The following is a 72,089-nucleotide window of genomic DNA, read 5'->3' on the forward strand; positions in this document are numbered from 1 at the left end:
ATGTTTTGCGTCTGCGGACGCTACAATATAGGGAATTATATTCCCAAATCAAATCAAGTATATTTGTATAGCGCTTTTTACAATACAGATTGTATCAAAGCAGCTTCACAGTATTAAAATAAAATAATACAACAAAGTTTGTTTCTAGTGGAATTTATTGATTGATAGAATAAAATTAAATATCCCCAAAATATCCCCAACTGAGCAAGCCAAAGGCAACAGTGGCAAGGAACCGAAAAACTCCATCAAGTGACCTAATGGTGTCCTAAAACTCCATCAGGTGACCTAATGGAGAAAAAAAAACCTTGGGAGAACCCAGGCTCAGTCGGGGGCCAGTTCTCCTCTGGCATTTATGAACTAGAGGCCGGATTGTAGTTTGAAACTGTGAGATTAACAATATTATATGAATGCCTGGCTGAAAAGATGCGTCTTTAATCTAGTTTTAAACTGGGAGAGTGAGTCCGAGCAACGAACAGTATCAGGAAGGCTATTCCAGAGTTTTGGAGCCAAATGTGAAAATGCTCTCCCTCCTTTGGTTGATCTGGATATCCTAGGTATGACCAAAAGCCTCGAATTTATTGATCTTAAAGAGCGCGATGGATTATAGGGTGATAGAAGATCCGTTAAATAGACTGGAGCTAAGCCGTTTAGGGCTTTATAAGTCAGTAGCAATACCTTATAATTAATACGGAACTTTATAGGTAGCCAATGTAGTGATGATAAAATCGGTGTTATATGATCATATTTTCTTGATCTAGTAAGAACTCTAGCGGCTGCATTTTGGACTAACTGTAGCTTGTTTATTGAGGATGCAGGACAACCGGCTAATAAAGCATTACAGTAATCTAGTCTCGAGGTCATGAATGCATGAACTAACTTTTCTGCATCAGAAACTGATAGCATATTACGTAGCTTAGCAATGTTTCTAAGGTGGAAAAAGGCAGTTTTTGTAACATACGAAATATGATTTTCAAAAGACAGGTTACAATCGAGTATAACACCCAGGTCTTTTACTGTAGAGGATAAAGTAACAGGACATCCTACGATGTCAAAGTTGTATTGTGAGAGGTTCTGTGGGCGGTTTTTTGAACCGATAAGTATTACCTCTGTCTTGTCTGGATTTAATAAAAGAAAATTACGCGTCATCCAATCTTTTATATCTTTAACACACTCTGTCAATTTGGATAAATTAGCGTTTTCATCCGGCCGTGATGAAATATATATTTGAGTGTCATCAGCATAACAATGGAAACTAATTCCATGTTTCCTTATAATATTTCCAAGTGGCATCATATATATTGAGAATAACAGAGGGCCTAACACAGATCCCTGCGGCACTCCATAGTTTACTGGAGTTATGATCAATTTTTCTCCATTTAAATAGACAAAATGGTAGCGGTCAGATAAGTATGATCTAAACCAGCTTAATGCTTGTCCTTGAACACCAGTATAATTTTGTAGTCGATCTAAGAGTATTGTATGATCTATAGTATCGAACGCAGCACTTAGATCAAGTAAAACTAGTATTGAGATACAGCCTTGGTCAGAAGCTAAGAGTAAATCATTTGTGATTTTAACGAGCGCAGTTTCAGTGCTATGATGCGGCCTGAATCCAGACTGAAACTTTTCATAGATATCATTTTCTTGCAAGAAAGAGCCCAGTTGAGTGGACACAACTTTTTCTAGTATTTTAGACATAAAAGGTAGATTTGAAATGGGTCTATAATTTGCTAGATTATTATGATCTAATTGTGGTTTCTTAATGAGAGGTTTTATAACTGCCAGTTTAAATGTTCTTGGAACATGACCTAAAGATAAAGACGAGTTAATAATATTGAGGAGAGGCTCTTCCACTACAGGTAACACTTCCTTCAGTAGTTTAGTTGGTATAGGATCTAATAAACATGTTGTTGTTTTAGATGAAGTGATAAGTTTATTTAACTCTTTTTGTTCTATAGTTGTAAAGCACTGTAATTGTTCTTGCGGGGGGAAAATTGAGGCTGAATTATAAGGCGCGATTGAGGATTGAACGTTTACAATTGTGGTTCTGATGTTTTCTATTTTCTCAGTGAAGAAGTTCATGAAATCATTACTACTAAACTGTAACGGGATATTTTGTTCGGGTGACGTCTGTTTATTTGTTAGTCTAGCCACGGTGTTAAATAAAAACCTAGGATTGTTTTGGTTGTTTTCTATTAGTTTGCGGAGATGCTCAGCCCTGGCCGCTTTTAGGGCCTTTTTATAACGTGACATACTGTCTTTCCACGCGATTCTAAAGACCTCTAAATTAGTTTGTTTCCATTTACGCTCTAAATTACGGGTTTCTCTCTTTAGAACATGCGTAGTATTATTGTACCATGGTGCTTTAATTTTCTCTGTAACCTTTTTTAATCTAACGGGTGCAACAACATCCAATGTTCTAGAGAGAATGGTGCTCATAGTGCTAGTTAGTTCTTCTAGTTCATCTGTTTGTTTGGGTTCAGGCAGCAGCTGAGACAGATCAGACAAGCAACTCGAGAAATTATCTATGGTGGATGGAAGGATTGTTCTGCCTGGTCGAAAACGCGGCGCTGCATGACATATTACAGCAGTACGTAATATGCAAGTTACCAAGTAATGGTCAATGATATCTATATCGGTTGGATCGGTTCCATATGATATAATTAAATCGAGTGTATGATTAAGACGATGAGTTGGTCCGGTGACGTTTTGTTTAACCCCAAAGGAATTTAATAAATCTATAAACGCAGCCCCTAACGCATCATTTGGATTATCTACGTGTATGTTAAAATCTCCAACAATTAATGCTTTATCTACATTGACCAATAGATCTGAGAGAAAATCTGCAAACTCTTTTAGGAAATCAGCGTAAGGCCCAGGCGGTCTATATACGGTAGCCAAGGCTAGAGATAATATGGATTTTTTTCTAACATCTAAGAGCGTAACATTTAGTACAAGTATTTCAAACGAAATAAACTTATAACCCGTTTTCTGAGTAACATTGAGAATATCTCTATAGACCGCTGCAACACCGCCGCCACGACCAATCAGACGGGGTTCGTGCTTATAGGAGTATCCTAATGGAGTAGACTCATTTAGACCGAAATAATCATTAGGTTTAAGCCAAGTTTCAGTAAGGCAAAGTACATAGAAGCTATTATCCGTGACTATTTCATTTACAATAACTGCCTTAGGTGTGAGTGATCTAATGTTTAGAAGACCTAGCTTTAGAAATTGTTTTTGGTTACTAATAGCAACATTTTCTGGTTTAATAACAATTAGATTTTTTCTAGATCCTGCAGTAGATTTATTATTTGATCTCACTAAACGAGGAATAGACACAGTTTCTATGCAATATTCTACACTATTTATATCAGTTAATTTGGTGCAGCAGAGACTATGATTTGAACTTTTGGTTACTAGTCAAAAGGTATTTAACATTTTGGAGATGTTATCTGACAGAAGATCCGATCCGAATCTGCTTGGGTGTAAGCCATCAGCACGGTAAAGCCTAGGACGCTCCCAAAACAGATTCCAATTATTTACAAAGAGCAGTTTCTGCTCATTGCACCATGATATTAACCATTCATTTAGCGCGAATAATCTACTAAACTTTTCATGACCTAGTCGGTACGTGGGAAGCGGTCCTGACACAATGATCGTTATATCAGGCGATGTGCTGCGTACCGTATCGATCAGATTCCTGAAGTCTTTCTTCAGAACCTCTGTCTGTCGCAGCCTGATGTCGGCCCCTCCCGCGTGCAGGACCACAGTTCCGACGCACTCGTTCAGAATCTCGGGAACGTGAGCAGCGATTTCAGAAACACGAGCACCAGGAAAGCAGTGACTATGCACCTTACTTTTATTTAACGTAGCTTGTACGTGTCGAACGATGGAATCACCGATGATCACAGCATCGCGTTCTGTTTCGCTAAGAGGGGAGAAGCGGTTTTGTGTGGATATCTCGAAAACCGGGAGGGTCGGAGAGAGTTTTCTTGGTCTAGACCTGACTCGCGTCTTCCGCTGCGGAAATATCCAGGCTTCGTGGTGGTATGTTGGAGCCGGCGTAAACGAGACCATAGCTGATCGCGGCCTCGACGCTCGTGACCGATGCTGAGTAACGCACGGAGTAGACGAGGTCGGAGTCAGCGGGTTAGTAACGTTGATCATTGATTTGTGTGCAATTGCATCGGCGCGTGATGTTTCAAGAGCTAACCGCCGGTCTATCAGCTCGGCTTTTCTCACTAAAAGGTCGTGGATCTGTTTCTCAACAGCTTCCAGCTCAGACTGCAACGCGTGTAGCTCAAATGTATCCTCACCTGCACCAAAAGGTAGACTACTTACATCTGATATATTCGCCATTTTAACAGATGAACAGTAAGTTAAGTTAGCAACGACGCTACCAGTGATGCTATCAATATTAATACTAATTTATGGCTTAAGTCTTGGATATAATCCGTCTTTTTAGTGGTACGGGTGTGGAGTAGACGCACGATAGGCGAAAAAAAAATGTTTGTTTATAAATGAGTGCGGAGAAGACGCGTTCAGCCGTGATCCACGGACGTAACCTATAAGAGTATCCAGCGTTGGATCACTAGGCTTGAGACACGTCTGCTCAACAGTCCGCGTTGTAACTATGAGGTGAGGAAAAATAGAAAATGTTCGTTGTAAGTGAGTTTAAAGAGAAATCAAGAATTATAAATCAATCGATGGAGCTCCAAAGACAACAACGCGTTCAGACGCGACGCATGCGCATTCGAAACAGCGAAACATGCGTATTACAGAAAGGCGGTACAGTAATCACATGATGTTTTCAATTAGTTTTCTGAGCGCGCTACCAGACAGAGAGCATGAATAGCCTAATGAATTGAGTTCTTTTTTTTATGTCTTCTTGTCCTAGAACGGACAAATTCACACAGAATTGTGTCAAAATGCCCATATCAGCGAGTATCCTTGTGAAATATAGTTGGTTTTTACATTTTAACAGGCATAATTAGGAGTGAAAATAAGTGATTGAAATATTTGCTAAATAAATTTAGGCCACTAATTTGATTCATGTTCTTTTGGTTTCTCTACACAATATTTTTAAAAATTACAAATGCAATGAATATACAGCTATCTGTACTTGGTATCGGCAATAACAAAAAATGAAAGTATCGGTATCGGACTCGTTCTGGAAAAAGTGCTATCGGTGCATCCCTAGTTTGAGCCTTTGAACATTTCCATACTAGATCTCATCATCAATATTTGCTTCATATCAGCTGTTCACATTATGATTTTGTGGTAGTATTACTGTCACTGTCATTGGTTTGTCCTTTAGCACCAGCTGAAGGAGACGCAGAGGTCGTTCCAGCAGAGGATCCAGCAGAGAGAGAAAGATCTTCAGCAGCTGAGAGAGGCTGTGGCGTCTCATAAGGTGAGTCTGGAGAAGAAGAGAAGTTTGAGACGTCTCAGTCAGGACTCACTGAAGCCACTGTGTGATTGTGATGTGTGTCCTAACAGCGCTCTGCACAGACAGCAGTGGAGGACAGTGAGAGGATCTTCACTGAGCTCATCCGCTCCATTGAGAGAAGCCGCTCTGAGGCGACACAGCGGATCAGAGATCAGGAAAAGACTGCAGTGAGTCGAGCTGAAGGACGACTGGAGCGACTGGAGCAGGAGATCAATGATCTGAGGAGGAGAGACGCTGAGCTGGAGCAGCTTTCACACACACAGGATCACATCCATTTCCTGCAGGTAACAGAGATCTAGAAGAACAGGGTCATAGTGGACTTGAGCATGAAACATTTCATGAGAGCAGAATGGCCGGTGACTGAAGTGTTGATCTGTGTGTTCGGTTATTATATCATCATCAGTCAGACTCTCATCTGATCTTCTTCTTTTGAAAGAGACGCACTTATAAATGCAGTTCAGCTCTGGAAATCTCTTTTTTCTGGAAGATGTTTTGAGCTTCCAGACAACAATAGTTCAAAACTTCACTATTATTTAAACTTTTTTTTTTTTTATTTATTTTTTACAACAGTGTGAAACTTGATGGTACCATCCAACACACTTTTTTTGTTTTGTTTTTTTACAACTTGTTTTTTTTTTAACAACTTTTCACAATGCTGAATTTTGGTTGCAATTAGGATTTTAAAACCACCCCTAAATTTAAAAACAATTTAACCTGTAAACTGTTGAATCAAGAGTACCACACTCTTCTTTAATTCAGTACTTCCTGGTTTTGTTGTAGTGGATGGAGATAAAGTAAAAAATACGTAAATATAGCAATGCAGCGTTTTGAAACCACAAAACCTGACCACTAATCTACTCGTAGCCTTTGAACTGCTTTTCCTGAGCAAATCTACTCAACCTTCAAATCCTACTCAACCAAAAGATTTACAAGACAGTTCACATAGTGTGAGACATATTATAATCTGTTGATCTAATGTCATATATTAAATATGAAGAAAAATGAAATCCATGAACTTTATGGCACCAGTTTCACTACTAAAGATCAACAAGAGCCGCTGAAATCTGACAGTAGTGCAGGTTATTGATGAAGTGTGGAGGTGATGAGCTTTGATTTCTGTTTTCTGTAGAGTTTCCAGTCTCTCTCAGCTCCTCCTGAATCTACAGACGTAAATGACAATCCCTTCAGTTATCTCTCCTCTTTTGATGGCGTGAGAGAATCTGTCCGTCAGCTGAGAGACAAACTGGAGGATTTCTGCCAAGAGGAGCTGAAGAAGATCTCTGACAGAGGTAAAGTCCTGGAGATTCATCAGCTCTCAGAAATCGTCCTCCATCATCTCATATCATGTAGAAGATCATATTAGAAATGTCTTAGGAACGGATGCAGGGATCATTTTCTCTCGACATGATAATCACACTCTTCATGTCTGTTGATTTCCACAGTCACTTTCACCAACATTGTTCCCAGAACCAGGAACGACTTCCTACAATGTAAGTCACTAAGAAAACAAGCAGAGAAACTCACTGAGTGTCTTCATGTTCTTCCTGTAGAAGGTGAAAGAAAACATGATAGAATAGTTTTAGAGTTGATCATGTAAATGATGATTTGCACAGGATATCTGGTAAACTGTACAGAGACACTGATGATATATTGAAGAGTTCAGCTATAATAAAAGATCAGACAGATTCATAATTCCTGATTCTGATGTGTTTTCTCTCCATCAGATTCCCATCAGCTCACTCTGGATCTGAACACAGTGAATAAACGCCTCCGTTTGTCTGAGAGGAACAGAGTTATTACTAGCACTGACACAGATCAGTCGTATCCTGATCATCCAGAGAGATTTGATAGTTATCGTCAGGTGTTGTGTAGAGAGAGTGTGTGTGGACGCTGTTACTGGGAGATTGAGTGGAGTGGACAATATGTGGAAATATCAGTGTCATATAAGAGCATCAGCAAGAAGGGACGGGGTAATGAGAATGTGTTTGGATATAATGATCAGTCCTGGAGTTTGTACTGCTCTTCCTCCAGTTACTCATTCACACAAAATAAGATAGAGACTGAACTCCCTGTAAAGCCCATCAGCAGGAGAATAGGAGTGTATGTGGATCACAGTGCAGGAACTCTGTCCTTCTACAGCGTCTCTGACACAATGAGCCTCATCCACACAGTCCAGACCACATTCACTCAACCGCTCTATCCTGGGTTTTGTGTTGGTTATAAATCATCAGTGAAACTGTGTTGATGAATCAGAACAGACTGTAGAGAGATTCTACCCATAATGCTTTGAGCTGCATGATAAATCAGTAACAGTGAGATGTTATAGAGTCTCTTATTTTCTCTTCATTACATTCATTCTACAGCTGATCTTCTGTCAGTGAAATAACATGTCAGAATAAATGTGTGTAATGAATCCTCATTTAGACAGTCAGATCAGTGTGTGTTTGTGAGTCACAATGATTGACACTGTGTATTTTCTCAAACTTTATTTTATATATTACAAATAAATAAATATTTTACTTATTTATTACAGAGTCATTCAGTTCTTATTGTAGTGTTACATAAATCATTTTTATACGACTATCAAAATTACCTTTTAATTGAAATGATCACACACAGGATTCATTAAAAATGTTATTCCATAAAATAAATTGTGTAAAATTGATAAATGTCCAGTTCTTATTAAATGTAAAATATATAAACCCAGATCATCTGATCATACTGTAATCCTTTGATCAGTGAAAGTATGATCATAATTATTCTAATCCAGTTTACATTAAATAAACTCCTCCTGAACAGAACTGAATTTACAGACCTGAGACTCAAACTGAGAAACTGAGATAAGATAAAAACAACAACAAGGATTGAGTCGAATCATCATCAGGTAAATCTAGATAACTTAGAAATATATTAAGTTTGAAAGAAGGAAAACTGTAACCTGACCCATGTGATCTATACTATGACCTTTGACCTTCCTGAAAGATGAGCCAATCCCACTGGATTATGACCTCTGCCAGTGTTTCTTACTACATGTTAAAGAAACCTTCTGCACCTGAAAAACAGAATATGATTTCTGTCTCTGATCTGTTGTATTTGTCCATATAAAGTCAGAATTCTGAGATATAAAGTCAGAATTGCGTGATATAAAGTCGCAATTGTGAGAAAAAAAGTCAGAATTCTGACTTTATTTCACGCAATTCTGACTTTATATCTCAGAATTCTGACTTTATTTCACGCAATTCTGACTTTATATCTCGCAATTCTGAGAAATAAAGTCAGAATTGCGAGATGTAAACTCGCAATTGTGAGATAAAAAGTCGCAATTATCTTTTTTTTTTTTTTTTTGTGGCGGAAACAAGCTTCCATACATTCCAACAGTCATCATCAAGTGCCATATATAATTTAAACAGGAGAACTTGAAGTTTCAATCTAGCTCATTAAATGTCCCATTTTTACATTGATCAGAATGAAGGAAAACGGCAGCCAAAATGTTTTTTTTCTTTCTTTTTTTACTGTGAAGAGTGTTTTTTTTTTCCTTTAGAAAATAAAGTTATACTTGGATGTTCTAGACTTCCAGATGAAATGTTGTCTACATGTAACAAATCCCTAAGCAACTTATAGCCATTTATTACAACATTATCATTGGTGTTTTCAGTGAAGTGGCAGTTATTTGTCATCACAGTTCACACAGTATTTTAGCATTCTTTCAGACATGATTATAAACATTGTAAACACTCACTGCCACAGTGCAGTGCTTCACTTTAATGATAGATAATAGACAGACATTCTTAAGCAAAATGTCGTGATAGCTATACTTTAATATATTCAATACATTAAACAATGGTCACTTACCCCCAGCAGAGAGCGATGAAGAGGGATGGGGACAGGCTCTTGAGGAAAATTACAATGATACTGTGCATGAACAATGGAGGCCAATAACATCTTTCCTTGGTGCACCAGGTTTTTGAGAGGACAGCGAAATTGTACTCTTCATTTGGAAAATTCACCACAGCAAACATTAAATTGTGAACAAAAAAAGGAAACGGGTCACTCAATTTCACAAAATATTCCACAAACTTAAAATTTCAACATATCTTTTACAATGTCCATGTCCTTGTTTAATTTAACAACCTTACAATATCAACATTACATACTGCATTCTTTTCAGTTGTTCTGTACTAAACAACAACCACAGAGATGTTCAGGTAATTACAAAATGCAGCCTTTAAAGCAGGCTTTAAAATAGTGTATTACCTGTAGTGACAATAACAATGTGTGTAACTTGTGTCAAGACATTAACGTATCATTAACAAACAGTCCATTTACATCCCCTTCATTTTTTGTGAACCCCCTCAGGTCACTGTATATCTGAGGTGTTTCTGTTTATGTCTCTTTGCAGATCAAATACTTCCATGCCTTCAGGCCTCTGCATAGTCATCTGGCATCTGTTTTTGTTATTTGCTAGACTTGTTTACTTCAAAGTTGCATTACCATGTATTACGAGTGATTGATATTCCTTGCCTGGTCTGAGTATGTGTCATCTTTATTTGTAAAACAAGTTGTTCCTGCATTACAGAGTTTTTTATTTAAATTACAACTTCACTAAAATTTTATTCATTAAAATATTTCTTCTACTATTGCTTTACCTTACACTTGACTTCTGCTTGTGTATTTGAATTCTGACTAGAGTCTAACCTGTAAAACTGCATTTTATTTTGTTTTTCTCCTCACAACAGACAAACACTTGCTTTATAAACCTGATGTTTTCAGTATCCGGAGAGACATCATTTTTCATTCATGGGCCGTTTCCTTTTTGGATGTTCCAAACCGTAAACCTGGAACAGCTGGATATGCCTTCATTATTGCCCTTGCCATCTAAACAAACAATAATATTTAAAACCATCATAGGACAACTTTCTCTGGCTTCAAAATCAGTTTTGTAATGTTGTTCCAGTACCTTCCAAATCAGGCTCAGACAGGAAGTTCTGCGAGGTTGGACTACATGCCTGAATGCCTTTGATCATCTGAACACTAACTGTGCAATTGTGACAATACAAGATTTAACTCATGTGCATAGCAATGCCCATAAATTACATCAGTGTGTTGTCTTCTGAAGGGGGATTGAACACCTCCAGTCAAGCCCCATCAAAAGTCTGAGCCACACAATTTAAATGGACAATTCCCTGCTCTTGTAGTTCCTTCTCTATGGCAGCAGTTATTGACACAGCATCTAAACTGGTCAGGTCTGTCAGGGCCAGGAGCCTCTCCTTTACAGTGTCCTCAGTTGTGACATATCTGACTAATATTGCCAATGATTCTGATTTCCCATCTCGTGCTTCATCTGCCATAATTGAACTGCAAGTGATCATCTCATTCTGACTTGCCTTAAAGAGGTAAGTAGTGTTTGATGGGGGTTTGTACCTATGCAAAAAAAGGATCAAACTGAGTCAACAAGGATACACACTCAAGAAAGTTACCCTTATCATCACTGTTCTCCCTTTCATTGTGATCTCTAAATGGTATCCTTTGTTTCCCCAACATGCAGGTCACAGCTACAATCCATCGCACAGAATGCACACAATACCTTCTTTGACGCATCCCCTCTACATTTGCTCCTAACTTCCTTGAGATGTACTTGCCTTCTAGCTCAGCCAGTAAACTAAACTCTCCTTATGTGATTGCATTGAATCATGTTTATGAAATTCACTCAAAGCTTTTGTCCCAATTTTTGTAGCCATAATGTACAAACACATCATGTTTCAGATTTCTACCAAATACTCAACATGCAAAGCAGAAAGCAGAATTTTTCTGTTGGGAGTATTCTAACCACATACAATTTAGGAATCAGCTTTACTGAGAGGACCTTTTCAGTGAACCAAACTGTTCATGGAGATAATATGACAATTTTGATTGTCTGTCTTGAACAAATAAACAGGATCTTACAGACGCAATCTGGAACTTCTTTAAAAATAAAGTTAATCCACACTTTCCTAATGTTAGGATCAGAAGGAAGGTGTCACAGAGCTACCCTCTGTTCCCTGTGTTCCCCTTGTTAGCCCTTTCTAGAAAACACATGAACACATACTTGGGTTTTTAAAAGACTCTTTATTTACCTTTATGTACCAGCGAAGGGAGAGATGGATTAACCACAGACCCACACAACCATACACCTACAACTAGACTGTTGTGTCTCAGACTGGCCACCTGAGCACTAACCCGGAGGACATTTAAGCTTTCCACAAACTGTTGATTATCACCTGGATCAGCATACATGGTGGTGGCCATCTTGATTTAAGTAAAAGACTGGAATGGACTTTTGTTATGCTTTTTATACCTGTGCTGTGTTGCATCAAGTTTGTGCTGTGTTATTTAAATTTGTGTGGTGAAGGAAATGGGGTTATTTGATCTGTTAATACTTTTACTTGATCTTTAACACATGTTCATGGTCTTTAATACTTTCCCGTGATTATTGCTGAGAAATGGTTGTACCCATGTGTATAAATTCTCACACAAGGAAGTGGTCAAAAAGGGCTAGGACTGGTGGTAGTGAGTGCAGTATCTGCTGAGTATTCTGATTGAATGGTTATACCCGATTCAAGGTTATTGTTTTTTTTTTTTCCGTATATTGAAATTGTTTTGTGTTTTTTTTTTTCTTTTGAATTTTTCATGTTTTTGGCACCTGTGAGCACCTTGCACTTTACTGGCTTGGGAGAACCTAAAATAAACATAAAACTGGCATTTAACATCCTCCATGTGTTGTTTTGAAGAACTCCTGCTGATCTGTGACAGAAGACAATGCCAAGACTGTGTTTTTCCACAACTTGGCACTTTAAAATGCCTTGTAATCCTCAGGGGCATCACTGTATCATACATGAAATAAAGTGGTTAAAAATGCCCATCATGGATTGAAAATGCCCCACTTATTGGGAAACACCCATTAGCATTCGACATGGATAAATACTTACATGATCTTGTGGTCATCAACTGCATATCAATGTTAGTTCAACAGGCTTAATGCCGAACACCACTGCTTCAGTTTTACGGGTTCTTAAAGCGTTTATTATTGCAAATACATTTGATCTCTTTCTCATCAAACAACCAGACTAACAAATGGCTTGACACAAACCGTATTGTGCCTAGGCAGGGCTTTCTTCTGTGTAGACTAGAGTTAACCATGCAATACTCAATATTAATCAATATTAATTAAATAAACTGAACATATTGTCTAAAACAAAAGTTATGAATGCTGCATATTAATACTTATCAATACTGGTCTGTGCTTCACTACAATGTGTGTGTTTATCTGATAATGTCTGTGGAACAGGACACTGTTGTCAAGTTGAGCTCTGATGAGAGTTCTGACATTAGATCTGCCTGTATACTGACTCAGCTTTTGGGTGTGGACTTCTTTAAAAAAAAACATTATGATATCAAATGAAACAGACTGAGAACATTTGTCTGAATTTTAATTAACATCATATTGCACTGAATTATTATTATCCCTTAAATAACTAAATCCTGAGCTTTATAGTCTGCCAGGAAAATAAAAGTGAAAGTACATAAAGGTAAAGACATAACACATTGTGTTAACAAAGAAACACAGGAGTTTGCCTATTCTTTGCATCTCTCTTTTGCATTTGACCGTTTATGCAAATCATAAGATTTGAGTATGGACCAGAGTATGTGAGCGGAGCGGAGAGAATTTGCCTTCCACGCTCAAAGCATTTCATAATTACCCCGCTCAAGCTCCGCTCTGGGTGTACAATTTTCCGCTCCTCGCTCCCTCCCCACTCCGCCCTTAATACGTCTCGCTCCGTTTTCGCTCCACGGTAAATTTTTATTCTTTTTTTTTAAAATAACACCAACCTCTGATCAGAAGATGCATGTACTGTAAAACGAATACGCAGTACTAAGAGAAGAACATCCACATACTTTATTGGAATTTTGAACAGCCCCAAACCAATAAATTAGGCTATCCTTTAGCTCACTTTAAAACAAAGCAAAATAGGAATCACAAGGAATCTTTTGACGTTGTAATCACCTCCCCGCACTCGCGTTCTCCTTTGTCATCACTACCTTTTACAATACATTTATATTTTTTCCCCTTCTTCACGGTAATATTTCGGAAACGATCTGAAGAGAAAACGCAAAAGTAATAACTGGGTCAATATCACTATAAAGTGCCTTTGGTGTCCTCATCAGAATCACTCAGTCATCATGAACATAATGCAAAATAATGAAATTCTGAGGTTTTATTATAAATGGCCAAACACTTACACACATACAAGTACAATGATACGTCTCTTGAAATGTGTTTTTCTGATTTTATACCATTTTCTTTGATTGGATGTATGTGATTTTGGCATGTCCCACACGCTGCTCAGCTAACTACAGTGAGTGTAAAAAGTGGTTAAATGACATAAAATTAAAATACTTTTTTAATGTACTTATTGTCCTCAGCAAGTTATTTAATAAAACAAATCATTTTGATTATTTATATTTTATTTTCATAATAATATTAAGCAGTTTGCATGTGTCCCTGAAATTGCTGTCCACCCTGTCATTATGGGGTAAACGCCCATTTAAGAAACCAACTGATGTACTCAGTGACATCCCCTCCCCCATTTGGTCTTTCTTCAGTGGAGGTTAAAACATCTGCAACACGCACAATAAGTATCTACACTTATATTTCCTAATTTTCATCATATTGTGTTTGTAGTTGTCTGTTGTCACGCTTAACATGTCCACCCTGTCATTGTGAAATATTAATTAATATAAAAACAGGGTTCTCAAGTTTTATCAAAAGCTTGGAGTGAGATCACATGCGGTTAGGGGAGGAGCCCTAATGGAGCCCCACCCCCGCCAATTGCATTGGCATAGCAATACCAGTGTTTCTTACTAGCCTGGCAAGCCAGACTACATCAAGATGTTTAGTCTGGCAACTCACCATAGACATGCTCACTCCGAGGGGCGGGATAAACGGCTGTCTTTCAAATTCCCTCTGCACGCAATAGGACAGCGCTTCAACCAACCAGAGCGTTTTCCCAACAGCGGAGCTAGTTGATAGATTCATTCAACTTTTGCCATATCTGGCCGGCAAAACGACGAACACATCTTCCTTTTTTAAAGAATGTTCTTTGCTCTTTTCTTAAGTCCTCCAGAGTCGCGGACAAAGCCGATTCGAAAGACTGTTCTCCAGCAGCCGTCATTCTTTGTTTTCAAGTTGCAGGCAGGTAACCGTCGCAACTCTGTCGTCATATGTTAAGCCCGCCCCGCCTACTCTATAAGCGACGTGATTGGCCTGACCCAATTAAGGTTTTTGCAGCTAGAAGGTCTATTGAGAGTTGCTAGACCCACCTGGCTGCAAAATACATTTTGCTGCCGCTAGGGTGCGTCTAGATTTCTAGGCTAGTTTCTTACAGGATTTTTGGTAAAACTGTGGTGGGTGGACCTCGGTCCTTCTAGGGGGGGTTGGGGGGTTGGGGGGTTGGGGGCATGCCCCCCCCCGTGAGAAAATTTTGTGCATTTTAATGTTAAATCCATCAATCTGTTGCATTTGAGAGTTCAAAATTAAAAGCTCCAACCCATATTCAGTGTGCAAATTAAACAAAGAAAAACTGAAACCTCTTTTAGTTACAGTGTCTATTTACATTACACCTACTACATAATAATAGTTATAATATTAATCCTATGACAGTAATAGCCATATTTTGTAAAAACAAATGCACTAAAAAATAAAGGAAAAAACTTTCATAATTTGATTTGTACCTTCTATACTTGAAAGAGATAAGCACATGATCTTTTATTTTGACGCAAACTGCATCAAGCTTTTATTTTGGTGGAAAACATGGTTTACAAACGCCTCTCATTAAATTTCTAGTGAATTGCGGTAATCGTCAACTATGCAGATGTGGAAATAATCTGTAACTGGGTTATGGGTTCCTACACTCATGACATAGCCAAAGTGTTTTGAAAGTAGTTCTGCTTACCGCGGATTCTACACTCACTCATCTCTCTCCTGATCCTCCTCACTATCATCATCTGCCACAGGAGCTGATGAAGGGCAGAAAACATACTGTATATTTTGACACAGTTTACAGTGTCTGCTTTAAGGGCCTGTTTCTATTGTTTCACGCTATTTCTCTGCACATTCCTTGCGTTTCTTCTCCATCTCGCTGACTATTTTGACAGATACTGGGTGTTTCTCAATATGCGTTCTTCAGCGATCTTGCGTCCTTGTTCTCGTTTTACGTCATCATTAACCGTCGAAGTTCAGACCCAATTCTCAAGAACGCAAGTACAGAGGACGCATGAAAGAACCCGGATGTGTTCTTGATATCGAGGATGCACTGAATGCAGACTTGAGCTAGTACTCGCCTGGTGTCCCAGAAGTCATTGCGGTCGGTTCCGAGTTCGTTCTTCCAAGGAAGCTTGGCAAGACCGGTCTCCACGAGAACACAAGTCCGTTTTCTGCGTTCTTGGAATTGAGAAACAGCCACTGACACTGCTGCACGCTCGCTCACTCGTTTAAAGTTGTGATTGGGCCAGCCCAGTGTCAATCAAGAAAAGAACCAATGGGCCGCTGATCTACGTGTTTCATGGGCTGGTCTATCAGAAAAAAAACTAACGCTGACTTTTTTTGACCAATGCATTACACCGGCACAAACCCAAGCGCATCCGCGCGATGTTGTTGGTTACCTAGTAACGAACATACGGTGCGTGTGCCTGCACACTTTGTGTGCGTGCGCCTCGTACACAACGTTATATAAAGCTTGCAGGATAACTTGGTTGGCATTGCCTTTTCAGCGTGAGAAATACATGGTGTGGCGTGCGAGCGTGTGAACTGGTTGAATTGCGTGTGTCTCACGGCCAATGCGTGAGACTTGAGAACCCTGAAAACTTTTCAGAAATTCTAAATATATATTTTAAACAGTGCACAGTCAGCTTCAACAGTGAATCACTTTGCTAACTGCTGTACACCATGTGCTCATTAAATACTAACTTTTGCCAAAAAATGTCCACCCTGTCACATGACAGGGTGGACATGGTTCATGACAGGGTGGACGTTATGACTTGGAAGAGTCAGTAGGATCCATTTGCAGCTTTTAATGAAGGAATGTCAAAACAGGCAAGGGTCAGGCAACAGCAAAACAGGGTGATCAGAGAACAGACACAGAGAGTAGTCAGGTCACAGGCAGAAGTTCAGGGCAGGCAGCAAGAGACAATAAATCCAAGATCAATCCAAGTCGAGACAGGCAGCAAACAGACAGAAACGAGATAACAATCCGAGGTCAATAAACAGATCAGTAGAATAGGGGAAACCGCTCAGTGATTACAGTCCGTGGCAATGCAATACTTCACAGTGATCTTCTGTTTGAGTGTGGTTTATATGGAGTGTCTGAATGAGATGCAGGTGAGTGCGCAATCAGTCCCAGGTATGAAGCATTATGGGAATTGTAGTTTTGTGAAGTGATCAGTCTGGTGTGGAGTGTCCTCTGGTGACTCTCAGAGGCACTCCAGCTGGTGATCGTTACAGTGGACATTTGCAACTCCTGAAAATCAGCCTGAGCCAGGCCCCTCCTTCTTCTATATTGGTTAAGGGTTTCTTGAAGGTCCTGTTGTTTTTAAAATGTTCCCCCGTTCTATTTCACTCAGTAAGCATTTGTCCACCCTGTCATGCCAAGTTCCACCCTGTCATTTTGTTGTCCACCCTGTCATGTTTAACTTTTAGGATGAAAATAAACAAATTATTTTAACAAGTTAACAAAACCTTGTGTGTGATTTATTAATAAACAAATGAGGGCCAGTTAGTATTGTTTTAAATTTTGACTAAATATCTTTATTGTTAGATTTTATTTAGAATAGAATGTGCAACTATTGCATATTTTATTGGGCAATACATATTTAAGCAGTAACTTCATTATTATAAAAATACTTTTACCATTAACTAAAATGTTTTGTTGGGAAAGGGCACATTATCTTTCCTCAGATCTACATTTTATAATCACTATGCAATGAAAATGTATTTATTCTACTATGAATTTGTCCATGACAGGGTGGACATATTTTATCATTTGCTCTTATATTGTCAGCTTGCAGTTCATTTATAAAAAGTGCTGGAGCTTGACCAATATGCATTTCTAACAGCCTAATGTCTCCTTAATACAACACATGTAAAGTTAAATGGAAAATCTCAGATTTTCTTTAGGGAAATTGTGAAGTCTCAAAGGCACTTTATGGTGATTTTGACCCAACTTTTATTCTGCGTTTAGACGACCGTTATGGGAGGGAAATCTGCGTGCATATGGTGACGCAAAAGTGTGTGAAATTCAATGTAGTATGCACTCAGCGGCAAGGTGGCAATGTGAAGCACTGATCGGTGCCTTCACTGTCTAGCAGACTTTTGCTTTTACCGTTTAGACGGAAACACGATGGTGGAGCGTTTTTAAGATTTCCACTCTGGAGGGTGGTTTCACTTTTTTTGAGTTTTTAAGCCCCAAAAATGCCGTCGCCGTCTAAATGAAAGGCACATCTGATTAAATATTTTTACGTTTTCACCCGCGAGCGTTCTCGTGTAAACAGGCAGGGCCTTATAAAATCGTCCATCATATAATGGAGTTGCACAGGTAGAAATCGCGAGGGGGTCGGTAAAAATATCATTAAAAGCATGTGTAAAATTAATTACATGATATATACTTTATATAAATGTTTGTGAAAGTACTAGTAAAACAATACAAATGCAAAATATGATTAGAAACATTTTGAGTCCCCCTCCGTTGCCTCACAGTGGTTTGGTTCTGAGCGATAGTGGAGCGTTTTTGGAGCGAGAGAAAATCACAACGCTCCGACATTAAAAAAATCCGCTCCTCGCTCCTGGCAAAATCATGCAACTCCGCTCCCACTCCGCACCGCTCACATACTCTGGTATGGACTTATGGAGGTTTTTCTTGCATAGAGAATTACGAGGCGGCCGCCTGCGGCTGTTGACAAAACACGTAAAGGCAGTCACATGGTCAGATACCCATTCTCCACCAACACGGTTCAGTTTCGGGTTCCCAACCTTTGTCCATTCTTGAACTATTCTGTGCTTTTCCACTGCAGAAAAGGCGGAACACCGTATTAGAAAGATTGGTGAAACTTGGTGGTCTTGAACGAAGCAGAGGCTCAGGACATTCTGCGAGAGTGTTAAATCTGTAAACGCTGCAGATGATTTGAGAGTCGGGTGAGCCAAGTAATTAAAAATAACATTCCAATCAATGGCGAGTGGGTCGTGGGTGGATGAGAAGAGTCATGTGACTATCAGGTGCGGATAAATCACAGAAAATCACAGGTTCGGGTGGGTGGCAGGTGGATGATTTATTTTTAACAGCGGATTCGGGTGACGTTACAGCTGATCCGTGCATCTCTGTCTGTAACGTTTGCTGAGAGATCAGGCAGAGAGATAATCCACTTGCACGCACGCACGCTTTTAATAACAAAACTCTACATCAGTGGTTCTCAACCTCTCCTGCAGGGACCCCCTGACAGGCCATGTTTCTGTTTTAACCCTGAAATGGCACACCTGATTCAATTAATGAGTATAGGAAGAGTAGGAATTAGTCACTTAATCAATTAGTCAACTACTCATTAAGCCTTTAATTATTTGAATCAGGTGTGCCATTTCAGGGTTAAAACAGAAACATGGCCTGTCAGGGGGTCCCTGCAGGAGAGGTTGAGAACCACTGCTCTACATGAATAGACAGGATTCCCCCCCATCCTCAAAAAGTCTAAACACTCAATAATCAAGCCGTTTGGATTTTCTGAGCACTATGATGTCATATTGCTCATGCTCTGCCCACGGCCGCTGATGGACTGCCCCGTATTAGCATATTTCCGCCCTCAGCCATTTGTATACTGTCAGCAGTTGTATACCAAGGCAGCAGTTTACGTGTCTTGTGTCGATACCCCCCCATGGAAGAGAGGGGTGGGGTGAGCCGTTGCTCATTATCATTTAAAGAGACATGCACCGATACGGGTCGCTGTGAACAGAGCTGTTTTTGAGGAGGTAAAAAGGGTGTTGTTTTACACAACCATTGAGGAATTTTAACCAAAGTATGTTACAAACTTTACATAAAGACCCTAAAGAATCATACCAACTTGTGGAAAATGGGCATCCGATGACCCCTTTAAGAGCGGCTTCCAGACGCTCTCTGGAAAACACCCCAAAAAAAGTCCAGGTGGGTGGTGAGCGGAGGCGTAACAGGGGGAGGGATGGTGGGGTAGGTCCGTGGAGAGGATAAGGACCAGTGGACAGAGGTAGAGGGGGTGGCCAGGGCAGAGCAGGCAGTGCAAGTGACCAGGGAACTGAGGTCGTACCTGAACTTCCTGTTCAGCCTGTTCACTGGCTGGTCAGTGAACAGGCTGAACAGGAAGTTCAGGTACGACCTCTGCGGTCGCATCGAGGCAGACATTAAGTTCAGGTACGACCTCTGCGGTCACGGCGAGGCAGACAGGAAGTTCAGGTACGACCTCTGTGGTCGCGTCAAGGCAGACAGGAAGTTCGTAGGTCATGAGCTCTGGGACAGGGGCGAACTCTGGAGTGAACTCTTGGACTTGATCGGCTTCTGGAGCGGACTCATGAACTGAAGCGCCGTGCACAGCCCAAACACACCAAATGGCCATTGCCATAACAGGGAGTACAATTATCAGTTGGACCACCTCTGAGACCCCCACACTTGATGCCACTGCAGAGATACCAGCTGCTCGCACCGACATTAGCACTGTGTCTTCTAGACTTGTAGCCAGTCTCAAATGCCTAGCGGTTGCCTTAATGGCTTCATGTGCAACGTTCATGACAACCGGGAACACTGAAGTGGCATCCATGACGGCTGTAGACTCTGGCATAGTGTCCATGACGACTGGAGAGACTGGTGTGATAGGCATGACGATTCGGGACTCTGGCATAGTGTCCATGACGACTGGAGAGACTGGTGTGATAGGCATGACAGCTGTAGACTCTGGCATAGTGTCCATGATGACTGGAGAGACTGGTGTGAAAGGCATGACGATTGGGGACTCTGGCATAGTGTCCATGACGACTGGAGAGACTGGTGTGATAGGCATGACGATTGGGGACTCTGGCATAGTGTCCATGACGACTGGAGAGACTGGTGTGATAGGCATGACGATTGGGGACTCTGGCATAGTGTCCATGACGACTGGAGAGACTGGTGTGATAGGCATGACGGCTGGAGACTCTGGCATAGCGGTGCAACAGTTAGGTACAACTGTTCCTTTGGTAGTTTTTCTCCCTGTCACTAGGGGGAGGTTAAGAAGGTAACCATTGCTAGCTTACTCCTTTATAAAGGAGTGAGTAAGATTGTAGCCATGTGCTGTTGCAGGGCTAATAGCTCATCTCTGTTAAACCATTGTGTTTTCCCTATTTTGAGGAACATCATTGTTCTTTCAACTCACTGTAAGTGATGTTTTGGTTTTGCTTCTTGGGTTGGGTATATATGCATATGAAATGTTTTCTGTTTGGTCTGATTATCTGGTCTGATCATAAGTCCATACTCTGTCATGATTTGCATAAATGGTCAAATGCAAAAGAGAGATGCAAAGAATAGGCAAACTCTTGTATTTCCTTGTTAACACAGTGTCGTATCTCTTGAACTTTGTGTACTTTCACATTTGTTTTTAGCTAAATCGACAGCAGTGTCCTGTTCCACAGACATTATCCTGAGACATACAAGGTAACTACCCTCAAATTATTATGGTCCTTAACTTTTGTTAAAACTCTTGAAAACTCTAGCTCTTGAAAACATAACTGTTAACCCTTAATGGTATATTATAAAGTATATATCATTATAATATAATGATATATACTTAAAATAATTGTATACGTAGTAAAATAATACAAACGATTTAAGTTCAGAAACATTTTGAGTCCCCCCTCTCTTGCTTCACAGTGCTTTGGTCCACTGCCTGCTTTCCGCCTTTACCTCAACTACACACACAAGTCCGGTGGGAGAGAAGGTCTTCAGTAGTTGTGGAACTCCAGTAAGTCGGCTGTCAAGGCTATCTTATTCACTTTAATCATCGGATGATGTGATTCTTTTCTCTTTAATACAGATGATGCTCAGTCATTAATAAATTAGTCATGACCAAAAAAATTATATCCGATAAAATTTTCCATAAGTCCGCTATGTCAGCGATTATAATGTTACCTAGCTTGTTTGGTAGTTTGCTTAATACAGTAGCTTGTTGGATAGTAAGTCACCCACTACAATTTACACAGTGATAAGCCTATGTGTGAACTGATATTAGGCTAATATTGTAGATCTACCGTTGTGTTGGGATTTGCTCAATATGATGTTAAGTGGAAGATCAGTGGGCTTGTCTGTCCCAGATGAAACCTAAAATACTATGTGGAGGACACAAAAGGGCTGGGTTTCCAGAAAGATTCTTAATGCTACGTTGTGCTTAAGTTACACCTTAAGCTGTACCTTATCGTTAATACATGTTTCCTGAAACATTTTTAGTTAAGTATACCTTCTGTAAGTCATACATTCGGAAGGTTGGTCTGGACCACTCTTAGCTTTACCTCATCACTGTTGCAGGTCTATACGAATATAATTCTGAAGTTTTAATACACCCAGACAGTGTTCAATTAGGCTAATTCAAGTGTTTTCATGCAAAGAATAAAATTGTAATTACACTTATTGCTGTTAGATTTTTAATTATATTATACAAAGGTACATCAGCTGGCAAACCATTAAAGTCTTAATGGTCTATTTAAAGGGAATGATTGTGGTGGGGAGTTTGCTCAAACTATGGCAGCGATACAGCGAATAGTTGTTCTAAAAAAACAGCGCCGTCTGTGGAACGATTTCAAAGGCCAGTGAAAGCATACTGTCAGTTAAGTCCTATTCGGACGCTTATTGTTTCTCATGGGCACGTACGGTATTTTAAACATTTACAGGGGTAAGTCAGTGATTTTATTGCCGTCCGAATCCATAATGTCAGTGTTTTTTTTCTCACCCAACCCGCGTAAAAATATCCTTGACCAAATTTCCTACAGTTTTTTGACAAACAGGTCGTGTGGTAATTTAATTGCAGTCTGAATCCACATCTCTGAGTTTACAAGAAGAGATTCAAAATTCACTGTTTAAATCCTTTTTGATCACTGCCGAGCACCGTATGTAAGATGTACACTTTTATTACTGAAATGCTGGAAAGTACAAGAACAATATTTCATCGCAGCTCCACCTCAGCGAACAAAAATGGGAAAGAGAAGAAAGCACATAAAAAATTGAAATGGTTATTGTGGCAGCAATATGATACAATTTTTAAATATGTAGGCTAGGCTATTATAGTTTAGATTATTTTTTATAATATCCCATAAATGCCTAGTCCTAATAAATGCAATTTCAACTATTTCTGAAGTGCTTCTTTTATAAAGAACACCGCTTTCTCACATAATGCAGTGAAGCAGCCCCTGCACGAGAGAATAATTGATTCTCGAGCCATCGATATCAACCAATTCAGCACCATCGCCACGGACAGCACCTGGTAACGTCGCATATCTTAAGCAACTTCCTAAGGTATGATTCGGGGAACACGCCTAGAAATGGTATACCTTTAGTTAAGTTATACCTTAAGAGTCTTCGTAGCGCGCTAAGAGACAACGTAATCGGGAAACGCAGCCAAGATCATTTAATAATTATAATATGACTGCATGGTGAACATATGAACCTAACTCATTTAAACAACTATCCCTTTGTGTAAGTGTAGCAGGGTGACTGAATCCACTTATGAGGATATCATTCACCTGTGCTTAGTTTATTAAGCCCCTGCCCCTTTCTTGTTTGATATATAAGGGATGTGTGGTGGCCACTTGGCATGCGTCTTGGTATCGCCCTTGTGATGTCATCCGTGGTTGCCGCAGGTATGTGATTGTCTGGGGTGAGCTCGTGCTTCTCGTTCTGTGCAGGCGGTTTATATGAATTTCTCTCGCTGTCAGGCTTAGACGGGAAGCTGTTTTCCCCGCCTGCTGTGTGTTTGAGGCCCACTCCTCAGGTATGTGTAGCCTTTTTGTTAATGAGAAGAAATTGGCCGCGGTTGGCAATTTATGATCTGTTTTGTCTTCAGTGGCATTGATAGCATGTCACCTATATGTTCCTGACTGAGCGGCTGTATTACATTATGGTGAGCGACTACGAAGCAGTTTGTGTGCAGTGATCATCCCGCGGTATGTAAGATTATAGTTTTGTGTATTGATAATTTGCTTCTGGTTTTAACATTATTTTTCTGCTCGGCAGCTTGTGAAGATTGTGCAATTCGTCTGACTGTGCGGGCGGGCTCTCTTCTGGCTGCCGCCTATTGAATTCTCGTGTTTGTAAGCATCTTGTTTAGCTTTGTGTAAGCTGGCTGGCTGTCTCTTTTGGCCGCCGCCTATTGAACTCCGTTGATTCATAAACATATGATTATTTGTTTTTGTTCTTTCTTTTATTTATTTTGTGTCGTATTTTTGATCACTAAAACTGAGTGAACTTGTTTTCATGTGGTATTGTTGTTTTCAATTTGGCAGCTGGCCCTTACCTCCAGATACCTCTGCTCTTGGTTGATGAGTTTCTTTAAATTGAGTGTTATTGGTTGTGTGTGTGTGTGTGTGTGTGTGTGTGTGTGTGTGTGTGTGTGTGTGTGTGTGTGTGTGTGTATTTGAGTAGATTCTGATTGATGGTGGTCATAATATTATAATGCCAATGTAAGAGTTTTAATTTCCAACTATTTATTCAACATTGATGAAGAAAATAAAACTTTTCTATTTACATGACTCATGTCTTTTCACCCACTCACTCCAAACGAACCTGTGTGCCCTTAGGGCTATTTCCCTGGTTTTCTGGGGTGGCGTAGTCATATATTGCATATATTGCCATTTCTGTTAAAAGTCTGGTAAACCTTTCTCAATTCTCTTACTTAAGTACAATTTTGGCTGCGTTATTTGTGTCCCCTTCAAAAATTGCCTTTGAGAATTTTTTTGTTTATTGCACTAAAATAAACAAAATTGCACAAAAATGTAAAAAAATAAACAAAATTGCACAAAAATAACCCAAATATTTTCTTTTCCCCTTCAGGACTTTCCATCAATCTCACAATGGCTAGCCAAGGTATGAATGTTTCTTAAAAAACAAACAAACATCATTGTGTATTTGCTTTACAGCCAGTGATTGAGGAAATATAATGGTTGGAATCAATTCTCTCATAGGTACTAAAAAAAGAAAGCGTGATAGTGAATCATCTGACTCGAGCATGGATTCACCAGTGAACATAGGCAAGTTAAATCTGAATCTGTCCACCCATAATTTAATTTAGAGATAAAGTAGCTACAGAGCAAATTTAAAGGGGTTATATCAGACTTTTTATTATTTAACTGGATGCGATCTTCTTTCTTTGAAGAAGACATCTGCCATGTGACTGAACAATATTTATATTCTAATTTCTTGCAGTAGACTTTGTCTCAGTGTCATTCAGTTTGGACTTTTCACCATTTTGCTGCCTGTGTTTGTCATCATGGTTACAGATTTAATTTGTCATTTCATTCAGCTGTGATGCCACAAATCACCTTGTTTGCACAGTGTTTTTAAGGTCCCCCTGTAGTCAATAATTGTATCCCTTAAAACACATCTTTTGATCACCAAAGTGACATAATCAAATGTGTTTTTTCCTGTGATTTTTATTTTATTTTTAATTCATGTCTTAATATAGCTTAAATGTAACTCTACACCCTTGCTTCATTTAGTATACCTGGACCCATGAATATGCTAATTATCCCCACCTCCACTCACTCACACCAGCTCACAATACCTGGGGCCTATACCATGAAGCCGGTTTAGGTGGCTAGCCAGCTACAGTGAGGAAAATAAGTATTTGAACACCCTGCTATTTTGCAAGTTCTCCCACTTAGAAATCATGGAGGGGTCTGAAATTGTCATCGTAGGTGCATGTCCACTGTGAGAGACATAATCTAAAAAAAAAATCCAGAAATCACAATGTATGATTTTTTAACTATTTATTTGTATGATGCAGCTGCAAATAAGTATTTGAACACCTGAGAAAATCAATGTTAATATTTGGTACAGTAGCCTTTGTTTGCAATTACAGAGGTCAAACGTTTCCTGTAGTTTTTCACCAGGTTTGCACACACTGCAGGAGGGATTTTGGCCCACTCCTCCACACAGATCTTCTCTAGATCAGTCAGGTTTCTGGGCTGTCGCTGAGAAACACGGAGTTTGAGCTCCCTCCAAAGATTCTCTATTGAGTTTAGGTCTGGAGACTGGCTAGGCCATGCCAGAACCTTGATATGCTTCTTACAGAGCCACTCCTTGGTTATCCTGGCTGTGTGCTTCGGGTCATTGTCATGTTGGAAGACCCAGCCTCGACCCATCTTCAATGCTCTAACTGAGGGAAGGAGGTTGTTCCCCAAAATCTCACAATACATGGCCCCGGTCATCCTCTCCTTAATACAGTGCAGTCGCCCTGTCCCATGTGCAGAAAAACACCCCCAAAGCATGATGCTACCACCCCCATGCTTCACAGTAGGGATGGTGTTCTTGGGATGGTACTCATCATTCTTCTTCCTCCAAACACGTTTAGTGGAATTATGACCAAAAAGTTCTATTTTGGTCTCATCTGACCGCATGACTTTCTCCCATGACTCCTCTGGATCATCCAAATGGTCATTGACAAACTTAAGACGGGCCTTGACGTGCTGGTTTAAGCAGGGGAACCTTCCGTGCCATGCATGATTTCAAACCATGACGTCTTAGTGTATTACCAACAGTAACCTTGGAAACGGTGGTCCCAGCTCTTTTCAGGTCATTGACCAGCTCCTCCCGTGTAGTTCTGGGCTGATTTCTCACCTTTCTTAGGATCATTGAGACCCCACGAGGTGAGATCTTGCATGGAGCCCCAGTCCGAGGGAGATTGACAGTCATGTTTAGCTTCTTCCATTTTCTAATGATTGCTCCAACAGTGGACCTTTTTTCACCAAGCTGCTTGGCAATTTCCCCATAGCCCTTTCCAGCCTTGTGGAGGTGTACAATTTTGTCTCTAGTGTCTTTGGACAGCTCTTTGGTCTTGGCCATGTTAGTAGTTGGATTCTTACTGATTGTATGGGGTGGACATGTGTCTTTATTCAGCTAACGACCTCAAACAGGTGCATCTAATTTAGGATAATAAATGGAGTGGAGGTGGACATTTTAAAGGCAGACTAACAGTTCTTTGAGGGTCAGAATTCTAGCTGATAGACAGGTGTTCAAATACTTATTTGCAGCTGTATCATACAAATAAATAGTTAAAAAATCATATATTGTGATTTCTGGATTTTTTTTTTTAGATTATGTCTCTCACAGTGGACATGCATCTACGATGACAATTTCAGACCCCTCCATGATTTCCAAGTGGGAGAACTTGCAAAATAGCAGGGTGTTCAAATACTTATTTTCCTCACTGTATGTTTCAGTTTAGTTTCCGCCAACTCTGGGTTTTAGGTACTATGAAAGTAGCTTGGCTTTAATCGGTGTTCGTCGCCATGGTATCTTAACGCTGCACGGCTAACCTGCTCCAGGGCAGGTTATGTTCTGGATTCGAGATCTCAGACTGAAGTTTGACCAATCAGCTGTGAGCAAAGAAACATATAGGTGACTTAACTAATTCCCAGTGTCTGTTGCAATAGCTTCACTTTTTCTTCCAAATCCTGTGGACATCTCAGTGCAAATTGTTAGACGAGCACTTCGTAGAGAGAGTTTTTAGCCAGACAAAATCCCCTTGCCTTTCCTGATAGTTACTTGTATGAAAGATACAGATTTTTCACGGAAGGAATATCTCATCTTTGCGAACTTCTTGAGCCGCACATAAAGAATTTAACACGTCAAATTCATGCACTTACTGTACCGTTTTTTTGCAAGTGGTAGGCTACATACTTGCACGGTCGGTGATGCACAGAACCTAGGGGAAAACACGGTTTGTCGAACCATTCGCAAGGTGGTCCTCGCTCTGCAGGAGTACATGAATAGTTTCATTAATTGTGTTCCCCGGACACTTATCGACCATGTCCATAAAAGAGGGCTTTTATAAAATTGCCGGTAAGATATTGTTATGAACTGCTCCGAGACATGATGCAGTTTATTAAAGTAAATCAAAATTGTAATCAGAATTACAATTGAGAGAGGGTCTGGGGAAATTTCGTTCACATCCCATTTCCAAAGGGGCGTCACCAACGGACGTCGCTCAAATGCCTCTGGGCGCAATTGGATAGACCATCGTGTAAATCCTGCCTCAACGTTTGTGATTGGTGCCAAGATTTAGAAAGATTGGAAATGGGCTTGAATGGGCTCTTGGCCAGACTGACTTGCAGAGCAAATCTAAATTTGCCAGAAGTTCGTCTGGGTTTTCCCAGGCTAGGAGCCATCACCAGGGTCAGATTGTACAGCACCTGTAATCCCATCCATAATCGGCCATCACTTTTCATTTTCATGCTCAAACAGCAACATTACACACTAAAAAATGTTGAAAATGTAAAAAAGCATATAGAAAATTATACTCTTTTCGTCTAATACTGACCTATTTATCTATATATCGTCTATATCTATTTATCTATACATCTATTTATCTATATATCGTCTATACTCCTTTCGTCTAATCTAATTCGTTGGCTACTCAGAGCCAACTCCTCCGCCAGTGTATTCTGGAGGAGTGGCCCTCCACCGGTTTTCTGAATTTCACTCTTTTTTTTTCTGTTTGCTGCAAACAAATGTCACGGGTGACAGAATGCTTGGAAAAGCGGAACCCTTTTTCCATGTTCCCCGAGGGGATTATTTTGGTGTAACGCCTTACTCCGGTTCCGGGTGTAGCCGAGGCATTGCCCGACCTAATTACCGCTGATGCACGGCAGGTGTGAGAGAGAGAGGAGCAGCGTTTGCACAGGCTTTTCGCTTCACAAGAGGAGGATAAAGGAGCCGTTCAGGAGAGAAGAAGGGCGTTGGATTTAGTTGGTCAAGACGGTTGCTTGTGGTGCAGTTGCTGGTCGGTGTTCAGTTGATTAGTTGTTCGGCTGGGTCTTTGTCGTCACGTCTGGGGGTAGAAGATCTCCTGTTTGGGCGCTTACATTGGACGCTGTAATCCTGGAAATTCGTGTAAGTGAAGAACTGCCATTGGAGTCTGTCGTTTAGAGCTGCTGGTGGAATACTACTGGATTGAACTGCTGCTTGGATCTGTGCTGGAAGAGGAAGAGAGAAAGATAAGTGAATTAATTACTAGGGATGTCCCGATCAGGTTTTTTTGCCCTCGAGTCTGAGTCCGAGTCATTTGATTTTAAGTATCTGCCGATACCGAGTCCCGATCCGATACTTCTATAATGCAAAAAAATCCTTATTTTTTATTTAATTCACCTTATTTTAACATTCAACAACTCTGTTAACAAACAGAGCACTTCTGTGAGGTAGCTTGAACAATCAAGTAATAAATAAATTCTTCACTTTTGGACTTTAGTGCAACAGTAAATATTAAAAAAAAGTCTAATATATAAACAAATAGCACCTCAACTTAAAATATCCGGCAGGCATGTAAACAAATAAAAAATAAAAGTGCTACAGTGTTTGCAAAGCCAGTAATGTGCTTTTAGGAACTGCACTCCTAACTCTTACGCCGTTTTCACACTGCACTGTTAAAACAGAGCGTGCAGCGCGTATTTTTTTCGCCGCCCATGTTAACAGATTAAACCAGGCTTTAGAGCATTCACACCGCACGCAGAGGTGGCGCGGCAGTGCGTAGCAGAGCAGGAGTGCCACGATCGTTTCGGCGCCGAGTCTATTTTTGCCAAAATACATCATGGCCAAAATACACCGCAGTTTTATCCAAAAAGTGCATTGATGATATCTATTGTGTTTTAAACAGTCAATCAAATGACCAACAGCAATTTGAAAAGGAAAACAAATGTCCAAAAACAAACTTGTTGCCATAACAATAAAAACAAAGATGAACCAAAAGTTATATAAATGAAATTATTAATAAAATTAGCTTCTTGACAAGTCTTTTCTCTTAAATGTATTTGAAAACGAAAAAAAGCAATGCCAACTTATCCATTATAGACTCTGTCTGTACACAACCCGCGGTTCAGCCGCGCGTGACAAACGCTGCCAGTATGAAAGCAAAACGCGCGTGTCCTGCTCCTGCTCACCATACGCCCTGCTCCTGCGCTGCTTACACTCTAATAACGCGTGCAGTGTGAAACCGCCGTAACTCTGTGTCACCGCATAATAGAGGTGTTAAAAAATCATGAGAATATAAATACATATATATCCGAGTCCTGATCGGGAGGTAACGTCCGATTCCGATCGAGTCTGAAAACACGCGATCGGGCCCGATTTCCGATCACGTGATCGGATCGGGACATCCCTATTAATTACATCATTGAATCAAATGTAAAGCTTGAAGAAAAGACTGTGAATGTGAAATTTACTATTGAGGAGGACATCTGTTTCAGATACATTGGAGAAGAACTGAGAGTTGAATATTCCCATTGAAATGCATGGATGAAGCGAGACTTCTGATCAGCCCTACTGTGTGAGTGATTTGCAGTTGTTTGCCTTACCTGATGCACGCCGAATTAATGCTGTGGATTTGTAGTGAACACGAGTGCTGTGTGCTATGCTGAGAAAAGTCTCCCAACGCCTGCTTTCATTCTTGTGAAATGATCTACTTGTCCCCATCCAAATTCCAGAACGATACAACTGAACTGGTGAAGTAATTCTTTGTATTATCTTCTCTTCCACTGAGTATTGTCGTGGAGTAATCCCTCATTGAAGGCTCTTGTTAATCCTCTCTTTTTCTCTGAAATTACAAGTCTCGGGAAAAACCGTATGGCTGTGGAAAAGTCCGAACCATTATACTTACTGACTGAGCTCTGAAGAGGTACAACCTCGCTGGTAAAGCTGCCTATTGAGTCTCTCGCGAATGTCTGATGAAAGTGTTTGATGCTGGGAGGAGAATCCTGAAGACTGCAGCAACGCTGCGAAGTGAGTTTTAAAGTCACAATTTCCCCCTTCATGTCATGATAAGAGAATCTGCTGTTGAGAGAAGAAACATTGCCTGTTACTTACCGTCTGAGTCCTGCAGATGTGCAGCAACGCTGTGAAGTGAGTTTTAAAGTCACAATTCCCCTTTCATGTCCTGATAAAAGAATCTGCTGTTGAGAGAGGAAACATTACCTGTTCCTTACCGTCTGAGTCCTGCAGATGTGCAGCAACGCTGTGAAATAAGCTTTTAGAGTCACCGTCCCACCATTGTGCCCGACGACGTATCTGATACTGAGAAGAATACATTACCTGTTACTTACCGTCTGAGTCCTGCAGATGTGCAGCAACGCTGTGAAGTAAGCTTTTAGAGTCACTATCGCACTATTGTGTCCCGAAGACAGTGAAGAATCGATCCAGCGGCTACTCCGGTCAAATAGCCCTAGAAGAAAAGAGTTGCTTATTCTTTTCTCAAGTTGATTGTTATTCAATAAAGATTGTTACTTTTGAACTCAATTACTTGCCTCCTCCTTTGTCCATCTGTTGCGTGCCTGTGGTGTCGGCTCCTCACGGTGGTGTCTGGAGTCAGGGGCGGCTGGTCATCCGAGTCCGCCCCGGCCTGCACCGGTGACACAAACGTTTGTGATAAAATGTTCACAAAAATAATAAAAGGTTGTGGTAAATACTCACCACTTTATATTATATTTTTATATTTTGTCTTTATCTGCTGCCAAGAACGTTTGGAGTTGGGGTTGCATCTAAAAATCAATGAATATTAATCTTTCTTAGTACATACATGCACATTTTTTATATATTACAAAAATATAGCCTATATTAGCCTACACACACACACACACACACACACATATACACATACGTATATACATATTTTGACATGAATATAGAATGTATTTGTTTAACTTGCGCAATAACCAGGGTTCTTGCAGGTTTCAGCACGTCAAATTTAAGACCTTTTTAAGACATTTTAAGACCATAAAGATTGAAATTTAAGACCTACACAACGCATTATTACCAAATAAATATTCAAATCAAAGAATTCATTTTATTTCAATGAATTCAGTAATTAAAAAGCATTAATTTAATTTACAGATAAATCACATTAGTAACCTTCCACACCCAACAACACATGTCAAAGAACAGAATCAGATATAATTTTTTTTATAGAAAATTGTACTTTGCATATTATACTGTAAAAAACACATAATTAGTTGCTTTTAGTTGATCATAACTAGATGTACCGCATGGCGGTACAAAATATGACCGCCGCTCAGGCCTGCACTGGCTTTCCACAAAAATAAATGACGTGGAGCAATTTGGCTGTATTGCGTGTTTATGTATATACCTAAAAAAAGTAGTAGTATGTGCGTGTCTGTGTGTGTGTGTGTGTGTCTGTGCGTGTATGTATGCGTGCGTACATGTGTGTGCGCGTGTGTGTGTGTCTGTGCATGTGGATTTGTATGGGTGTGTGTCTGTGCGTGTGGATGTCAGTGTGTGTGCATGCTTGCGTTTGTTTGTATTCCTGCATGTGTGTGTGTGACAGTATCATCCTAAACCAGCAACCCTTCGCTCAACAGCACCATCTACAGGCCGATGAGTGTACAGTCACTAAATGTGCACATAAAAGAATTTATTTTATACCCCCCCATGGATGAAATTCTACGAAACTTAGCATACCCCCAGAGGATGTCAAGTTAATCATACACATGAAATATGGTGCAGTTCTGAACATCTCAACTGAAGATAGGGGCGATTAAAGCAGAATAATACTGCATTTTCATTTTTTATGGGAAGGGGCGCAAATCACAAATGAGTGATTATGGGCTAGGTTGATGTGGGCCCTTAAGACCAACATACCATAAAAATTTCTTCATCCTCGGTGCCACGGTTCAGGTAGTTATTTAGGAAAAACTGCATTTTTTGGGTTTGGGGGGGCCCAGCGTGGGGGGGGAGTGGCCCCCGGGGACCAAACGAATTTTTTCCGTAAAAGTCTAGTGGGGCTACATGCCCACCAAATTTCATGTTCCCTGGTGTTTCGGTGTCCCTGGTATCGTTGACGAAAAATTCAGTAGATGACAAAAAAAAAAAAAAAAAAAACCTTTGACAATCCCTATATGACCGCTTTCGCTAGCTATGCTAGCGGCGGTCATAATTAGAGATCAAATGGCATGAACATTTAATTTCATGATTATAGCGACAAAAATTATCATGGTTATCACAGAATCCTGTTCAAAAAGTACTAATACTACACAATGAAATCAATTCACCAAGTTTTATGTCGAAAACCAGCAAATAACAAATAAATTTAGCATCAATATGCACTTTTTTGTTTACATAAACATTAAAATAATACCATTAAAAATGAACATTTTTAAAGTGTCTTGCATGTTATATACTAACATGTACAAGTTAAAATAAAGGTTTGACAAAAAAGGTTTTATAAAAAGATAAACCTCACATTTTTCAGACTTTAAATATTTTTTTTATAAAAAGAATGAGTCAAAAAAGACAAATTACTGACATTTACAATGCACTTTAGCTTATCTTTTATTATTAATAGTAAAATTCGGTCCGATTTTCCCGTGGCGTCTGTCGTTGCTATGCAACCATGCACTGAAACCATCCACACAACGAAAAAGAAGTTTTAGTAGCTAATGGATTTCCACCACAGAAAAACGCTTGCTGTAGCTTTGCTACAAGATTTATTTACGGAGAAGAGAAAAACACCCGTAGTGTTTGGGTGCACCCCCATCCTTCCTGTTGACTGACCTTTCAGACAGCGCCTGGAAAAAAATGAGCGTGTCGCTTCAATTATGAGCACGCTTACCGCGCGCCTACATTTGAACGAACTTGAGCGCGCAAAAGACGCGATATGTGAACGGCCTCTTGGCGAGCGACCTCCAATCAGGCCGCGAGTGACGTGTTGGAGACCCCTGCACTAGAGGGTGGTAGGCTACGACTCGATACTTTTTTGCTACTTTGTAGTAACTTTATGCGGCCAGCGTTTCTGGAAATAAACGAGGGTAAACCCTTTTTAAGGCCTGACTAAATGAAATTTAAGACCGCGGATGAAAATCTGGCCGTTTTTAAGACGTTTTAAGGCCTTAAATTTAAAGTTCAGAATTTTAGACTTTTTAAGACCCTGCGGGAACCCTGAATAACGCAATCAGCAATCTTTCTCCAACAGTCTTCTCTTCTCTTCTCTTTGGCAGCAGACCGTATTGCTTTGAGCTTGAAATACATGTTTAAATTCATCGTAATTCTGAATGATTATCCCTTGCTCCACGGAAAAATATATTGCTCTCGCTCTATCCATATTGAATGCGATTGGTTGTTCGGTGCCAACGTCACTTTGGTATGTGCACACGCTCGTGGAGTAATCATAGCTTAAAGGGACACTTCACCCATTTGCATTAAGCTTTGTATTGTTAGAAACCCAGTCATATATTATAATAAACGTGGATTTTTCATTAATTTTTCCCTGAGATGGGAGAAATAAGGATTTAAGTGTTTTACTTCCTGCTTATTATGACGTAAAAATCATCATTTTGCGTCATAATAAGCAGGAAGTCACATTTCATTGAAAAGTGTAGAGACTACAAACACTAGCTCCTCATTATTCCAGGGGGCGGGACCCGCTCACGCTACAGGCCTATTACAGATCAGTGGGTGGGACTTCACTTTCTGAAACTAAAAGCAATATCCTCCATCTTGTTTGGAAGCTAAGCTAACAGGCACTGTGGAGCCAGCTGTGAAGATATGACAATAGCGGAGGGTAACGTTACTCAATATGATGTAGAAGAAGAGGATTTCGGAAGTCTGATGCTCGAATCAGGTGTTTGTGGCTACCTTTACAAGCCGCATTATAGCGAAGAGCAGCCGAGGCAGAAGACCTGCCTGTCGCGGACGAGAAGCCCAGACTGGCTCGAGCTGGGGGCGGACTGGTGGCGCCGGTGATCTCACTATGCAACTACGAACACAGAGATAGAGTCCGTCTGCTGCAAAGAATTTAAACGATGCCAATTTCTCCTGGACGAAATCTCTGAATCAGACGAGGACACGGACGTTTGTGTTGTGAACCATCCTAGTTTCGCACCGCATCTGACTGAACATCCCGGTAACGTTACCATGCAATAATTCACCGCTTCGAAAGAAATACAAATGAGGAGTAATTCACTAATGAGTTCGCCAACTAACTAACGTTAGACATTTTGTGTGAAATGAATTTCAAGCTCCGGTGGTAGCTAGCCTTATAGACGGATGAGTGATTCATATGCTGTTCTGGATTAGTGGGAGTGGCTTGCGCAGCTGTGCAATGTGGTGCATTGTGGGAGTTGTTGTCTTTCATACAAATGCGTCCTGAAGTTACTTTCTTTCTTTCCTCGGTCAAGAAGGCACCAAATTCAAAATTTATTTTACATTTCGACTACATATATGACCCACTTTCAATAAAGATCAATGTTCCCATGGGTGAAATGCTCCTTTAAGGATCAAAGCCTGAGTTGACAGAAAGTTGATGAGCTGCATCATGGTACCAATAAAGCCTGATTGCATCGGTTTGGTTTTGTCAACTCAAAACTAATCCTGTAACCCCGAGTTTGTTCAGCTACCTTCATGGTACAGGCCCCACTCGCTCAACTTTATTATAGTAAATGTTGCACAATGGCAAATGGAAATACTAATTTAATTCAGCCATATATTTTTGAACCAGAAACTGATTCAGAAGAAGAAGAAGGGGAAGAGTGTATCGCTCTCTACAACGTCAGACAAATAATAGTAATTATTATGATAAGCCTTCAGCTTGACTAAGTTACCAAAAAGCTAATAATGTGTTGCTAATGTTACACAAACCATGTTCCAGTTCGCCATCTTTGTCTGTCTTCTAAAAATCAGTATCCTTAGAAACGCTTTGAACAACTCAGAACGTCATTGGAGAAAGGCATATAGTTCATCATAACATCGTAATATACATACATAATCCACATGCTATACTGCTAAACCTACCCGATTTCTTCATATAAGCAGAAAAATATACCGGAGTAACATGGCTTCTCTTGAGACTCCCCTGCTTCACAGCAGTTAATGATGACCCGCTGTACGGTGTACATTTTAGGACATCCTCAAACCTCACTCATATGACGAAACGGCTTCAGTCACTGGATAAAACTGCATCGCGCCTCAGACTGAACGGTTTCGGGCCTCAGGAAAAACAACTTCAGACGAAACGGACTCAGAAGGAAGCAATGAAGTTTCGAATTGCCCTGCCTCAGAGTGACGTCACATGCACATGGTTTTCTTACTGGTTAAGATGTATAAAACACATCGCATTGAGACTATTTTGTAAATTTGTATTATTCGCTAGTTTTATTTGCATGTTTAAAAAGTTAGCTAAATAACACATTGCAACTAGCTAGCTTGTATGTTGGCAAACTATCATGAAGTGAAAGAAATCTTTCGAGACAGTGTTGTTATAAGCACAGCGCTGCTTTGTGTACAGAGGTTAATGGGGAAACTGCTTTAAATGTTACACTGGTCAGCAGAAATAATTAAAACTAAGAATAAAATTTCAAGTACAGCTTACCTTCGGCCTCTCTCTTTACCTTTTTTAATGCTTGAATAACAATTAGTCTACATAGAGAACATTACCAATGGATTACATAAATACATAAAATGAATACCAATCCGAGGCGCGATGCCTTTTTGTCCAATGACTCTGAAGCCTTTTAGTCTGAGGCATGACGCCTTTTCGTCATATGAGTGAGGTCTCGCCAGTATGAAGACGGATTTTTTTGAGGATCAGTGCCGATGGCTGTCGTGTCGATGATGCCTTTACAGGGGAGAGTCTAGTTGACACAATCTCTGCTGACACTTCAGGGATGCTTTGTGGTCTTGTCTAGGCACAGGCCCTTCATCTGATCTGGATCCGGCCCGGATTCTTCTTATGATGTAACGAGTACACCGATCAGGCATAACATTGACCACTGACAGGTTAAGTGAATAACACTGATTATCTCTTCATCACGGGACCTGTTAGTAGGTGGGATGTATTAGGCAGCAAGTGAACATTTTGTCTTTAAAATTGATGTGTTAGAAGCAGGAAAAATGGGCAAGTGTAAAGATTTGAGCAAGTTTGAGAAGGGCCAAATTTTGATGGCTAGACGACTGGGTCTGAGCATCTCCAAAACTGCAGCTTTTGTGGGGTTTTCCCAGTCTGCAGTGGTCAGTATCTATCAAAACTGGTCCAAGGATGCTGGCTCTGATAGAAAGGTGTCAGAATGCACAGTGCATAGCAGTTTGTTGCGTATGGGGCTGCATAGCCGCAGACCAGTCAGGGTGCCCATGCTGACCCCTGTCCACCGCTGAAAGCGCCAAAAGTGGGCATGTGAGCATTAGAACTGGATCACAGAGCAATGTAAGAAGGTGACCTGGTCCGATGAATCACGTTTTCTTTTACATCACGTGGATGGCTGGTGCGTCGCTTACCTGGGAACACATGGCACCAGGATGCACTATGGGAAGAAGGCAAGCCGGCGGAGGCAGTGTGATGCTATTCTGCTGGGAGACCTTGGGTCCTGCCATCCATGTGGAAGTTACCACCTACCTAAGCACTAATGCAGACCATCTACACCCTTTCATGGAAACAGAATTCCCTGGAGGCTGTGGCCTCTTCCAGTAGGATAATGTGCCCTGACACAAAGTAAAAATGGTTCTGGAATGGTTTGAGAAGCACAACAACGAGTTTGAGGTGTTGACTTGGTCTCCAAATTCCCCAGATCTCAATCTAATCGAGCATCTGTGGGATGTGCTGAACAAAGAAGTCCAATCCATAGAGGCCCCACCTCGCAACTTACAGGACGTAAAGGATCTGCTGCTAATATCTTGGTGCCAGATACCACAGCACACCTTCAGGGGTCTAGTGGAGTCCATGCCTCGATGGGTCAGGGCTGTTTTTGCAGAAAAAGGGGGACCAACACAATATTAGGATGGTGGTCATAATGTTATGCCTGATCGGTGTACATTGGGTGTTATGGGAAGTTGTTCCCGGTTCCGGCTGACCTAGTTTATGCAGCGGAAAAATCCTTTAAATGATTTGAATAATAGAAATGTATAATGTTCTATGTGTATGCTCGATTAAAGAGATGTGATTTTAGTCTAGATTTAAACTGACAGTGTGTCTACTTCTCGAAAAACCCAAGGAAGACTATTCCAAAGTTTAAATGCTAAATAGGAAAAGGATCTACCACATGCAGTCGATTTTGATATTCTAGGTATTATCAGCTGGCCATAGTTTAGAGATTGCAATAGACGTGAAGGATTATAATGCGTTAAGAGCTCACTCAAGTACTGGGGAGCTATACCATTTAGTGCTTTGCAAGTAATCAGCAAGATTTAAAAAAGTATATGATGTATAATAGGGAGCCAATATAGTGTTGACAGAACCGGGCTAATATGGTCATACTTTCTGGTTCTAGTAAGAACTCTAGCTGTTGCGTTTTGCAGTAGTTTGTTTATTGTGCGTGCAGGGCAGCCACCCAGTAGAGCAGGGGTCGGCAAATAACTTTGGCTGCGGGCCAATATTTTTTTTAGCCAGTAGATGGCGGGCCAGCTACACAGAGTAGTCCGCAAAATTTAGATCTCATTTCCAGAATCTCACATTCAAATGTCTCTAACGGAAAGAGAGATATTAAGTAGCCTATGGGTCATTCTATATTTAGGGGTACATTTCAGATCAACAAAAAAGTGAAGAAATCAGTGTGCTTTTCTGCAAAATAATCTAGTTGTTTCCATAATATACCCCCATATTGTTCTAAATTCATTAGTTGCCAAGCTTAAGCTCAAATTACTTTTTAAATATTTAAATGAAAATAAATATTCGATTCATTGTTTTGTCAACTGTGTTACAGACAAAAGTGGTGTCATAGAAGACATAAATGAAGTACTACACATATGATAAAACATTTGTTTGAAAGTTCTTGAGTCTATTCACCAGGGGTTTTGAGGTTGTATGTCTAACTGATTTAAAAAATATGAATTTTAAACTGAATAACGGATATTCTTTGGTATACTGTCATCAAGGATGGATATTTTTACAATATAATTCTCCATTACACTGAATTTAGAGTTATTCAACGTCTGTATGTAATACTGTTCACTCTAGAGATGTCCTTTTTATCATTTTTATAAAATTTTAGACTACAATTAAAGATTTATGACACAAAAAACACACGTAACACAATTGACAGATAAAGTAACACAGTTGACAGTAGTAACACGGTTGACAGGATGCATTAGGAGAAAAAGAGAAACCTTTCTTTAAAATAAAACCTTTTTATTTTGACAAGTGTCAGCAACAAGTAATTAATTAACTCTCTTGAAACAATGGAGAAAACAAACAAAAACTTTAAAAAATGCTATTAATACTACATTAGTCTCATTTACAAAACAGTCCTTTCCAACTCATCCTACTTTCCTACATCCTACTTTCATCTTCGAGTTTCTTTTGATTTTCGACAGTTCACATTTCTGAGATCTTGGACCATATGTTTCTGTCGATCTCCACATGATCTCGACGTGAGGTCACAAAAGTTGGAGGAGGAATCATCCTGATGACGTCAGCATGCAAATACCATAGGACATCATCCCGTGTTGGCCAGAAAAAGCGGTTGACTCCAATCCGGTGCATACATTTGACTTCGACATGCGTTTCAGTCACCTCTTGAATAATGCCAGGATAAATATCATTATCATATTTGAGAGAACACCACTTGCCAATGATGCCTGAGTTTTGCCAAGAAATTTCAGGCAGGTCTTCACTGTTATTCTGTGTGGGTGCTGTTGCCTGAACCTCAAAGGTAAACGTTTTGGTGTCATCACATTGACACTCCAGGGTCTGTCTCGTTGAGCAAAGGCAGCTCACATCTCTGTAACTGATTTTTCTTGGGGTAACTGTTACCACTTGGTGAATGCGCATGGTTGATGGTACCACCGGGAGACTATGTGGCATATTCTTTGTGGCTTCATCTACATTATCCTCATTTATGTAGAACAGTTTTACTGAGGTCTGTGCATCCACCAGTGCATTGAAGAAGAGCTCAGCATTTGGGATGTCTTTCCCATGGCTGACAAGTCGGTCAGCAGTCCTTTTGAGGAGGCCTCCAACTCCATCTGGAGCACCCTTGCCGTGGCTCGCCTCAAAAAAGTTCCAGGTGCCTGCTTGGAACCCATATTGCTGCAGCTTAGTGCAAAACATATAGAAATTGCCTTTTTGCCTGTATTGTGTGCATGGCCCATCACTGAAGAAATGCACCACAGTCACATTGGGATAGGAAGCCTTGACCATATCGAGGATTGGGGAAAGATGGGTCCATATGGCTGCTGGGCCTTTCTCTTTTGATGAGCTGATTGTGCCAAAGCACACATGTTCTTCCACTCCACCAACATGTAGAACTCCAGTGTGAAGTGTTGCCTGCTGCTGGTTCGAAGCGAAGTGTACAGCTTGTATTTCAGAGGAGTACTTACAAGCATAGTTTTCTGAGAAATCTACATGAATTAAGCATTCATGATCTTTCATACTTCTCCTTAGTTCCTGGTGGTAGGTGAATTGCCGTTTTATATTAAAGAGGTGTCTTCTGAAGTTTTTAAGTTGGCACTGGAAGAGCTCTAGCAGGTTCTCCAAAGTCGTCTCCGTCGTCTTTTTCACTGTTGTTTTGACAGACACTTTCTCCTTTTCACCTTCCTTGTTCTTTTTCTCTCTGAGAACATTCTCTGTTGTCCACTGTGTGAAAAAAACACTTGCTTGCAAATCCCCCTCAGTTGCAACTGGAAAGTCTTTAACTTTGCAGTTGGGACATTCATTGTACATGCAGTCCTTCAAGTTTGAGTCACAGCATATTGACTCTGCCATTTTCTCCAAATCAGTGCTTCCAATGAGTCGGAGAGAATGTAGCTTTTCTACAAGAAAACAGAGATTCTCATGTACCTTGCAGAGGCAGGTCTCTCTGTCTGCAATGGAAGGCTGGACCACCCAGAAGGGCCGCATACGGCAGAACAAACTGTAGCAAATGCTGTTGTTGGGGTTCTCAAGGAGGAATTTCCTATGCAGGTTTTTCATGGTGTCATTTAGGAACCTTTTCTGTTTCTTTATCTTTCCTCTTGTTATTGTTTGCGATTTTCCAGCTGTTAGGCGACTGTTGTCATCCCTTGTCCAGAAGGACATAACTTTGTCATGCTGTTTAAAACATAGGGATCTGTACTTCATCTTGTTGGAGATTATGGATATCTTACAGTGGTTCTGCTGTTTTCTCGAAATTGCTAGAGTCTCCTGAAATCTTTTTTTTAACTTATATTTTTTCAAAATTCTTCCTGACACTACAGCTGCAATTATCTGTCTAGATTTCTTGTGTTTGGTAGAGGCATACTTTTTGCGGATGTTGTCCACTAGGGCATGGTGGAAAACTAACGTTCTGTGCACTTCTCTAGGCACAGGAAACCTTCCTAAAAGGCGCTTGGTTTTTGATCTGGGTGAGTCTGAATCTTTCTGTAGTCTTGCATATCTTTTTCTGTATTTGTCTGTTTGTCTTTTCTGTTGTTTGAGTGATTCCCTCAAAGCCTGAATCTCCCTGTACAATTTTGACTCCCTTCTCTGCACTTTCTTCCTTCCAGCAATTCTCTGTCTGAAATCATACACAAAGCATTACTTCATTGATCATGTGTTTTCATTTATGCTCACTGGACAGAATAAGGATGACCAGCAATTACTCTAGTCTTTTCATCATAATTTCATAATCAAATCTATTGTTAAAACTATTTTCTGCATGTTGTTCACAAAATCTCTACCTTGACATCTGAGGCTGTGGATCAACTTCAGAACTCAGGGTTGGAGTAACCTGGTTCTCTATCACTTGCTTTCTCTCTCTGGACTGGTGTTGAGCTTTTCTCCAATATGCTCGTTTCCTTCTCTTCTCCCTCTCACTTAAATCTTTCACTGTCTTCACCTTTCCTAGCTTTTTGTCCTCATGCCACGTCTCTCTATGTTTTTGTAAATACGCAGCCCTTCTCTCAGGATCAACATCACGCCGAGCCCTGTACTGGCGCTGCTTCTCAGCAGCAGATAACCTCATTTCCCTAAAACAAGATTAAGAGCACTTTATAGATTTTCAACCTTGCTTGATAGGGATCACATTAAATAAATGTCAGCAGAAACCCACCATTCCAAACCATAAAATCATATAAAAATGAACCATACTTCATGAAATCCTTGTTTGTTGATACATGTATATTTCTGGAGATAATATAGATTTTGCTGAAAAGCTATGGAATGCTCCTTTAATCATATGTAGTAAAGTCTAGTTAGAGTGTAATGATTTATTCAGTGTAATATATGTAAGGGATAATGTATAGGGAGGCGGTTGTTATAAAGAATAACAACCCCGACAGGCTGAACAGGACCCCGACGCGAAGCAGAGGGGTCTTAAATCAGCCTGAAGGGGTTGTTATTCTCTATAACAACCGCCTCTGTATACATTATCCCTTACATATATTACACTGAATAAATCATTACATGGCTATCTACCAAATAAATCAATAATTTGACACAAAATATTGATTTAAAAAGGAGTTTATTGATTTAAAAACGATTGTATTGCTTCCACTAAAGAAAATAGTCCGTTCCGTCTCTACGGTTGCGTCCATAGCAACGCTTTGTTTTTCATGGCAACGGTCTGTTATCAAGAAATAACTGACCGCAATCTACATTGGAATTCAACCAAGCCATGTAATAAAGATAATATAATAGTGTTAAGATTAGTTAAATTAATCCCTTAATGTGAATCACATGTTTTTATAAAATAACTATAACTATGTAATTACACGTGTTCATATTTTACCATGTCACTCCTGTGTAACAACAATAGTTAATGAATGTTTTTATCAACAATACTCAATATAAACATAAACTATGACAAGAAACCCAGCCAACATTGTCAACCGTGTTAATCCCTGTCAACTGTGTTACACTTGATGGGTAACACAGTTGACAAGTAACACAGTTGACATTTCTTCCATTTTAGGGCCTTGTGCTAACTGCAGACCTTGAACATGTCCCCACATTACCTTGATCAACTAGTGTTTTTATACATTTTCTCTACATTTTTGTAAATATAAAATCTAAAGTAAGTACACAAGACCATGTTGATAACACAGTTGATGAGCAATTCATCTACTCTATGTGTAGACAATAATAATGATTAAAAATTGAAGAGGAGGAGTAGAAACTTACCACACTGTATTTAAAATTCCCGCCACTGAAGGATGTGACATCACATGATGTTGGGCATGGGACTTTGGAACAAACCATTGCTGATTTATAGGGGTTTTGTCAATGGGTAACACAGTTGACAAAGATTTCTCGGACACACACAAAGTTAATAATTTAATAGATATAAACGAGTGAATTAGTTTTTAAAATACATTTGCCTTGTTTTAATGATTATTTTTAACAAATAATGATGAAAATAATATACAAAAACATGTATTGTAGTGTTAATTTTAAAGGCAAAACTTGACTTTTAGCAAATCGGACAGCACAAAACCTGTAATTTCCAGTACAACATATGCATTTTCTCCTAATTAACTTATGGTACTGGTTTACTTTTCTGCATGAAATAAAGAGAAATGTGCCCAAATATAAAAGTGATCATTGCTTGAAGTGAATTTTCAGTAAAAATGATAAATACAACCCCTGGACTTGAAATGTACCCCTAATTATAGAATGACCCATATAACAATTATAAATGCTATACAAAAATTGTGTTCGTGTCAATATAAATATTATTTTAACATTGTACTGTCAGCAGAGAAAAAATGTCACAGAAAAAAAATAATGAAATATAACAAATAAATATCAAATCACTCAAGCGACATGAAACCCATATTGCCCTACTGAAAAATGAAGTAGGCTATTTTCTGCCAAACTATTTCAAACATCCTTGCAAAAAAAAAAAAAAAAAAAGAATGTTGTTGAATGACAATGGTTTCAGTACCAAACAGCTCCTCAGAGCTATAGGTGTAGGTTACCGTTGGTCAGAATGAAGTGCGGATGCGCTGTCAAAACACGTCGGGAGTGGGCTATTGTCAGTCAGACCGCCCGCTCTGTCCAAACCTACACCAGAGTTCTGACCGCTACCGTCTTTATACTTTAAAATAGAGTCCTGCACGGGTTCGGGTAGCCGACGGGTCACCCGCAAATTTTGCTCAAACGGGGGAAAAATATCCAACTGTGTCGGATACGGATGCGGGTCGGGTCTGACACGGGGGAAACACGGGTTTAAAACAATCACATTTAAACGTAAAAATATATGCATATTTTTAGGAACACATCTACAAAAAATATGCCTGTATTTCAAGTTTATAAAATAATTTAAAAACCACATCAGTTTATTTGTGCCCACGCACCACGCCCTCCCAGGATCTATAACGTTACCTATAGGTTACTTTCACTTTTAAAAATTCATCATGACCGCGCGCGCGATCTGCTTACCCCTCATTTACACCGCACACGTCTGCGGTGCATTACGTCTGCGACAAGGTTTCATTCCGTCCTCCACGCGGTGCCAACTCACAACAGGAGCATTTCAGAAGCGGATCGCGACTGGATGCGCGAGACCACGTCATTTGCCTGTCAGACGTGGTTTTTCTTGATTTTTGAGTTTCTACCATACAGTCTATGATTTCTACCAAGGATATGGTGTGTAATACGTTTGGGAGTTTGCACAGGGTGTTTATTTTGAATTTGACAATGATTTTTTGACTTTTATTTGGTATTCCCGGTGCGACTTGGACGCGCGTCCGTCAAAAATAGACTAGGCGCCTATATTTAGCGAAGCGGCGCGGAGAGCTGCTTCTGGGAAGCTTCTGAAACGCGCCGCGTCGCGGCCGGTGTAAACACAAGCAATGACTAGAATGGGCACGATCAGCTCCGGTAACCGTGTCGCAGCCGTAATGCGCCGCAGGCGTGTGCAGTGTAAATGAGGGGTTACAGTCGTCGAGATGGATGCTGAGGAGTTGAAGAAAAGAATAGCCAGTGGAGATTGTAAAGTTGTCGACAATAGTCATCAAAAATCAAGTCCAGTGTGTGGGAGAAATATGGAGTTTTCTGAAGAAAATATTGTAAGGCTTTGCTGCATTTTCGTGTTGGATAGCCGCAAATGTGGAACTTCATCGCCGAGGAAGCACGCAGATAACTGTGGTAACAAAGCAGTTCTATCGAACAGTATTTTTCAAATTTAACACTGTTAAGTAGCCTACGTGTGGTGTGCATTAAAATGGCTGTAATCTGTTACCACAATAGTACTTGATCTGTTTAAAACGATTTAATTGGTATGTCTGCTAGGTGTTAAATTAAAATTCAACATTCAAATTCGTCTAAACCTGATTTTTTCTATTTTTGATCTGAGCGCACAATCAGAAAATCGGAAAACGAGTCGTTATTCGTTTTTTCATTTTAGTTCAGGAAAAAAATAATGGAAAAACAAGTCGTTTTTCATTTTTTTATTTTTGGTTTTAATTTAAAAAAAAACACACGATTGAACGAATGATACGCGGGGTATATTTGTAAACCGTTATTGTAAAATAAAAATAGGCTGATTAAAAAAAAATCAAAAAAAAATTCTGGCAGGCCAGAAAATATTGCTGGCGGGCCGCCTATTGCCGACCCCTGCAGTAGAGCATTACAATAATCTAGCCTTGCGGTCATGAATGCATGAATTTACTGTTCTGCATTTGTCATTGAGAGCATATGTCGTAATTTACATATATTTTTGAGATGGAAGAATGCGGTTTTACAGATGCTGGAAACATGGCTTTCAAATAAAAGATTTGTATCAAAGAGCACACCCATTTTTCTAACTGACGACAAAGACTTGACAGAGCAGCCATCAAGTGTTAGACAGTATTCTAGGTTATTATGTGCAGAGGTTTTTTTGTCCAATAATAGAAACTCTGTTTTTTTTTTTTTTTTTTCAGAATTAAGTAGTAGGGAATTACCATTCATGTAGTAGCTCATATAGAGCTGAGTATCATCAGCATAACAGTGAAAACCAATCCCATGCTTCCTAATGATATTTCCCAAGGGTAGCATGTACAGAGTGAACAGCAACGGCCCTAGTACTGAGCCTTGTAGTACACCATACTGAACTTGTGATCGATGAGACATCTCTTCATTTACTCTGCTACAAACTGATAATGGTCAGATAAGTATGATTTAAACCATGCTAATGCAATTGCACTAATGGCAACAAAATTTTTGAGTCTATTCAAAAGAATGTTGTGGTTGATAGTGTCAAATGCAGCACTAAGATCGAGTAACACTAATAGAGAGATACAACCACAATCGGATGATAAGAGCAAATCCTTTTTAACTCTAATGAGAGCAGTCTCAATACTATGATACGGTCTAAATCCTGACTGGAAATCCTTGCAGATACCATTTATTTCTAAAAAGGAACATAGTTGTGAGGATACTGCCTTTTGTAGTATCTTTGACAGAAAGGATAGATTCTAATTTATTATTTTCTCCCTAATATTATCAATCTTGCAAGTAAAGAAGTTCATAAAGTCATCACTGCTGTGCTGTTTGGAAACGTCAGAAGTTGAAGCTTTATTTCTTGTTAATTTAACCACTGTGTCAAATAAATAACTAGGGTTGTGTTTGTTTTCTTCATAGAGAGTAAAAAAAAAGCTGATCTGGCAGTTTTTAAAGGAACACTCCACTTTTTTTGGAAATAGGCTCATTTTCCAACTCCCCTAGAGTTAAACAGTTGAGTTGTACCGTTTTCGAATCCATTCAGCTGATCTCCGGGTCTGGCGGTAGAACTTTTAGCATAGCTTAGCATAGATCATTGAATCTGATTAGACCATTAGCATCTCTTTCAAAAAAATGACCAAAGAGTTTCGATATTTTTCCTATTTGACTCTTCTGTAGTTACATCGTGTACTAAGACCAACGGAAAATGAAAAGTTGCGATTTTCTAGGCCGATATGGCTAGGAACTATACTCTCCATTCCTGCGTAATAATCAAGGAACTTTGCTGTCGTACCATGGCACCCATGCACCAGCAGGCACAATGATATAACTTCCGTCAACATAACCAATGTGACAATCTGCTTGCACAGGGAAGCGTGCCTTGTAACCATGGAGACATTTGTGAGAGATGATTCAGGCACTGCATAATATCATTGCGCCTGCTGCACCCATGGTACGGCAGCAAAGTTTTATTTCGACAGGGTGGGAGTGTTTGTTGTGCTTGTGTTTCTTGTACCACGGCGTTTAACTATTTTCTTTAATCTTCTTTAAGCGCAAAGGAGCAACTGTGTCTAAAGTGCTGGAAAAGAGAGAGTCAATAGTTTCTGTTGCAACATTGAGTTCTAAGCTATCTGGGATGCTGAGGACATGAAACTGATTAGGAAGATTATTTAAAAAGCAATCTTTAGTGGTAGAAGTGATAGTTCTGCCATATTTGTAACAGGGATTCGGCTTCACAGACTTGGCTAAATGAAGTATACACAAGACTAGATAATGATCTGAGATGTCATCGCTCTGCTGCAGAATTTCAACAGCATCATTGATTCCATGTGACAATATTAGATCTAAAGTATGATTACAACAATGAGTGGGTCCTGACATGTGTTGTCTAACTCCAATAGAGTTCAGAATGTCTCTAAATGCCAATCCCAATGTGTCTCATTTGGGTGGACTCATTTAAAGTAATGTAATTGTCTGTTTTTTAGCCAGGTTTCTGTAAAACACAGTACATCTAGGTTATAATCTGTGATCATATAATTTACAATAAGTGCTTTTGAGAAAGGGATTGAATATTCAGCAAACCGAGCTTTATCATTTGTTCATCTGTATTATATAAGCTTTTTATTTGTTGAACATCAATTAAATTTTTACACTTAAATGGGTTTGGGAGTTTTTTGTATTTACTAATTCGAGGAGCAGACACTGTCTCTATATTATGATATCTAGGTGAAATAGTCTTTATGTGTCTGGATTTATCTGACCTCAGTGACGTGAGACAGCTAGCAGACGGTCGGTTTAGCCAGTCTGTCTGCTTCCTGACCTGAGCCCCAGTTAGTCAGGGTACAACTCTAAGACTATGTGCCATATTACTAGAGAGAAGAGTGGCACCATCCCAGGAGGGATGAATACCATCTCTTTTCAACAGGTCAGGTCTGCTCCAAAAACTTTTCCAATTGTATGAACCTTATATTATTTTGTGGATATCACTTAAAGGAACACTCCACCGTTTTTTGAAATAGGGCTTATTCACCTTCTTTCCTACATTTAGATAGGTGGGCAAATGCATTTTTGTCTCAGTGCATGCATTGTTTTAGTTTGACAGGGTCGGCGCTAGCTTAGCTTAGCATAATGAATGGAATCCTTTGTTGCCAGCTAGCATGTCCTGAGTAAAAGTGATATAAAAAATAAAAAACTCCACCTAATTACTTCTTGTGGCCTGCGTATTCACAACGAGTACAAATAGCGATGCAGATTAACACTAGGCGATTTTCTAGGCAGATACTGACATATATTAAGGACTATATTAGGGGGAAGCACAGGCGAAGCACTGCTACATGGGCATGATATCTCTGCGCAGTGCTTTGCCTGTGCTTCCCCCTAATATAGTCCCAAGTCAATATCTGCCTAGGAAATCGCCTAGTGTTAATCTGCATCACTATTTGTACTTGTTCTCAATATGCAGGCCACAAGAAGTAATTAGGTGGGGGTTTTTTTTTATGTCACTTTTACTCAGGACATGCTAGCTGGCAACAAAGGATTCCATTCATTATGCTAAGCTAAGCTAGCGCCGACCCTGCCAAACTAAAACAATGCATGCACTAAGACAAAAATGCATTTGCCTACCTATCTAAATGTAGGAAAGAAGGTGAATAAGCCCTATTTCAAAAAACGGTGGAGTGTTCCTTTAAGCAGCCAGCCATTTAGTGAGGATAGTCTGCTAAGTATCTCATCACTCCGACAAACAGGAAGGGGGCCAGAGCATATTATAGTGTCTGACATCGTACTTACAGTTATATAAAAAAATGTCCTGGCTCTTCCAAGCTTTATAATGGCAGTGATCGGCTGTATCTTTTTTGAAGTTCCATCATAAAAGTGCTCCACATGGCTCCGGGGGTTAATAAAGGCCTTCTGAAGAGAAAAAAGACGGTAAGAACAGATGGCAGGTTAACAGGCTAGCGAAATGCTCGCGCGTTGTGCTAGCAATGTCAGTTCTACCAGAAAGACTCGGGAGAGTTATTTCAATAAACCATACATTTATTGACAGCTCAGCAAGCTGATAATCTACAAAGTCATTTGGCGTAGGCCCCGTCCGTAGTGCATAATCCGAGAGTATCGGATCTGCAATTCCTGCCTAAAGATGAAGGCAGGGGCGCAGCCGACCCCCCTGGGAGGTATGGACGGGACCATCCTGGTGGTGGTGGGGAGGATGGGGGTAATCGTCGCTTCAGTATCTGCGAACTCAAACATGTGTAAGTAACGTGCTTTTATACAGTGAGCATAAGAATATGATTGGATAGAAGTGAAGGCAATAAGTGACGTAGTAATTGAGTCTTCCCAGCAGAACTTATGCTAAAGCTTTCATAACAATGTGACAGACAATATTAGAGAATGTCAGATATACTGTGAGGATTAAATTATATTAAGCAATATAAACAGCAGGAAAGAGCTGTAACAAGCTACAAACCCAGTTCACTCAGACAGACACTGCAGTTTTAAGGAGAAAATACTGTGCAATGGTCTTGGCTTATGAATGTGCACATGGTTTGTTAAAGCATATTAAAAACACCACACAGACATAAACAGCATTAAAAACTTGATTTTTCTCTATGTTTCAGTTCAATTCGTCCGGTCTCGTCGGTGTTATGTGAAAGCTATCTTGTGTTTGAGATGCCTGTGTGTTTAATTAAAGAATCTCCATCATTGTACATTTGTATACAGAGTGGTGACACCAAAGAAACATAAGTCTATTTCAAACTGTTTAAAAAATTGTGCACTTGTAAAACATCTACAATAGTACAATTAAATATCTGTGATTTATATGTTTCCTGACTGCTTTTGAATGGCTGTCAATGGAGAAATATGAGGTTTGCTTATATACACCTATCAACAGGAGCTAACTGGATTATGTTGATCTGTTACATATTGGTTGTCTGAGCACATTGTACATTTTTATAAATAAAATCAAATTTAAACAAATGTATAAATGAAATGTATATAATGTATTTATTTTATTCCATCCCATTGTGATTTCCTTCTTCATCGCACACAGCTATGGAGATTATGAAGAAAGTAAAGAATACCATAAATAGAGTCACTGATAACTTCGATGAAGACATCATTTCTAAGATAAATCAAATGGAGAAAGTCAGCAGGAAGAAGGCAACCATTGGGATTTTTGGAAAATCAGGGGAAGGGAAGAGCTCCCTATTGAATGCAGTCTTGGGGAAAAAGGATCTAGTGCCAACGGGTTGCTTTGGTGCCTGTACAGCTGTTGTTACTCAGTTAGAAGCCAATCTGGAGGACTCAAACTACATAGCAGAGATCGAACTCTTCTCTAAAGAGGTTTCCTATTTTATCTTACCATGCCTTTAGTGAGAGTTCTTTATAAATATGTTCATAAATATAAAATAAATAAATAATGCCTTATTTTCTATATTGTACCTCTGCAGGAGTGGGAGAAAGAGCTCAAAGATCTTTTCAGTGTTTTGTCAGATGAAAGCGAGGACAAGAATGATGACTTATTTGACATTGCTGTAGAAAAGATCACTGCGCTGTATGGAGATAATGCCGATAGGAAAACTTTAGAAGAGCTCAAGAAAGATGACAAATTTGCTGAGATTGAAAGCCTTTTGTCCATCAGTAAGAGAATCTCAAAAAGTGATGTAAGTTTTTATGAGAGTAAATATGTTTAACACCAAAGGTTTCATTTACAACATTAAATGTATAATAATATATTCTGAATTCTTGTTTGGCAGTGAAGTTAACAATTTCTCAACAGGTCTTTGAATTCACCAATGAAGTTGCAAGTTACACACAACACAGTGAGTCAAGTTCCGGTGGCTGGTACTGGCCGCTTGTGAAGTGTGTGACGATCAAGATTCCAGATTGTCACGAACTCCTGGAACACATTGCATTTGTTGATATTCCTGGAACTGGAGACTGCAATAAGATAAGAGATGACAAATGGAAATCTGTAAATATATTGCTACTTTTCAAATCATTAAAGAAACACACAATATATTATGCTACTACAACCATGTCATCTAAATCACTATTTTCAATCTTGTAGAAACTGAGAGAGTGCTCTTTTGTTTGGATTGTAAGTGATATCAATCGAGCAATCACTGACAAAGACCCCTGGGGGATTTTAAAGCACTGTACTAAAGAATTGGGACCAGCAGGAGAATGCAAACGCATTAACTTCATCTGTACAAAGACTGATGAGATCAATCCAGCAGCCTATGTGAGGTATTTTGTTAAAATTATACATACGAAGTGAAGGGGAAGTCTCTTATTCTAAGCCTTATAATAATAACATAATAACATACAGCACCTATTAATACAGCATGTTTTAATCTTGTACAGTGAAAAGTATCAAAAATAACAATGTGACTTATTTCCTTTGAACATTTATTTTAAGATCTGCAAGGCTTACTGCAGACCAACTCACAAGAGACAAGGTTTGGAAACTTTTAAAATGTTATAGCATAAATTGTTCCAAGTAAATTTGCTGGTCAGTGAGATCTTTCATATCGTTGTAACTGCAATTTAATTAATTTACTGAGAGAAATATTTGCTATACATTATAGTGCATATTCAACCACTAAATCAGAATTCAAATTATACGCCTATATTGAACAACTTATACACATATATTGGTGTTTTTAATCATTCTTCAGGATCGGGGAAAAGTATGTATACTTCATAGAAATGAACATGCCAAGATGAGGATCAAAGAGAAGTTTGAAAACTCTGATATTAAGGTTTTTGTATTTCCTAATTCTCTTTATTGTTATCAGTATTTTGAATGATTTCTACTCACATGTGGGTTTCTTTACTATATATATTTTATTCTTTTTTCCCCTTACCTTTAATTTAATTTTCTTTTCTTTTCTTTATTTTAGAAAATAGTCAGCACTGACAGTGATTTTCTAGTTTTTACTGTAAGTTCCAAAGCATTCTTTGACCCAACATTAAATCTGGAGACTAGTGAAACAGGTAAATGTACCTATTACCATTTTACCACATTATTCATGACAAAAATACATGTTTGATTAATCTAAATTTAAATACGTCATGAACCAGACAAAGCTATGATCACATTGATCCAAATCTTGCCCTTGTGTTTTGGAAATGGTATATACCTGTAGAAATCCCAAAACTGCGGGATGATCTAAGGATTCTTAACAAGAACATTACCAGAGAACTGACCAGAGATTATGTCAATGAAGCAAAGGGAGTTTTGTCCTTGATCCAAATTGTCCAGCCGGACACAGACAAGGAAACGGTATGAGTCAGAATTGCTGATATTTCACATGCATGTCTACAGAATGCTGCCAATATACATTATTCTATAATTCACTGCTGTTAAATTGATGTTTTAGGTTAAAATGAAAGAGAAAGTCTGCATGGAATTTGAGGAGAGCCTAATGAAGGCACTAAATGAACTGGACATTCGTTTTGACACCATTTATAGTGTTCTGGATCAGTGTCTCTCAAGGGGAGTGGAAAAATCAGTCAAATCATGTGATGCTTCCACAATAGCAATGATAAAACATGTGAGTGTGATTCAAGTGTTGTGAATAATCAGTCAAAATTTGTTTGCCTTTTTAAAACTAGTACTTTTTTGTGCTTTCACTCAGAATAAAGTATGTTATCAAACCCTTGGAGCTTTGTGCAGGAATGGTGGGTACTATTTTTCGAAAGGGAGGAAGGAACTCCTAGACCTAAACAAGGCATTGGCTGAAAACCTGCATGAATGTCTTGAAAACGATTTTAAACAGATTTTTCCGTAAGCGCTGATCCATCATTTCATTTCTAGTCCCCCTTTGTTCAGTTTAGAATACAATGAAAATAAATAAAATAATATTAATAATAATATAATAAAATATGATTGGGCTTGTACGGTCTTTACCTCTAGCGATAGGTCACTCATGACAGCCACATGCACTCTACAGAAAACAGAAATTATTTGTTTAATCTCCCAAATCCCCATTGTGTCTTCTGGTTCAAGTCTTTTGTTCATTTGTCACATGACAACTGCAAAAGTTATATATACAGAAATTAGTTCATATTTCCGGTTACATAGGTTTTATTTTGGTAATGCATTACTGAGAGAGAGAAAAGAACCACTTCACAGGGTAATTTTTCTGAACGATATTCAAAGATCTATGTCAGTAAAATAATCCAAAGTTACATCACTGTTTACTTAATTATTTCTCTGGGGGTTACAACAATATTCTGTAAATGTTTTTAATTTAAACTTTTGTTTTCTCTTGGCTTCAGTGTGAATGGACCAACAGGGAAGTCAGTGCAGGAACAGATTGACAAATTCAGTATCATCCAGACTGACTCTGCTTATATCAGAGATTCCACGTTAAGTCACATTCAGAAATTCATCCAAACAGAGGTGAGTTCAGTTGCCTGTAATCTGAGCCTTTTCCTCTGTGCCTTTCTTTACTTTCACTGAAAAATATATGTGAATTATGTTTCCATCAAACAATTAAACAAGATGTTTTTATAAATGAAATGTACAGAACTGTTAATGTAGGACTAAAGTTAGCAGGGTCCTTGACATAAAAAACACTTCAGTTTCTCGATGTTTCAGGATTTTTCTGACTTATTTTTGACTTTTTTTTCCCTATTTGAAAGGAAACTAAACTGAAGGCATCGCTCAACATAGAAGTTATTGATATAAAGAAGGACATCCACTTATCAATCCAAACAACTATTGAGAATGAAATGGCGTCTTGCTATGAAAGTAAGATAACGTTAAGGCCTGGTTTCATAGACAGGGCTTACATTACTGGTGTGCATCTTGAGACAAAACTATGGCACTGACATATTTTAAGATCTCTCAGTGCAATTTGATTTAAGTTAAAACAGCTCAAACATGCATTTTAATTGAGACTAGGCTTAAGCATTGCCTGTAAAACCGGGAATTAAAATTTGAATAAATCATAAACTATTTATTTAAAAAACAATTATTCTAAACACTGGCTCTTTTTATGTAAAGTAAAAAAGAGGAATTAAAATAATCACTATAAGAAACACAAAACCATGAATGAAAAGTAACTGACAAAGTGTGTAAGTGTAACCTGAGTAATTCTGTGAATTTAATCAATAAGGTTAAAAAAAAATCCACTTGATGTCAAAAGCAATTTACACTTGCATGCATTTTGTTCACAGAAAGATAAAAGCCAGTTGAATTTTATCTACAGTATTTTTTCCCCCAATGATTCAGTCAGACCAGTAGCTTTTACTCTACTTGCCATCATTTTCACAACTATGTTCACTAGTTTTATTTTAAACATATTTCTTTGTTCTGATGCGTCTCCATGAGAAATACAATGAATAAATACTGAGTGTTGCTAATTTCAGAAGCTGCAGCAATAGGAGGAGCCGGAGCCCTGAAGAAAATGCAAGATCTGTTAATAAACACAGTCGAAAAGAAAAAACAAGACATGTTCAACAAGGCAAAAAATGAAGTGCTTAAAAAGTTCAATAACTTAAAGGTATTAATCTCACAATCATTAAGATAAACATGTGTTAATTTGTACAATGACTAAACTGACACTTCTCTTGGTCTTTGTGAAGCTCTACATAAAGAATGCTCTTGAATCAGGACTGAAGAAATCAATAAAACTCACACTGTCCCAAACCAGCAAAATCACACTGATGGGTAAGAAAGAATGCCATATTACACCACAGAAACTAGTAAAGAAATATATAATGATTATTCCCAATGATGGCCTCATCTCAGTCATCACAAGCACTCAGAAATGTTCAATTAACAACATCCTGTATTATGGTTTTCTAGATGTCTCCAGAGAGACTGAACAGCTGGAGAGTCTGACAGAGCAATAAAAAGCCCAAGAGAAATGGCTCATTTAACAGAAGAAAACAAACACATTCGTTTTTACAAATGTTAACTTTTTATTTCTTTGTTTTACTCACATTCATTTGTCTGTGTTGGTATATTTTTCTATTTGTTTGTTTGATGTAAGTTTTATCTTAAGTTATTATTTTTCATCAAATTTCTCTGAAATTTTGGGTTTATTTTAGGTGACAATGTATGTGTTACGTCCAAGGACGTATTGTTTTTCTCTAGTGCATATGTTTAAGGTCATTGCTGTGTATTTTTATGTGATATTTCCCTCAGTTTTCTCTGTATGCTGATGTTCTTTAGGTGCTGATTGTAGACACCTGCACCTCATTTACTGATGGTCATCTGGTGCTCCATTCACTGTAGGGTTGCCAACTTCAGAAAAGGAAAATACGGGACAATCGTGGTTCTTTATAGGAAAATAAGACATAAACATTTGTTTTGCTTAACCTATTTATGTACAGATTAATTCTAAACCAAATTTTTATGTCATACAAAAAAAAGTCACATTACACACAAACCATAGTTCAAAATAATAGCATTTATCTGAAATAGAAAGCTTTTGTAACATTATACACTACATTTTAAAGAAATTAAAGAAAGTAATAGCCTACTTTTATTCAACAAGTACGCATTAAAGTAATCAAAAGTGACAGTAAAAACATTTATAACGTTACAAAAGCTTTTTTATTTCAGATAAATCTCGTTTGAACCTTCTATTCATCAAAGAATCCTGACATTTTTTTTAAACATTAATAATAATCAGAAATGTTTCTTGAGCAGCAAATTACATCAGCATATTATTCCCTCAGGAAGATTTCATGTTTTCTTGCGTGGCTGGATGTTGGACTCATGAACAAGAATAACGTTTGAATTCACCAAAACTGATTTGCCAAAATCAAAACCCGGTCGGACAGTGAAAGGGATTAGCCGTTAGCGCAAGTCTGGATCGAACCGGGAGCGACCCGACAGCAGAGGATTCTGTTTGCAAATCAAACAATGATTTGTCCCAAAAGTTAGAGTTTGTTATTCATATGGTCTGATGCACGTTAGTGTGGACTGTGATTGGATGATGACCGGTGTCGTGATCATTCTCAAGTGTCGTGTTGCTGTTGTATCAGTCAGTGGTTAGATCAATGTAGCAGTAAATCAACAGGACATGGGAGGTTACGTAAAGGACAAATAAATTAGGCCCAATATACGGGACGTCATGGCTAATACGGGACAGTTGGCAACCCTAATTCGCTGGGTCCTGCAGGACGAGGGCCAGCAATAAAAGCATCCTAAAGCCAGACAGCAAGCAGTGATTTGGAGGATTTTCCCTCCCCATGTGGACTTCTTCTCTTCTGCCCCAGGATCATTTTCCAATGTTGTTTTTCCACTGTTAATCAGTTAATATTAATTGTTAATTGATTTGAAGGTATTGGATTGTTTTTTGCCAAGAACGTGCTCTGGTATTCCATATTGCTGACAGTTCAAGTTGTTAAAACATTTGTTTTTTTTAGTTATTTGGAAACCTGTAGGGAGGTGGGTGCCATTATCTTTTTCTATTTCTCATTGTGAGACATGGAAGTTTTGCTGTTTTTCTTTTCATTTTCTTTTTGTTATAGGTAATTTAGAAGATTGAAATTAAGATAGAACCTATTTGTTTATTATATTTGGCTCCTGAAGCTTTTGTTTCCCTCTTTTTCCTGGTTTAATACATTACGCTTCAGTTTTACCTTTGGTTGGTAGTGATCTTTCTTGTTTTTTTCTTCTATTTCTAAAACATATATGTAGTAGTATCAAAGCAACAGAACTGTTGTTTCTTTACACTGTTAATGTAAAGAATGTAGTTTTATTTTTATTTCATGTACATATTTTTTTCTTTTAGTAAATGAAAGTAAATGCAAATCATACTTTTTTAAGTCCAAAGAGTGTGTTAGCAAATAGTTAGAAACACTCATCTGAATAAGATCAGGAAGCTGAAACACATCACTGTAAAAAATGAATCATGGGTCTTGTAACTTTCATTAAAATTAAGGTGATAATTAAAAATGTTGTGTATATTTTATTTAAAAAATTGTGGTTCAGTGTTATATAGAAAATATTGAGAATAAAAACGAGATACATTTTCCTAAACTTTTTAAGGAAACATCAGTGTTGAGGCTTGAATTGAGGAACCGATTAAGCTCATAAAATTAAGGGAAAAAAACTATGTATTGATTTTAAGAGAATTAGTTCAATTATGTGGTTTTAATTAGAGACACCATTGAAATTAAGTGTTATTTTATGTGTTATTTTATGTTTATGTGTTATTTGAGTAAATGGAAACATCTGTTAATGTTCAGTTATGTTCATATCTTAATGTAGAGTTTCTATTATTTTAAAGTTTTGATCGTTACCATTATGCAGAAGAGTAGGGCTTATGGTTAGGTTGAGAATAACTGCATGTATTAATACTCTGAAACATGTTGTTCATTATAACTTTGCTAATGATAGTGCAGTAACAAGTTTGTTTCTGTGCTGTGCTGCATACAGTGTTTTAATTATACAATATAACAAAGTGAAATATAAACAGGTCATTTCCATTCACTCTAATTCACACACTTTTAAGAGTCAACTCAAAATAAAAAAGCATATTTCACTAAAAATATTAAATTCATTGTGTCATGGACTAAATAGTTTAGGGGATTTTACATGATTTATTCAGATAGATTCCATGAAAGAAATAAAGACTTAAAGCAACACTAAGGAAATTTTTCTCTTCGGTCGCCCTACAGGTTGGAAGCGGAATTGTCCATTACCGCTGTCGTAAATAATTTATCCTAACGCAGCCTACTGTCAAACACACGCTAGCTGTTTATCTAGCACCGGCTTTGGAATGAACGATGTCCACAGACAAGGTAGAGTATGTTGCATGATTTCATGAAAGTATTATGTATTGCGACATCAGAAACGAAGAAAAAATAAGTAATGACTATTGTAACGATTGACATAAAGCAAGTCAAATTTGTAGGTTTTTTATGTCTCATTCGAACTACAGAAACGCGACCCGATCTGGCAAACTTGCATAGTGTGGTTATAGCAGGTATAGGACTGCAAAGCAAATCCAGAAGTGCCTTTCACCCTGTTACGACTCGATGAACCACTGATACGATTTTGAACGCATTATTTGAAGGTAAAAAATGTTATTTAGTGTTGCTTTAAATACTACTCAAAAATATAATGTGTAATATTGTTACCATATTTGTTTTAAGTAAAGAGCACATACTTTTTTTTTTTTACAGTGCAGCAGTCAAGACAGGGATTACATGATTGGATTTCATGTGAGTGACAGGTTGATATTTTGGTATACACATTTTTTCTGGAACTAGTTATACTTAGTTTTCATTGGTTTTAACCCTCTGGTGCTCTTTGTGTGTTGGTAAAAAATGACAGTAATTTTTTTTTATTTCAATGAAATGAATGTACTATATTTTAGTTCGATAATGTTTTTTATTTAATATTTTGTATTTTTAGGGGATTTTATGGTACTAAATTATATTTACACTGTATTTATAATCCATTTATTCACTTTTTGAGCATAGACCTGAAAATTACATTTCCTACTTAAACTGTCTTAAATCTTAGAGCACAGACTTAAGTTTGATCTCTTTTCACAGACGACACTTGGCTGATTTTTTGCTGAAGAGAAAAAAGTTTTAAAAAGTGAACTTTGAAAAAAGTTACAGAATTTGACATTTATTGTTATGAAAAATTAAATTTTCACAATTTTTTTCAAAAACATGTTTTACTCTAAAACTGTGAGAAAATCAAAGCCATAAATCGAAACAAGCGTGTTCAAAATTTGAGCCTGATATCTCAACATTTTTTTACATTCAGTAAGATTTTGTTTGGCCGCAGTACCAAAAGTTTTCACTATGAAATTAGTCACACAAGTGTGACTTTTTTTTTTCAGGACAATTTTACCTGTTCGAATCATGTCCATGTCTTTTTTTTTGGTGTGTGTGTTCTCAGAGCAAGTGCCAAAACATTATGTGAAGAACATTTGATTACCTGACAGTTACAGTGTTGCAAAAATACATGTGTTTACAGAGCTTTATTTAAAATAAAACTTCTAAATGTCTGTTCATTAGTCCCTATTACAGAAAACACTATTTAAAAATTGTAGTGATTCTGTTAAGTGATAAAAAGCAGTTGCAAATGTTGTACAAAACATACATACTTATCTTTGTATTCTTTATAACAGGGTCGCTGCTGGACAAATGGTTTCCCTAAGCAGAACTGTATTGTTGTAAAAGTAATTTTATGGTTTTATTGAACAACACTGTAAAAATACATAATGTAATAAATACATAATATAAATTATGTACATTATGTATTATAACAAATGCCTGCAAATGTATATTTGGGCACTTCTTTATGATATAAATGCTACAGCCACTGTAATTTCTTAAACAAGAACATGTGGATCAAAACATGCAGCGTTTTAGTCTTTTATTTTGAAATCGCGTTGAAAAACAATTCTCATATTTAGAAACATATTGATGTTGTTACCTTTACAGCTTTCACGCTCCGAACCGTAGTTGGGAGCGAGCTGGTCTCAACATAATAATTTGGCTCGTGGCAGGTAACTTGCGTCTAGTGATCCGGGCTAACAGAGCCGAAACACAAACAATGATGCGTCGGTTGATTTCAGAAATGAACTCGGGCTTTATTACTCACAGTGGTACACATTCACAGCATAAAGGCACTTTTGCTTGCTAGCATTCGACTGGAACATAGACTGTGTCACTACCACACTTTTCACTGTTAACTCTGATTCACCCGCTATCCTTTTGTTTACACTACGGAAACCCACATAGCCCACTACGTCACACATTCGCGTTTTCTTTCAACAAGACGCCAGAGAGAGAGAGAGAGAGAGATTGCAACACTACCCCCACTCTGGAGGATAATTAAACCTTTAACATATCTCCAGCATCATTACAATGTACACAGGGAAATATTAATTAGACAGCCATTATACAAACATCCCCAACCATAACCAGTATTTCCCACAGTCCTTGAAGGGCCCTCCTCCAGTGGAAAGTTAAGGTGAAGAGGCAATGTCCATGAAAGCATATTGCATACTCCTTCGCATGTAAGCAAATGTCCTAGGCAATGTAAACATGACACTTATACATTCCCTGAGAAAAATGGGACTATTACCTTAACCACTCAACCCAAAGTTAGTGTAAAATTACCCAGGGGTGCAGGATTTCAAGTGCAAAACTGAAGCAAAATATTCTGTTAAACTAAGTTCTTAGCAGTAAACATACCCAGGATGCTATAATAAAACTATGTAGCCCATTAGTATCCAAATTACCGACTGTTGATAGTAAACAATTATATTAAGCCCAAACCATCTTCACATTTTTAACCTCAACATAAACAAGTTACTTATGTAATGATACAATATTGGAACTCTTTTGTTTTTGACAACACATGAACTCTTTTGTTTTGTTGTCTTTCTTTTTACTGGAACTCTTTTCCTCTGAGGAGGGCAGCGATCCGCCTTCACCCAACCTCAGGCAGATGTGCTCAATAACCAATCCAATCACCAAACATGTCAGGAGCTCTGCGGACCCTCCGGGGTTGACGCCGAGGGGTGGAGTTCAAAACAGGGCGAGCAGCTTGTCCCCTGGCCTCATGCTGGGTCCCAGCCTCAATTAGTGAAGGCTCAGCGGGGTGGCAAGGGAGCTGGCTGCTGCTCGGTGAAGCTGCCGATGATGGTGTTAAAGAGAAGAGACCCGGAAGGGAACCCACCACAGGGTCCTCTGTCTCTGGTGATTCGCCCCAAAGGTCAAGGGGGCTAATATTGATTTCTGAAGAGCTGGGGTCTGACAACGGGGGTGGTGCCTCCACTGGTGCCCACGTTTCAGCCTCCTGAAAGACCCAGTCATTGTCTAGTGTTGTCCTGGAATGGAAAGCTTTAAGTTTGTTGTGATGAACGACTTTCATCTTTGTCCTCGGGCCCCTTTTAATCCGATAGACCAAATCGACCAGTACACCAACGACAAAGTATGGGCCCTCGTAGGAAGGCAAGAACTTTCGCATTTTATTCTGTACTCTCTTTGTGCCTTTGACCAAGAGCCATACTGCATCACCGACTTTGTGTTGGACTCTGCAAACGTTTTTATCGTACTGTCGTTTAGCACGCTCCACAGATTTTCCCAGCGCCTCTCGGGCCAACTGGTGAGATAGCTCAAGCCGTTTCCTGAGCTGTACAACATAAGATGGAGGGGTAGTAGTGTTGTCTGGGTCAGGTGGCAGCCCAGCAACAAGATCCACTGGCTCTGTAATTTCCCGTCCGAACAACATCATATTAGGCGTCAGGCCCGTGGAGCTGTGTTTGGTAGCGCGGTAAGCCATGACTGCATATGGTGTCATAATGTCCCAGTCCCAATGACATCGTTCTGCAGTGGTGGCTATGATTTTCTGCAGGGTGGCATTGAAACGCTCTACTTGGCCATCTGACTGTGGGCGAAACGGCGTGGTCCGTGTCTTGTCGATTCCCAGCAGCTCACACATTTCCTGGAACACAGCTGACTCGAAATTGGTACCTTGGTCGCTATGTAGGCACTGTGGAGCTCCGTACCTACACACCCACTCGGAAACAACCTTTTCAGCCACTGTCATTGCTTGTTCGTTGGGAACAGGATAGACTTCCACCCATTTGCTAAAGTAGTCCTGTACTACTATTATGTAACGGTTGTGCCTTTCAGTTTCATTTAATGGTCCCAATAAATCAACTGTGATCCCTTCAAAGGGGGCACCAACTCGCACTGTGCCCATGGCGGCTTGAGGTGTTTTCTTGGGGCGGGCTTTCGCAGCACAGCTGGTGCAAGTACGGCACCACAGGATGACGTCATCTCTCATATTGTACCTGTAGTACCGGGCCTTGAGACGTGCGAGGGTCCTTTCTCCTCCAAAATGGCCACCGACTGGGCCATCATGCAATTGTTCTGTCACTGAGATGCGGTACTCTTGAGGCAGCAGGATCTGTGGATAGAACACCCTTCCATCCGTACAGTAAAACTTTCTTAACAAAATTCCATCTTTCTGGTAGAGCCTTTTCCACTGCGACCAGTAGGCTTTGGTGGCAGGGCTGTAGGGTGCTATGTCAACCCAGGATGGCCTGCCCATCCCTTTGTCCATCCACTTCCTCACTGGTGCTATATCTGGGTCAGCTTCTTGGGCACTGATTAACTCCTCCCTGGTCCAACCACCGAACAGGTTGGTTCGGGCTGGCTCACTGACCCTGTAGACACCTGGACGGAACGAAGAGCCAGCTTGATTGTCACCGACAGCTTCCACTACCCCCACTGGAAAATACTTAGGCTCGACTGCAGGGCTGCCTCCATAGCTACCTTCGGGCACCACTACCCCCACTGGAGGTTGCTCTGCAGGAGTTTCTCCAGCATACTCTGCAGCTGGACTCTCTGCCATGTTGCACTGAATCCCTTTGTGCTGAAGCTGGTTATGAAGGCTAGGCTCTGGCACTGTGCATGGGCAGGACATCCCGCAGGGTCTTCTGGAGAGCGCGTCTGCATTTTGGTGGTGTCTCCCTGGACGATGGATCACCTGGAAGTCGTACTCTGCCAGTTTTTCCAGCCAGCGAGCGAGTTGGCCCTCAGGCTCCCTCATCCGAGTCAACCAGCGCAGGCTGCTTTGGTCAGTCCGTATGATGAATGATCTCCCTAGCAGGTACTGCCGGAAATGAGAGGTGAATTCGACAGCTGCCAGAAGTTCTCGTCTGGTGGTGCAATAGTTTTGCTCAGTGGCTGACAATCTCCTGCTCCCATAAGCGAGTACTCTCTCTCCTCACCTTCTTGCACTTGGGAGAGGACTGCTCCAATTCCCCAGTCACTGGCATCCGTGTCAAGGAGCAACTGGTCGGTTAGACGTCTTATCCGTGGCACAAACCGAGCAAGCCAAAACAAAATTGTGAATATCGCAAGCCATTAACGGCCACCAGAATCATTGCTTTACTAAACAGCTGGTGCGATTTACTCCTGGATGACAAGCCACGTTGGAGCAATGACCCCATCGAATTACGTCGGACCGTAACCCCTCCGGAACAAACAAACGACTCGGTGGGCAACCGGGCGGAGGCGTTACCCCCTCTAAGGCCGTCTTGACCTTCGACTCGACCTCCCATGTGAGTGTGGAGATAACTACTTTCTCAGGTAAAATGCACTCAGGAGTAACCGGGCGTTCGGATGGATCAAAAATACGAGATAAAGAGTCGGGTTTGATGTTTTTGGAACCCGGGCAGTACGAGAGAACAAAATCAAAACGTCCGAAAAAAAGTGCCCACCGAGCCTGCCTGGAGTTGAGTCTTTTAACAGATCTAATATATTCAAGGTTCTTATGATCGGTCCAAACGATAAAAGGTACTCCCGACCCCTCTAACCAATGACGCCACTCCTCCAACGCTAACTTGACCGCCAACAACTCTCTGAAACCAATGTCATAGTTACGTTCGGCAGGCGACAAGCGATGGGGAAAAAAACGCGCAGGGATGCATCTTGTCGTCTGAGGAAGCGCGTTGGGAAAGAACTGCGCCTACCCCCACCTCTGACGCGTCGACCTCCATCACAAACTGACGTGTGGGATCAGGGGTGACTAGAATGGGAGCCGAAACGAAACAGCTTTTGAGGTTGACAAATACTGCCTCCGCAGTATCGGACCACCTGAACGTCGTTCTGGGGGAGGTCAAGGCAGTCAGAGGTGCGGCTAGTTGGCTGAAGTTGCGAATGAATCGCCAATAGAAAGTGGCGAACCCTAGTAACCGCTGTAGGGCCTTACGGGAATCTGGACTTGGCCAATCCATCACCGCCTTAACCTTGTCAGGATCCATGCGCACTCCCTCAGAGGAGATGATGTACCCTAGGAAAGAAACAGACTGTGTATGAAAAGCGCATTTCTCCACCTTGACAAAAAGCCCATTCTCTAGCAACCTCTGAAGCACTTGTCTGACGTGTTGAATGTGTTCCTGGAGAGACGACGAAAAAATCAATATGTCATCCAGGTAAACATATATGAACTAATCTACCATGTCTCTCAAAACATCATTGACGAGTGCCTGGAAAACCGCTGGGGATTTGGAAAGACCGAAAGGCATGACCAAGTATTCAAAGTGTCCCCTAGGGGTATTAAACACGGTTTTCCATTCATCCCCCTTCCTGATGCGAACCAAATGATAAGCGTTACGTAAGTTCAATTTTGTGAAAATGGATGCTCCCTGCAACCTCTCGAAAGCTGAAGACATCAATGGCAAAGGATAAGTATTCTTTACCGTGATGTTATTCAACTCTCAGTAATCAATACAAGGTCGCAGAGAACCATCCTTCTTTCCAATAAAAAAAGAACCCCGCCCCCGCAGGAGAAGAGGAAGGCTGAATGAACCCAGATGCTAGAGAATCAGAAATATATTTCTTCATGGCCTCCCTCTCAGGAACAGAAAGAGAGTAAAGTTTGCCCTTAGGCGGAGACTTACCTGGCAGTAAATCTATAGCACAGTCATAGGGACGATGCGGAGGAAGAGAAGCAGCACGAGACTTACTGAACACCTCCTTCAGGTCGAGGTACTCTGCGGGCACGTTAGACAAATCAGCTGCCTCCTTCTGAAACACAGAACCAGACACAGACGAACAAGTAGACACCAAACATGACTCATGACTGTGGTTACTCCATGTGGAAATGGAATTATTGCGCTAGTCGACTCGAGGGTTGTGTTGAGTGAGCCATGGGTGCCCCAGAACCACCGGTGCTAATGGTGAGTCCATGAGGAGGAAGGATATGATTTCAGTGTGATTGCCAGACGTGATGAGTGTGATGGGTTCAGTAGAGTGAGAAATCCTGGGAAGTTCTTGTCCATTGAGTGCGTTGAAAGATATTTTGTGCGTGAGAGAGGTGATGGGAATCTGGAGTTTGAGTGCGAGTTTGAAGTCCATATAATTACCTTCTACTCCCGAATCCAGTAGTGCTTGAGTGTTGTGCGTGGAGGTTGCCCATCTCAGTCTTACCGGGAGGAGGGTCGATGATGGTGATGAGGTCTTCTCGGCGGAGATCCCACCCGATAGTAGCCTCATACTTACTACCGGGCTTGCTCTTATACCGGGCAGGAATAGAGAAAGTGGCCAGCCTTACCACAGTACAGGCAGAGTCCTTGGGATCTCCGCCTTTCCCTCTCCTCCCGGGAAAGCCGAGCTCTCCCTACCTGCATGGGCTCGTGGTCGAAAACTGGGCTGACCGCGTGCTCCCACCGTTGGTCCTTGGGTCCTCTGTGCCGTACTCGGGTCGACTCGGACGTGCACGTTGAGTCACACGATTTAGACGGGCATCGACCTTTAACGCAAGCTCCACCAGGCCATTCAGGGTTCTGGGAAGGTCCAAGATGTAAATCTCCTTTTGAACGCAGTCGGCTAGCCCATGCAGGAACATGTCCCACTGCACCTCCTCATTCCAATGGCACTCTGCGGCCAGGGTGCGGAACTGGATCGAATAATCCGAAACTGAGCCATCACCTTGGTGTAGATCTGCGAGTAATCTGGCCACCTCCTTACCCGCCACCACACGATCAAAAAAACTTCTTATCTCCGCGGAGAGTGCCTGGAACGAGGCGCAACAGAAGTCTTGATTCTCCCACACCGCCGTCCCCCAGAGAGCCACCTTCCCCGACAGTAGTGTAAGAACAAACGCCGCTTTAGAGTGTTCACGGTTAAAGGTCCGTGGCTGCAGTGCGAAGTGCATGGAATATCTTGTGGGAAAGGCTCTGCAGTAGTCGGGCTCACCTGAATAGCCCTCAGGCGTGGGCAGACGAGGCTCGGGCTGATTCTCCGGTTCTGGCAGAGGGGGCTGGACGGGCGGTGTGGGCGGCGCAGCAGGAGCTCGTAGAAGTTGTAACTGTTGGGTGAGCTCGGACACCTGCGTCACGAGTGCTTGAACCGCGCGACCTGTGTTCGAGATACTTTCTTCTTGTTGATCCATTCTTGTGATGCTGTGCGCGATGAAGTCGCTCAAACTGGTCGCACTTGCTGTATCCATGGTAGGTCAGATCGTTCTGTGATGAAATGGAGACGGATACAAATGCAAGTAAAAGGCGTTTATTAATGCTGGTCAGATGAACACACAGGTCGGGGAGACAAACACTCAGGTGGAGATGTGACGCAGGGACTTTGATGGGCAACCCGGAGATGGCGTGCGGTGATCGGCATGCCCAGGAACCAGGAACAATAAACAATCCAGACAGAGTGAAGAACAACGACGAGTATCCACAATGACGAGTAATCCACACCAGGAGACGAGAGAGAGCCACACGGGAACAGGACATGACACTGGGGAAGCCACAACGATCTGACAACATGAGATGAAGATTACTGAACATATAAAGGGAACGGGGATTGATTACAGCTGGCGCAGATAATCAACACGGGATTGGGTAACCACGCCCACACAGACACACACACACACACACACACACCAGAATGAGACAGAGGATTCATGAACCGTGACATTTCTGCACTCAATCATGACTGTTGAGTGGACAGCACATCAATGGACAACATATTTAAATATATTTCATCAGGTTTTTTTCTGCATACACATTTGTATGGCGCTATACGGGACTTTTATTTTGGTCTGACGTGACGTCATAAGGCTGCGCCGCGCTCCTGCATCTGTTGCTGCTATTCGGCTGATGATCAAGGTGTGTTTTTAATCATTTTAAGTGTATAAATCAATACTACCCATTCAGACAATTTTTCAGTTTTTACAATGTCAAATGAGTTAATCATTATTGAAAATAACTTTCCAACACTTCATATAACATTAATGAACGTTATTTTGTGTGTAAAGCACATCCACACATGAGTAACAGAAACGTTGAGCCAACTGACGAAGGCATAAAGTTTCCTCGTGGAGGGAGCTCTGGAATGTAGAATGGTTTCTACAACCTCAGTTGAGAGACCTGTCCCTATGAGCTGGGCCCCCTCAGAGGCCAAGCCCACAGATTCCACAGTTCTGGTCGGGGGTGAAATATCGAGCCCCCTGCTTGGGACAGAAGGTCCCTCCTGACGGGTAGCTCCGGTGGAGGCCCGTCAAAGAGAGACTGGAGATCGGGGTACCATACTCTGCCCAGCCAGCGCGGGGCTATAAGAAGTAGGCAAACCTGGTCCCTGCGAAATCTCTCCAGAACTCCCGCGAGCAGAGCGATTGGGGGAAAAGAGTATAGACGTAGCCTCGGCCACGTCTGTATCATAGCGTCCAGTCCCAGAGGAGCTGGATGTGTGACGGAGAACCAAAGTGGACAGTGAGACGTCTCTCGAGATGCAAACAGATCCACTTGTGCTTGGCCGAACACCCTCCATATCTGCTCCACCACCTCGGGGTGGAGCCTCCATTCCCTGGGCCTCAGCCCCTGTCTCAACAGAATGTCTGCTCCTAAATTCTGACCACAAGGGGATTTGGCGTGCCTGTTTGCATAGTGGGCGTGAGTGCAACCCCCCTTGGTGATTTATATAGGCAACTACCGATGTGTTGTCTGTGTAGACAAGAACATTTTGTCCCCTGAGATCTGTAAGGAAATTCTTTAGAGCAAGAAATACAGCCAACATCTCCAGACGGTTGATGTGCCATGAAAGATGATGGTCCTTCCACAGACCTTGAGTTGAGAGACCCTCTAGGATCGCTCCCCAGCCCGTGAGGGAGGCATCCATCGTTAGCAACTTGCGTCGACAAGAAGCTCCCAACCACGGTTTCTTCCACATAACCAGGGCACGTAAGCATCGCCGCATGACCTTGATCATGCGAAAGGGGTTGCCCCTCTGGGAAAACCCTCTGGTCGTGAGCCACCACTGCAGGGGTCTCATGTACAGCAGTCCAAAAGGTATCACGTTGGAAGCTGCTGCCATTAGACCCAATAGTCTTTGGAACTGTTTGGCAGTGAGTGACTGGCCTAGCTTTATACTTTTCACAGCCGAAAGTATGGACTCTATACGTGCCGGTGACAGGCGTGCCTGCATTGACATTGAGTCCCAAACCACGCCTAGAAAAGTGGTCCTCTGTGGTGGAGAAAGCACACTCTTTTTGGCGTTTAGCCGTAACCCCAACTCTTTCATGTGGGCGAGAACGACATCTCGATGCCGAACCGCCAACTGATGCGACTGAGCTAGAATCAACCAATCGTCGATGCAGTTCATCATGCAAATATCTAGAAGGCGCATGGGCGCCAGAGCTGATTCCATGCATTTGGTGAAAGTGCGGGGTGATAATGCTAGGTCGAATGGAAGAACTCGATATTGGTAAGCTTTGCCCGCAAAAACGAAGCTCAAGCCCCTGCCCCTTTTGTCTCAAAATGTATTGTGCCCCTCTCTGATAAATGTAAATAATAATAATTATTAAAAAAAATATTAGAATAAATAACAATACACTTGTACACCATTGTCACTAACAATAATAATACAAACAAATATTAAATAATTTTTTTGGCGGAAGCATTTGGCGGAGGTGAAGTGGTAGTAGGCGGAGTTTCCTTTGCAGCGCTATGTACGCAGCAGTTCGCTACAAGTCTTCAAACTGCATGGGCAGCAGGTAACATTAAGCTAATACGGAAAAGTTACATTTATCCTACCATGCTACTGTAAAAGTTGCGGCAGCATGTGAGTGTCACGGGGACACACAGGAAAATAGGTAGATCCAAAAGCAGTGTGATGGTAATGATTTATTAAAGTGTAATCCAATTTGTCGTCATCCAGGCAAGGTGCAAAATCCATGTTAGCAATCCAAAATACAAAACAACAATAAACAAAACAAGAACAGACTAGAAACAGACCTCAGAAGTGTGATGACAATATATGACGACTCCGTGACATGGACTGAAACAGACAGGGTATTATACACAGAAACTAAACAATGTAATGGGAAACAGCTGCGTGCAATGATGAGTGATGAGAACAGACAAAGGATCGTGGGAAATGCAGTTCCAGAATTAATGGTGACAGTAAGGGAGAGAGACCTCTAGTGGACACCCGGGATACACAAACCAGACACTGTGACATAACCCCCCCCCTACGGAGCGGCTACCAGACACTCCAAGACACACACACAAAAAAAAAAAACAAGAGTCCAGGAGGTAGGTGGAACGGTGGAGGATCAGGGGGAGGGATGGGGGGCCAGGTCCATGGAGGGGAACAGGAACAGGGGGTGATGGCTTAGCTGGCGGCCAGGGTGAAACAGACAGTCCGAAGGGTCATCGGCTGGCCAGGGCGGAGACTTTCCCTCAGGCGGCCAGGGCGGAGCAGACAGCTTATCTGTGCCGGCAGGGCCGGCAGGGCGAGACATCGGAGCGGTGCCGGCAGGGCGAGGCGCTGGGGTGGCGCCGGCAGGGCGAAGCGCTGGAGAGGTGTTGGCAGGGCAAGCTGCTGGAGCGGCTCCGGCAGGGCAAGCTGCTGGAGCGGCGCCGGCAGGGCGAGGCACTGGGGAGGTGCCGGCAGGGCAAGCAGCTTGGGGACGACCGCGGGCTGCACGGGGACTACCTCCGGAACCACAGCGGGTTGCACGGGGATGACCTCCGGAACCGCAGCGGACTGCACGGGAACTACCTCGGGAACCACAGCGGTCTGCACGGGGACGACCTCCGGAATCACAGCGGGCTGCATGGGGACGACCTCCGGGACATTAGGGAGACTGGAAGTCTTCCTTCTCCTCGTTCGCGTCCGCGAGCGACTGGGTGCTGTTCTCTCCTCGGAATTAACCGGGAGCGCAGCAGTCTCCTCCCTGAAACGAGCACACACAACACAAAACACTCATCTAAAGTCATGCGTGGCTCCTCCTCTTCAGCTCGAGGATTCCCATTCCGCTGTCTCCTCTCCCTCTTCGTGATTGAGGAAAAGTCACGAAAACTCATACCGCTGGATCTATAAGGTGACGGAGTCGTTCTGTCATGGGGACACACAGGAAAATAGGTAGATCCAAAAGCAGTGTGATGGCAATGATTTTTTAAAGCGTAATCCAATTCGTCGTCATCCAGACAAGGTTCAAAATCCATGTTAGCAATCCAAAATACAAAACAACAATAAACAAAACAAGAACAGACTAGAAACAGACCTCAGAAGTGTGGTGACAACATATGACGACTCCATGACATGGACTGAAACAGACAGGGTATTTATACACAGAAACTAAACAATGTAATGGGAAACAGCTGCGTGCAATGATGAGTGATGAGAACAGACAAAGGATCGTGGGAAATGCAGTTCCAGAATGAATGGTGACAGTAAGGGAGAGAGACCTCTAGTGGACACCCAGGATACACAGTGTCACAGACACTGTGACAGCGAGTTATGCTTAACAATCATAAAATTAAAACTCAATTTCAGCCGCATTCTGAGTCTTACAATGTCATTCGTTTTTATCCAAGGCCATAGCACGTGTTATTAGCTTGGAGTAATACATCTAGTGAAAGGAAATTTTAAGTCCATGTCCAGCTCTAAATTGTAAGGAATTTATATCTTTGATTTCATAGTACACTTTACAATAAGGTTAATTTGTTTATTATTCATATTAACCAACATTAACTAAGGCTACTGTAGGCCTAATTGTTAATCTTAGTTAATAATAATACAACTTCTAATTGTTTGTTCATGTTATGTCACAGTCAGTGCATTAAATAATGTTAACAAATACAACTTTTGATTTTAATAATGTTTTAGTAAATGCTGAAATTAATATTAACTAAGTTTAATAAATGGTGTAGAAGTGCAGTTCATTATTAGTTCATGTTAACAAATTTAACTAATGAAACCTTATTATAAAGTGTTACTGATTTCATGATAGCTTTAATGAATAAATACATAAAATGTATAACATCAACATAACTAAACATTAATTCCTCATAATTACCTACTTGATTCTCTGTTTTGTTTGGTAAAGTAAATAATATTTAGTAATATTATCATTATTTCCCTATTTTTGTTTGATGTGTTATGCATTCTAATTTTGTATCAACATCTTTTCATTGTAATGAAGAGAGGCTCTCTGACCTACTACTGCTCTCCATCGAGCGAGATATTCCAAATGTGGCAACGTGATGGGTTGACAAGAAAAGTTGAAAGTTTATACCTATATCGGCAATTCACCCCCAGAGGGCAGATTTTAACTCTACGCCTCTGAGATACCCGACTACGCCACCCCAGAGGCAAACTTACCAGGGAATCGCCTTATAAGATTTATTCAAAGCACACAGGTTCGATTATGGCTGAATTGAGACCCGAGACAAAGGTGAAATATAAAGAAATACAGTTTTTATTTGAAGTCACTGATACATGTATAAGTATGCAAGTAAAAAAATACACGCGGACTTCTGGTGCGGTGCTACAACAAGATGGACGCATAATAGCGAGCTCCTCAAGTCGATTTGGACAAAGTACCTCCTGTCAATATAAATAACACTGAGATCGTTTTAATTTAAGTATGAACGGAGGGAGAAAGCTAAGGAGTCAGATGATGAATAAAAATGCGAGTGATACGCAACAAAACCCAGAAGTGATCGAGTCTACTGAACACGAGGAAAACGACGACAACGGAGGTGAAGCTAGCACCGCTATGCTAGGGGAAGCTAGCACTGACCAGAAAGCTCTGCTTCAATCTCTAACGATGCTTCATACAGAGCTAAAAGATTTTAAACAAGGAATGAGACGGGACCTGGACGAATTTAAAAACGACGTGAAGAAAGTTTTGAAAGACGACCTCTCGCAGTTTAAAGGTGAAGTTCTGCAGGAGCTTCAGAGCCAAAACGCCAACATAGCTGAGACACAAACCCGAATAGCTGACATGGAGTCGGCCTGCTTGGAGATGAAAGAAACGGTACTGGCGGTGGTGAAAGAAAACACGCAGATGCGGGACAAAGTTGTCGATCTCGAGAGCCGCTCAAGAAGAAATAATATCAGGATTTACGGGGTGCCGGAGGAAAAAGAAGGAAGATCTGTCACTGAGTTTGTTAACGAGTTGTTTAAACGCCACCTGACCCTGCCAGAGGGTCTCGAGCTCCGTGTCCAGCGGGCACACAGAGCATTGATTCCAAAGCCAGCAGCTGCCTCTTCCTCGAGATCAATAATCCGCAGCGGAGGAGCGACTGAATGCAGTGTTGCCATGGAAACGCACCACCAACACTCCAGACAGCGCAGCTCAGCGTGCAAGGGAGAGGCTGACGGAGTTCAGACGAGACTCACACCAAGAGAACTGCAATGGATGAAAAGATAAAGTCTACGTCGCGGGGTGAACTCGAACATCATTATCTTTTTTGTTAAAAACAATATTACTTTTGTACTAAAGAATATTAGTCTGATACGCACA

At 40.4% G+C, this 72,089-nt stretch overlaps 2 protein-coding genes across 2 annotated transcripts in view; both read left to right on the forward strand.

Annotated features, from left to right (window-relative positions):
• LOC311080536 (tripartite motif-containing protein 16-like) overlaps positions 1-7,982 on the forward strand; it is a 10,821-nt gene extending 2,839 nt beyond the window's left edge. The window contains exons 2-6 of the mRNA XM_084110530.1: positions 5,321-5,416; positions 5,503-5,736; positions 6,582-6,741; positions 6,895-6,942; positions 7,177-7,982. Coding sequence (XP_083966656.1) covers positions 5,321-5,416; positions 5,503-5,736; positions 6,582-6,741; positions 6,895-6,942; positions 7,177-7,697 — 1,059 coding nt within the window. The 3' untranslated portion in view covers positions 7,698-7,982. The remainder of the gene's footprint in view (positions 1-5,320; positions 5,417-5,502; positions 5,737-6,581; positions 6,742-6,894; positions 6,943-7,176) is intronic.
• Positions 7,983-21,117: 13,135 nt separating this feature from the next.
• Positions 21,118-56,739, forward strand: LOC311080522 (nuclear GTPase SLIP-GC-like). Its single transcript, XM_084110511.1, has 19 exons — positions 21,118-21,183; positions 21,400-21,490; positions 24,568-24,600; positions 24,699-24,764; positions 49,872-50,164; positions 50,272-50,484; positions 50,601-50,795; positions 50,892-51,070; positions 51,243-51,282; positions 51,502-51,585; positions 51,727-51,820; positions 51,973-52,109; positions 52,207-52,380; positions 52,465-52,613; positions 53,108-53,231; positions 53,474-53,582; positions 54,203-54,336; positions 54,419-54,503; positions 54,642-56,739. Exons 3-19 carry the CDS (start codon positions 24,588-24,590, stop codon positions 54,686-54,688), a joined length of 2,136 nt encoding a protein of 711 aa, XP_083966637.1. The 5' UTR covers positions 21,118-21,183; positions 21,400-21,490; positions 24,568-24,587; the 3' UTR covers positions 54,689-56,739.
• Positions 56,740-72,089: the final 15,350 nt, after the last annotated feature.

Source organism: Abramis brama, assembly GCF_963993115.1.
Source record: "Abramis brama genome assembly, chromosome: 4".
Classification (NCBI taxonomy): Eukaryota; Metazoa; Chordata; class Actinopteri; order Cypriniformes; family Leuciscidae; genus Abramis; species Abramis brama.

Coding starts and splice junctions, on each gene's coding strand:
- LOC311080522 (XM_084110511.1), top strand. Junction 50,165..50,271: donor TCGAACTCTTCTCTAAAGAG/GTTTCCTATTTT, acceptor GTACCTCTGCAG/GAGTGGGAGAAAGAGCTCAA. Junction 50,485..50,600: donor AGAGAATCTCAAAAAGTGAT/GTAAGTTTTTAT, acceptor ATTTCTCAACAG/GTCTTTGAATTCACCAATGA.